The following is a 72,089-nucleotide window of genomic DNA, read 5'->3' as shown; positions in this document are numbered from 1 at the left end:
CTCAGTGCGTCGGCATTTGCTATCTGCGTACCTGGTTTGTGCTCCAGAGAATACTCGTATGCAGCACGCAACAAAGCCCAGCGCTGGATCCGTGCGGAAGCAATGGGCGGTATTGGCTTATCCTCTCTGAAAAGTCCCAGCAGAGGCTTATGATCAGTCACGATAGTGAAATGGCGGCCATACACGTACTGGTGGAAGCGTTTCACCGCAAAAACCACTGCCAGGCCCTCCTTCTCGATCTGCGCATACTTTTTCTCCGCTGCAGTCAATGTGCGGGAGGCGAAGGCTATCGGTCGCTCGGCCCCGTTCTCCATCTTGTGGGACAGGACGGCCCCAATACCATACGGGGATGCATCACATGTGACGAGCAAAGGCTTTCCAGGATCATAGTGGGTTAGTAACCCAGACGACGACAATTGTTGCTTTACCCGCCGGAAAGCGGTTTCTTGCGGCTGACCCCAAACCCAGGTGTGATTTTTCTTTAGCAGAAGTGGCAAAGAGGTCAGCATAGTTGCCAGATTGGGGAGGAACTTCCCGTAATAGTTTACGAGCCCGAGAAAAGAACGAAGATGCGAAGTGTCAGTCGGGGCGGGGGCCTGTTGAATTGCATGCACCTTCTCTGCGACGGGGTGCAAACCTTCGCGGTCCACCCGATAACCTAGGTAGACTACTTCCTTTGCCTGAAATACGCACTTTGTGCGACGTAAACGGACTCCAGCCTCCGAAAGGCGTCTAAGGACAGCCTCCAGATTTTCCAAATGTTCCTGCTCCGAAGTCCCTGTAATCAAAACGTCATCTAAGTAGACAGCAACACGTGGTAAACCTCTCAAAATGCCCTCCATAGCACGTTGAAAAATTGCGCAGGCATAGGTTACTCCAAAGGGCAACCGTGTATATTCATACAGGCCCCGGTGTGTATCAATCGTTACATATGGTCGGGAGGCAGGGTCCAGCTCCAACTGCAGGTAGGCGTGACTCATATCTAATTTTGTGAACGCGAGTCCACCTGCAAGCTTCACGTAGAGATCCTCTATGCGAGGCATTGGATATCGGTCGAGTCGGGAAGCCGTATTCACTGTTTATCGTCGCCACACAAGCGAAATGTGGCATCTGGCTTAATTACAGGTACAATTGGTGCTGCCCAGTCAGCAAAACGGACGGGCCTGATAATACCCAAACTCTCCAAACGAGTGAGCTCCCCTTCTACCTTCTCGACCAAGGTGTAAGGCGCCCGGAAATAGCGCGGCGTGGCTCCTGGTTCGACTTGGATACGGGCTACGGCCCCTTTTTTTTTCCCCAAACCAGGCTAGAATACATCTGGGTATCGTCCTAGCACCTCAGTCAACCCTTCAGAAACTGTTTGGAGGATGTGCTGCCATTGCAACCGCAAATGGCGCAGCCAGTCCCGACCCAACAGGCTGGGCCCATGGCCGTGCATCACGATAAGTGGGAAACGCCCCTCCTGGCGTCCATAAACAACAGGGGTCATTGTAGTTCCTGCAATGTCCAGTGGTTCCCCCATGTAGGTGGCCTGTGAATCGGTTAATGTAAGGGTCTGTATACCCTGCTTGATGCGGTCGAATGTCCTCTGGGCGATCACAGAGACCCCTGCGCCAGTGTCCCAACTCCATCTCAAGCGGGTGGCCATTGACCCGTACTGTCACCTTAATGGGGGCCACACGGGGAGCTGCCACACAATGCAACTGCAGGCAGTCGTCCTCCGTCTCCAAGTCCTCAGGAGTAGTCGCCGCAGGTTCATCCACATGGAAGTTACGGCCCCTGGGCTGGTCCCAGTTACGGCCCCTGGGCTGGTCCGAGTTTCGGTTGGAACGACGGTGCCTCTGGCGCCCCCAGGACCGCCGTCCACAACGGGGTCGGCGCCTACAAGTCTGACACGGACATGGCTCATCATCCATTGGTTCTGGAGAAGGCTCCCTTCGGGGAGGAATGTCCGACGGCCACTGGCGTCGGTCCGGATGTTGCCTCGCCCAAGGAGTGCGGGGGGATGTTTTCGGACGGAAGGGGTTGCACCCCAAGGCATGCACTTCCATTCCCTGTAGCTCCTGCACTCCTCGTTCTGCGCTCTCTCGGGACAATACTATTTGAATGGCCTGTTGAAAAGTCAATGTTGGCTCAGCTAACAACTTTCTCTGGGTGGCTGCATTGTTAATACCGCAAACCAAACGGTCGCGTGACATTTCTGACAAGGTCTCACCATAGTCACAGTACTCCGCAATCCTGCGTAGCCTGGATGGAAAATCGGCAAGGGATTCTCCAGGGGTCCTCTCAGTGGTATTAAACCGGTAACGCTGGACTATCGTGGACGGGATTGGGTTAAAATGTTGCCCCACTATATTCACAACTTCATCAAATGTTTTGGTGTCCGGCGCAGCTGGGTACATAAGGCTCCTAATCACCCCAAACGTATGCGGGCCGCAGGCAGTGAGCAATATGACCACCTGGCGCTCATTTTCGGTGATATTGTTTGCCCGGAAATAGTAACGCATCCGTTGTGTGTACTGGTTCCAGCTTTCCAGCGCAGCATCAAAAACATCCAAACGTCCGTACAGAGGCATGGTATAATAGAAAACAACTTCCAACCTGTATCCAACAAAAATCCAGGGAGGTGGATTCAGCAGTGTAGACAGCTATTCACTTTAACCTTCGTCGCCAGTTTTGTGAGGGCCACGAAGAATCCAGCACGGGTTTTAAGGATACAAAGTAATAACATTTATTTACAATAACATATATATATAACAGCAGCAGCAACTTCCCTTGCTGCACACTCCTTCCTGCTGGTTCCTAAACTGGCCAGCTTTATTTATATCTCCGCCCCACCCCACCCCCCCCCCCCCCCCCCTCATTGGGGAAGCCCATACTCCCACAGGATTGTGGGATTGTCATTAGTCCCCAGCCAATGGTAAGTAGGCAGGTTATAACAAAGCTAGAGTCACAGACTAATGTCAGTTGTGGCAAGTCTTAAACAACATAAAGTGCTACAAAGCAAAGCCTAATAGAATCTCTAGCAGCAGCGAAACCTCCCCGATGAACTCAATGCATTTTATGCTCGGTTCGAGCAGAAAACCATCAAACCGCTGTCAGCTGCCCCAGTAGCCTCGGACACACCCATACCGATCAAAGTCAGATCAGTCTTCTTGAAAGTGAACCCTCAGAAAGTGATGGTTATTGATGGGGTCCCGGATTGTGCACTCAGATCCTGCGCGGGCAAGCTGGGAGATGTGTTCGTGGACATCTTCAAACTCTCCTTACTCGGTTCCGAGGTCCCCATCTGCTTCAAGAATACCATCATCATACCGGTGCCAAAGAAGAACCAGGCAACATCGTCCAGTGATATTGAAATCAATCATTTGAAGTGCTTCGAGAGGTTGGTCATGAGGCACATCAACTCCATACTCCCAGAATGCCTTGATCCACTGCAATTTGCATACCACCACAACCAGTCCACAGCAGATGCTATCTCCCTGGCCCTACGCTGATCCCTGGAGCATATTAACAACAAGGACTCTTACGTTGGTAAGGAATGAAGTTAAATCGATAGCAAGGAACGATATAGGATCAGAAGGCATAGAATCTCTGTGGGTAGAGTTGAGAAATTGCAAAGATAAAATGACCCTGATGGGAGTTATGTATAGAGGCCCTAGCAGTAGTCAGGATGTGGGCAGAAAATAAATCAGGAGATAGAAAAGGCATGTAAAAAAGGCAATATTACAATAATCATGGGGGACTTCAATTTGCAGGTGGACTGGGAAATCCTATTCATTGACTCTCTCTACACCTCTGCTGCCTTGGGAAAGCGGACAGCATAATCAAAGACCCCTCCCACCCAGCTTATTCACTCTTCCAACTTCTTCCATCGGGCAGGAGATACAAAAGTTTGAGAACACACATTAACAGATTCAAAAACAGCTTCTTCCCGTTGTTACCAGACACCTGAATGACCCTCTTATGGACTGAACTGACCTTTTCACACATCTTCTCTACTGAGTAGTACTTCACTCCTGTATGCTTTTAATAATAATAATCTTTTATTGTCACAAGTAGGCTCACAGTAACACTGCAATGAAGTTACTGTGAAAAGCCCCTAGTCGTCACACTCTGGCGCCTACTCGGGTACACAGAGAGAGAATTCAGAATGTCCAATTCACCTAACAGCTCGTTTTTTGGGACTTGTGGGATGAAACCGGAGCACCCGGAGGAAACCTACGCAGACACGGGGAGAATGTGCAGACTCCGCACAGACAGTGACTCAAGCTGGGATTCAAAACTGGGACCCTGGCTCTGTGAAGCATCAGTGCTAACCACTGTGCTACCATTCACTGATGCCTGTGCCCATGTATTTACATTGTGTATTTATGTTTCCCCTATGTATTTTCTTCATGTATGGAATGATCTGTCTGAACTGTACGCAGAACAATACTTTTCACTGTGTCTCGCTACACATGACAATAAACAAATCCAAATCCAAATCCAAAGATGTCAGTCTTCAGCCAATACAATTCACTCCACGTGATATCAAGAAACAGCTGAAGGCACTGGGTATTGCGATGGCTATGGGCCCTGACATATCAGATGGTGAGCTCCAGGCTCAGTTCAAAACCATTTGCTGGAGCTGCAGCAACAGTGAAAGGAATACCATGAAGGTCTGTCAGCTACACTCCTCAGATCGCAGAAGACGATGGAGGAGTCCGTCCATGTTCAGTCTGAGGTGATAGTGCTGATATGCCGATGCACCAAGGTCACCGCTGGCAGGTTGGCGACCGCCGTCGAGATCTTGGTCCAGGACATCCGTCCTGCACTGCTGCAGGAGCAGCACCTCCTCACTGTAACCCTTGGTAGCATTATTCCTAACATTATGGATGCATTATCTTTAATGTAAGATTTCCTCATGGGACAACCTGGTTCACATATTTTGCAGGATCGTGCATTGCTAATTCTTATCTGTTTAAGATTAGGCTAGTGTGTACTCCCAGCTCAACTGCTTTCAATGAAGGTCAAGATCTAGAGCAGAAGGAGAGATGTTGAGAGAGATTGAGAACGGTCGTGTATACTGGAACTCTCTGTAATGTGGCAGGAGTTTCAAGCTCTGCGTCTTTCTCAGAGCTCATGTGTGCTCCTGTGTGCCAATCACGTTTCCAAGTTTCTGAATGCACATGTGGCAGGCTGCTCAATAATTGTGAGAAACTTGCCACCTCAGTATGCCGAGGTTATGCTCCTCTCAGCCACCTTATGGTCATGGCGCTCTTGCCTACATCCTTGACAGTGTATTAATTTCTGTTGTTCATTTTCTGGCTGCAAGGCTGGAGTAGTAATGCAGGGATGCATCGCTGTGTTCAGACTGACCTCAACATTGCCAAGGTCAATGATGGGGAGTACAAATGGTGTGATATTGCACTCAGTGGAGCCGCGAAAGCGCATATGGTGGACTGAACCTATTCTGAGGGAAACCATCGGACAGGCGCAAAGGTGTAGTGAGTCTGACATGTGCTCTTTATTATTTAAGTGAAGGGAACATTGAGGGATGCATGGTCTCTGAGCTTTCTGCAGATACCCAGGGACATCCATGATGGCAGACTGTCTTTGCTCAAGCGGAGGTATTGTAATGCATCGAGGCAACTGTTAGAATTTTGTCATCCTTAAGAGATTTGCATCCATAGAAAGGTGAGGGAGAATGCAGCCCAGCATCCCTAACTGTGATCAGATGTCAATGTCATCGAGAACAAGGAGACATGGAGGATACAAACATGTCTGAATGATTCTCTGGAAACCTGCATTTGCCCTTGGCAGTCTTGGCCCAAGTGGTTCCTTTCAGTAGGATCCTCAATGGGAGAGAGAGTGATGACAGTTGCTGCTGTTGGATCTCATGGAGGAGTTTGGTGACACTGGAGGCATGAAGTGACAATTCCAGCGAGGGTGGTTGATAGAAATTGACTTTTCTAATCAGCTACAGCTATGGGAGTAAGGGGAGATGATAGAGGTTTAATTGAGAACTCATTAAGTATAAATTAACTGTAATCATATTCGGCATTACTTCAGTGCAACAAATAGCTGGGAACCCACTAAGGGTTAATCCAGATAACACTCTTTAATTTCTGTAATTTCTTTCTCGGGTTTTACATTTTGAAAGTCACTTGAAACTACGAGGTCATTGACATCAACCAGCGAAAAGACCCCATTATATGTTAAAAACTGGTCGGCGGTCCAGTTCGAGTAGTTCCGTTTCTATGGAAACAGCCAGTCTAGAGATATGATTTCCCAGCAAAACCTGTGTTTTTCTAATTAATGATAGACGTAGGTGTATGGGAAAGTCGCACCAAGATATTTAAATACATATATCTCTTGAAATTAATGGACAGACAGTTTGGCCGAATTGAATGAATTATAAATTAGTTAAAGCCAATCAAAGGTGAAAAGAAGGCAATACCTTAAGATAATAATCTCTTTAATAATAACGTACCGGGATGGAAAAACGTATTCCGGAATCATTCTCTCTATCTTTTTCTGAAACCTATGTCTTTGCTGCTTGCTTCTGCTATCACCATCTTTCTTTTGTTTAAATCACTTAGTTACATTTCTGTGGGGCAGCACGATGGTGCAGTGAATAGCACTGCTGCCTCATGGCGTCAAGGTCCCAGGTTCAATCCTAGCTCTGGGTCACTGTCAGTGAGGAGTTTGCGCATAATCCCCGTGTTTGCGTGGGTTTCGCCCCCACAACTAAAACATGTACAGGCTCGGAGGAGTGGGCACGCTAAATTGCCCCTTAATTGGAATAAATGAATTGGATACCCTAAATTTATTTTAAAAAAGAAGTTGCACTTCTGTGTATTATGATTTGAAGAATTAACACAATCTGTATTTTAAAACTTAACCACTGTATTCGCTAAAGACAATCACACCCACGGGCGAACAGAAAATGCAAGTCCTGCACTCGAGGGTGAGCCCGGAAATTTACACACTCATCGAGGAAGTGAAAGACTTTGATGCAGCAATAGAGCTGCTAAAAGGACATTATATTCGCCCGGTAAACCAAGTCTATGCCCGACATCTGCTAGCAACGAGGCGACAAATCCCTGGGCAATCGCTGGAAGAATTCTACCGTGCGCTCCTGGTGTTGGGGAGAAACTGCAGCTGCCCGCAAGTTTCGGCGAGCGACCACACAGAACTCTTGATCCGGGAAGCTTTTGTGGCAGGTATGCTGTCCTCCCAAATCCGCCAGCGATTGCTGCAAAAGACACACTAGGCCTCAAGGAGGCACAGGCCCTTGCAGGCTCCCTGGATGTGGCCTCCAGAAACACCCGCGCTTATGTTCCCAACCGTGCGGCAGCCCCCTGGGCAGCGTGGAACCCCTCCGCAGCCGACCCCGAGACATCCCCCACCTTCCCACAAGCTTGTGCTGCAAGGTGGCCTGGCAAACCCGGGGGGCCCCGCTGCTACTTTTGCAGGCAGGCCAAGCACCCCCGGCAGCGCTGCCCGGCCCGCGTATCCACCTGCAAGGCTTGCGGTAAAAAGGGCCACTTCGTGGTGGTATGCCAGGCCCGTGCGGTCGCCGCGGTCTCCGGCGGCGATTGCGGACCGCCACCACAAACCTCTCCACGGTCCCTGTGCGGCCAGCGGGCGCCGCCATTTTCCTACTCCAGGGCCACATGCAGCTCCTGGGCGCTGCCATCTTGTCCCGCGGACGCCACGTTCGATGGATGGGCGCCGCCATTTTGTGCACCCCCAGCCATGTGCGACCAATGGGAGCCGCCATCTTGGATGGACTCCCAGGACCCCAGCTCGCCTGACCACACACAGCCCGAAGAGAACACTCAACTGCTGAGATTAGCCTCGGTGACCTTGGATCAGTCCCGGTCTCGAACACTCTCAACTGCTACAACGACTGTACTAATCAACGGGCACGAGACGTCCTGCTTAATCGACTCTGGGAGCACGGAGAGCTTCATACACCCCGACACGGTAAGGCGCTGTTCTCTCCTCATCCACCCCGTTAATCAAAAAATCTCTCTGGCCTCCGCTTCCCACTCAGGAGAGATAAAGGGGTTTTGTGTAGCAAACCTCACAGTCCAGGGAAGGAAGTTTAAAAATTACCGGCTCTACGTCCTTCCCCACCTCTGTGCGGCCACACTCCTAGGTTTAGACTTCCAGTGTAATCTCCAAAGTCTAACTTTCAAATTCGGCGTCCCTATACCCCCTTCACTGTCTGCGGCCTCGTGACCCTCAAGGTCGATCCACCTTCCCTGTTTGCGAACCTCACCCCGGATTGCAAACCCGTCGCCACCAGGAGCAGACGGTACAGTGCCCAGGATCGGATCTTTCTTAGGTCAGAGGTCCAAAGGCTACTGTGGGAAGGAGTCATTGAAGCTAGCAACAGTCCCTGTAGTGTTGGTAAAGACCGTGGAGAAGCATAGGATGGTCATCGACTACAGTCAGACCATCAGCTGGATGCGTACCATCTCCCCCGCATATCCGACCTGGTAAACAGGATCGCGCATTACAAGGTCTTCTCCACGGTGGATCTTAAGTCCGCCTATCACCAGCTCCCCATCCGCACTAGTGACCGCAAATACACTGCCTTCGAGGCAGATGGGTGGCTCTATCACTTCTTAAGGGTTCCCTTCGGTATCACCAACAGGGTCTCGGTCTTCCAGCACGAGATGGACTGAATGGTTGACCGGTACGGTTTACGGGCAGCATTCTCGTATCTCGAAAATGTCACCATCTGCGGCCACGACCAGCAGGACCACGACACCAACCTCCGAAAATTCCTCCAGACCGCAAAGATCCTTAACCTTACATACAACAAGGATAAATGCGTGTTCAGCACCGACCGCCTCGCCATCCTCGGCTACGTAGTGCGAAATGGAGTTATAGGCCCCGACCCTGAACGCATGGTTGCGTATCATGGAGTCGGAGGTGGGCCCGTAGCTGCAAGATTGCGCAAGGATGCGGAGGTGCGTAAGAAAGGATTGGAAAGGTTCATCCTTACCCTGCAAACGCTGCTGGAACACGTAGCGTTCAAAACTTTCATTCACCTCTACGCTGCAGTGAGTGTCAAACTTGAGGAGGACCATCTTGAACTTCGTCTTGTCTTCATCATTTGCAAAGGTGAGAGAGTTGAAAATATGGATGGCATGGTCCCCGGCCATGGAGAGGAGAAGAGCAATCTTTCTGGTGTCCGAGGCGCCCTTCCTGTCTGTGGCTTCGAGGAAGAGCTGGAAGCGCTGCTTGAAAATCTTCCAGTTGGCCCCGAGGTTGCCGGCTATGCGGAGCGGCGGCGGCGGGCTGATGTTGTCCATGTCGCAGGATGATGGAATGCTAGCGGAAGACAGATCACTTGCAGGTCGGTCTAAGAAGTGCTAGTATCCCACCATGCCTGGTATCATGATGTGTTGGGTGTTCTGGATCACATTCAGGTCACCAACACTTGAAATAGTGCAACACTATTTTATTGACTCATTAACTGTTTAAACTTACTTAGACTGTGGGTTAATACGATACTAGCTTTAACTAAAGACCTTTGCCTTGTCCTAACCAGTAGATGCACTCAGCACATGGTGAATGTCTGTGTTGCAGGCTGTGAGCTCTGTGCTCCTAGCTAGCTGCAACTCGAATGAGTGGAACTCTGATGCCCCCTGTCTTTATAGTGCGTGTGCTCTCACTGGTGATTGGCTGCGGTGTTGTGTATGCTGATTGGTCCCACTGTGTGTCCATCAGTGTGTGTCTGCACCATGTTATACTGGTGTATATTATGACAAGAACAACCCCACATGCCACAATGGGAATAGCACCGACAGAGCTACTCATGGGCAGACGACTCCGAACCCGGCTGAGTCTACTATTCCCAAATTTAGGTGGTAGAATAGAGCGACACCAAGAGGCCCAATGCAGGGGCCATGACAACACTCGCTGAGAAAGACATTGGGTCAGAAATTATGTGAAAGGCCCCACATGGGTAGCAGGAACAGTCAAGGCCAGGACAGGACCTGTGTCATATGAGATACGTGTGGGAAAACATGTAATAAAGAAACACCTGGACAAGGAGCGGGCTTCAGATTTGTTTCCTTCTCCAGAGCTGACTCAAACCAGCATACCAAGGACCGTGGAGAGTCCTCCCCAACAAACTATTCACGCCCCTCCAACACCACGGTGAGGACATCGGACTCTGATATGGACACCGTGGATGATGCTGCTGCTGTACCCCCTGCCGCTGGAGGAAAGGGGCGAACCGCCCTTCAGGCGCCCACATCGGAAAAGACGGGCACCTAGCCATTATACACCCCCTACTTCGGAGGCCGAAGTGGAGGAGCCAGACCCGGCGCAAAAACGAAGCAGGAGACCCGTGAGTCACGAGGACCATGGGGGCTCCTCGGACTTTGGGGGGCAGGGGTGTAATGACTTAGGCCAGGCCTTTGAGATTGGCCAATTAGAATACGAGTTCCCTGATTAGTGGCCCAATCAGGGAACCCCTTCCTTTGCAGGCTCCAACTCCACCTACAGGTTTGCTGATGACACGACTGTAGTGGGTTGGATCTTGAACAACGATGAGTCAGAGTACAGGAGGGAGATAGAGAATCTAGTGGCATGGTGTAAAGATAACAATCTCTGCCTCAACATCAGCAAAACTAAGGAGCTGGTCATTGACTTCAGGAAGCAAAGTATCGTACACACCCATGTCTGCATCAATGGTGCCGAGGTGGAGATGGTTGACAGCTTCAAATTCCTAGGTGTGTACATCACCAACAATCTGTCCTGGTCCACACAAGTCGACGCCATGACCAAGAAAGCACAACTGTGCCTATACTTCCTCAGGAAACTTAAGGAAATTCCACACTGACTCACAGCCTGGTATGGCAACTGCTCGGCCCAAGACCGTAAGAAACTACAGAGAGACATGAACACAGCCCATCCATCATGCAAAACCGCCTCCCATCCATTGACTCTGTCTACACCTCCTGCTGCCTTGGGAAAGCGGGCAGCATAATCAAAGACCCCTCCCATCCAGGTTATTTTCTTGTCCAACCTCTTCCATCTGACAAGAGATACAAAAGTCTGAGAACACACACTGACAGGTTCAATAACGCTTCTCCCCCACTGTTACCAGACTCCTGAATAACCCTCTTATGAACTGAACTGATCTCTTCACACATCTTCTCTACTGAGTAGTACTACATTCCGTATGCTTCACTCAGTGTCTGTGCCTATGTATTTACATTGTGTACATATGTATGTTCTATGTTTTTACATGTATGGAAATGGGTGGCATGGTAGCACAGTGGTTAGCACTGTTGCTTCACAGCACCAGGATCCCAGGTTCGATCCCGGCTTGGGTCACTGTCTGTGCGGAGTCTGCACGTTCTCCCTGTGTCTGCGTGGGTTTCCTCGGGGTGCTCCGATTTCCTCCCACAGTCCAACGATGTGCAGGTTAGGCGGATTGGCCATGGTAAATTGTCCTTAGTGTCCAAAAACGTTAGGTGGGTCACAGGAATAGGATGGATGCGTGGGTTTATGTCGGGTGCTCCTTCCAAGGGCCGATGCAGACTCAATGGGCCAAATGGCCTCCTGCTGCACTGTAAATTCTAGGATTCCATGATTCCATGATTCTATGATCACGATCATGGCTGATCATCCAACTCAATAGCCTAATCCTGCTTTCTCCCTATAGCTTTTGATCCCATTCGCCCCAAGTGCTACATTTAGCCGCCTCTTGAATATATTCAATGTTTTTGTATCAACTACTTCCTATGGTAATGAATTCCACAGACTCACTACTCTTTGGGTGAAGAAATGTCGTCTCATCTCTGTCCGAAATGGTTTACCCTGAATCCTCAGACTGTAACCCCTGGTTCTGGACACACCCATCATTGGAAGATGCACATCTTCCCTGCATCTACCCTATCTAGTCCTGTTAGAATTTTATAAGTCTTTATGAGATCTCCCATCATTCTTCTGAACTCCACGAGAACAATCCCAACCTAGCCAATCTCTCCTCATATGACAATCCCGCTATCCCTGGAATCAGTCTGGTAAACCTTCGCTGCACTCACTCGAGAGCAAGAACTGCCTCAGAAAAGGAGGCCAAAACTGCGCACAGTATTCTCGGTGTGGCCTCACCAAGGCCCTGTATAATTGCAGCAACACATCTCTGTTTCTGTATTCGAAACCCTGCTTCTGTACTCGAATTTGGACATTCTGAATTCTGCCTCTGTGTACCTAAACAGGTGCCGGAATGTGGTGACTGCTTTTCACAGTAACTTCATTGCCGTGTTAATGTAAACCTACTTGTGACAGTAAAGATTATTAAAAATTAAATAAAATCTGTCTGAACTGTACACAGAACATTACTTTTCACTGTACCTCGGTACACGTGACAATAAATCAAATCATACCTATCCCAAAAAAAGCAGGTGGGTACCCATGCCAATACCTTTTATTTGGAAGAATGAGTAGAATTAATAAGTTGTTGGGTTATTGTTCAAGGAAAAAGCAGAGAGCCCTGAGACAGTCCTAATAGGGGATGGAACGAGTGGACATTCATGATGAAGCGGACATAGTTAAGTCCAGGATATTGGAAGTGACTACAGAACTGGCCCAGGAGATCTATTTTCCGCCTGTCCCCACTGAACTGATTTATTCCTATCTCAACTCTATTTTTGCCCCCCTTTCCAGTCTCAGTCCACCTACTTCTGTGACTTTTCTAATACCCTTTAATACTATATTCAAGTTATTTTTCCTACCTTCCCCCTTCCATTTGCACCTTATCTTGCTACTTTTCATCCTTTTTCCCGTCGCATTGTCAAATTAGTTTAATGGAAAGCAGCATATAGGAGTCTCATAGCAACAGAATTATTTTGCCTTGAACAAAGTCCTGTGATCTTAAATGTAAAAAGTTGGTTTTCAATCTGGTGGAGTCTTCACTAATTCCACTAATAACCTTGTTCCGCCCATCAATATTTCCTGTTGGCTTTAATGATTTAGCTGCTGGCATGTCGCCCTCGCCAAAGCTCTCAAAACGTTCCTCACTCTCACTCAAACAACTTGAAAGGTGACATGAGAGATCCATCAATCCAGACGTGGAACCACCCACCTCCAACATGATTGGATGAGAGCGAGAGTAGCGCATGTTACCATTGGCTAGGCCGGGCGTCGATCAGAAAGGAGAGGCGGGGCGATTACGTCATCGGAATGCCTCCGTTTTATCCCCTTCCCTCCTCCCCCCCCGGCACGGAGCGGCCTGTCAATCAGGATATCGAACCCGCCTCTCCACCGCCACGATTGGTGGGCGGGCGAAGGGCGCCTTGGGGTCTGATTGGGCAAGAGTCCTGTGAGGCGGGGCGGCCTGGCGGAACCCGGCAGCACCGCGCCTTCCGATTGGTGAGCCGAACCGCCAGTCCAGGGAAATGGGGCGGGGCGTGGCGGGAGTGACGGTTTGGGCCTAGGTGATATTTTGTTGTGAGGGGAAACAGTAGCTTGGAGAGAGAGAAAAACGCCAGAGGAGAGAGAGAGAGAAAAAAAAAGGTCAAACGAAAGACGGAGGCGAATCGGAGACAGACGGCCGGGATCGGACAACCGGGAACGTAGACCAAAAGCGATCATAATGTTTTATTAATTTCGTTTTAATTTTCAAAATAAAATCGACGGCGTTTGCTGTGGGAGCCGGTGTAGGAGGGGAGGGAGCGAGCGGTTTGGTTTACACCGGGCTGGGCGGCAGTTGTAGGGAACAGGCCGTTCCTCCTGCAGGGCCCTTCGGTGAGTGACCCAGAGTGTTTTGATGAGAGCTGGGGATTGCGTTAACTTGGGGGGGGGGGGGGGGAGAATAAATCTGCGAATTTTACATCTGAAAATCATCCTGCCTCTCCGGATGTCTCAATCCTTTTATAGGTTTAATACCGACTACATTTTAAATTATCCGCGCTAAAATAAACAGATATCGTTTTGTAAATACTTTGCAGCAAGAGGTTTGATTTTTCTTTTTTAAATTGCACATTTTCCAGACTGCTGGAGTTGATGTCCAGGTTTGTAAATGTGTATGATTTTGCTTTAGGTGTGCTCCCAGCATTTCTCTTCCCCCCCCCCCCCCCCCCCTGAAGTGATCATTTTAAATTTGATTGGTCTAGTGCATTGTTTTTGCCACTAATTTATGACCCGATTTGCCCGAGAAGTGGCGACCGCTCGGTTTTCTTTTTGCAGGAATGTCACATGAAGTGTGCCCCCCCCCCCTCCTCGTCCACATTTTAAATATATATTCTCCTCTTATCTCACTTGCTCTTCCCGCCGCCCCCGCATTGAGACAGGGGCCAGCCAGATTGCAGTTTGGGCGTCTGATCGTTCATCATGTCTGTAAATGTTCAAAATGGCTTGAGTAACAAATATTGGCTTTGTTGTGTCTTGCATGGGATGATTTTTTTTAAACCAAACTTGAGTTCCCATGGCATTGCTCTTGGGTGGTCTTGGCACTGGAATGTGATTTGATTAGGTGCTGGCCCTTTAAGACTGCTAACCAGCTGCTGGGTGTGGGAAAGTGGTCCAAATCGATACAGCCTGAGGTCTATTGGAGTTTTAAGATTGTTAGATTGCTGGTGAAAGATTTAATCCATTGTAAAAGACATGAGAAGGATGTCCTATCCGTGGCGAACTATGGAAGTTAAAGGTGGCATCATATTGGAAAAAAGGCATGTAATATTGTGAAGATTAGTGTGCGGCCTGTAGATTGGGGAAAATGTTAGAAATCAGCAAAGGATGACATTTTTTAAAAAAGAGGAAGAAATTATAGTCTGAGAGTAAAGTAGCAAGAAATCTTTTTTTTAAATTGCATCTTATGCATGTCGGTAAAAAGGAAGAGAGTAGCTAAATTGGGTGTTCATCTCTTAAAGGATGAAACTGGGGGACTAATAATGGGAAACTAGGAATTAACAGAGTTTGAACATGTATTTTGTAAATGTCTTCATGGTATAAGATGCATAAAGCATTCCAATAATAATGAGAAAATCAAGGGCAAAAAGGAGTGGGGAATTTAGGAAAACCATTCAAGAAAGATTACCAGGAAAAATAAAATAAGTAAAGTTGGCTTTACTGAGCAGAGGCTGCTTTCCCCTTTGGACGAGCTGACTGGTGATTTAACATGAGCTTCATCCCACTTCAGCTGAGGAGAAAGTTTGAGAAGGTGGGGTCTTAATGAATAACCTCAGCCAGTATGGGAATTAATCAGCGCTGTTGGTCTCACTGCATCACCAACCAGCCATCCAGCCAACTGAAAATAATGGGACTAAAGGCTGACTATTACTTTTGAGCTAATGGTCTCCATCCGAGAGTCTTAAAAATAAAAGTGGCATCACAGATAGCGGTTGTAATCGTGCAAAATTCCTTAGATTCTGGAAAGGCCCGAGTCAATTGTAGTACTGCAAATCCATTCAAGCAAAGTAGACAGAAAGCAGGAAATTATAGACCAGTTAGCCTAACATATGTCATTGGGGAAAATGCTGGAATCCATTATTAAGGAACCAGTAGCAGGACATCTAGAAAATCATAATATAAAATCAGGCAAAGGTCAGCATGATTTTGAGGAAATAGTGTTTGACAAATTTATAGTTCTTTGAGGATTTAACAAGCAAGATGGATAAAAGGGAACCAATATGTAGTATATTTGGATTTCCAAAAGGCATTCAGTTAGGTTCCACATAAAAGGTTACTATGCAAGGTAAGAGCTCATGATGTTGGGATTTTATCTACAATGGCATCGATAGATGATTGGTTAATGAACAGGAAGCAATTGGATAAGTGGGTCATTTTCAAGATGGCAAACTGTAACTAGTAGGGTGCCGCAGGGATCAGTGCTGGGACTTCCAACTATTTACAATCTATGTTACTGACTTTGAGGGGACCAAGTTCAACGTCGCCAAATTTGCTGTCAAGGTGGCTCGGAAAAAAGTTGTGATGAGGACACAGTCTGCAAAGGGATATAAAGAAGTTGTCAGTGGACAGAAAATTAGCAGATGGAGTATAATGTGGGAAAGTGTGAGGCTGTTCACTTTGGCAAGAAGAATAGAAAAGCAACATATTAATTAAATGGAGTGAGGCTGCAGAATGCTGCAGTACAGCGGGAGCTGAGTGTCCTTGTACATGAATTCCAAAACATTGACATGCAGGTACACTGAGTATTTAAGAAGGAAAATGGAATGTTAGCATTTATTACAAGGAGGTACGAGTATAAAAGTCTTGCTGCAACTATACAAGGCAGACCTAGAGGACTCTGCATGATTTTAGTCTCATTTAAAGAGGGATAGACTTGCTTTGGAAGCAAGGCTTTGGAGAGGCTGTTTAGCACAGGGCTAAATTGCTGGCTTTGAAAGCAGACCAAGGCAGGCCAGCAGGACGGTTCAATTCCCGTAACAGCCTCTCCGAACAGGTGCCGGAATGTGGCGACTAGGGGCTTTTCACAGTAACTTCATTTGAAGCCTACTTGTGACAATAAGCGATTTTCATTTTCATTTCACTCAGAAAAGGTTAGCTAGGCTGATTCCTGAGATGGAGTTGTCTTATGAGGAAAAATTGAGTAGGTGGGCCTGAATCTATTAGAGTTTAGAATAATGATCAGTGGGTGATTTTATTGAAAATATACTCTGATGGGGTGGGTGCATGATGTATTGATGCTGAAAGAATATTTACTCTCTTGGGGGAATCTGGAAGTAGTGGATGCAGTTTAAAAACAAGAGGCCTCCCATAAAGATGCTGATGAATTGCTTCTTTCTAGTGGTCATTTGTCTTTGAAATTCTGTTCCACAGAGAACAATGGAGGCTGGGTCATTGACTATATTCAAGGTGAGTTTGACAGATCTTTGATTGACAAGGGAGTCAAGACTGGTAGGAAAGTAAAAGTAAGGCCACAATTTGATCAGCCATGGTCTTGTTGAATGGCAGAGCAGGCCTGTTGGGCCAAATGGTCTATTTCTCCAATTTCTTCTGTTTGGTAGGCCAGGTCACCTGTGTACCAGAAACAACAGGAAATAAATGGCATTCCCCTTTTAAACTTTAGGTAAGATTTGTTTATAATTTACATGTTTTAGGAGTATTAGATGCAAGAAATACATATGTTTTGTAGTATTACTTGTGGTAATTTGACTGTTTAGGAGACAAGAGTGTTTTGCTGCTAAACTGGGAGCTGTGCCTCTGAGGCCTCAAAGTCCAATTGTTAAGTCAACAAGCTCCGGTCAATCAGTTAATTGTCATGTCTGAGAACTTTGGAGACTGGGAAGTGATTATAATATTTAGGCTTCAAGCCATTGGCTGTTACAAATTTGGAAGAGAGCATCAGAGCGCTAGAAATCTGATCTGTTTTTGTGCCTGCTTAAGACAATGATGCTCCCCTGCCGCTGATGAGGTGGAAAAAGAATGTATGTTATATATTGTAATTGAAAATCATAATTCAAGCACCTGTTCAAATTAAATTGTAAGCTAATACATGTTACTATATTTAGAATCTTTGGAAATGATTGTGATTAATCCCAACTAAAGCAATAGCTGTAGAACTCTCAGTCGAAAAGATTAAGTTTTTGTATATTGGATTCTATACACATCAGAAAAAGAGTTTGTTTTGCCTTCATAAGGCATTAATCCCAGGCATTTTAGGTGCCAACCTTGGCTTCAGATTCACCTCAGTTAGACGATCGTGTTCAATCCCCAGTCCAGTGATTTGCACGGTCTGGGCCAACACCAGTGTAGTAGTGAGAGTGCAAACCTCTCGGCAAACGATGCCACTTCTCGGAGACATTAAAATGAGGTTCATTTTCCATTTTTATGTGGCCATAAGCGATCCCACAACACCATTTAAAGAAGACCAGAGGTGTTCTAGTATCTTGGCCAATGTCACTAAAAATAATTGAATTGGCATATATCCTGTTGCGCTTGTGAGACTTTGTGACAAAATTGGCTGCTGTGTTTGCTTGTATGACACCATTGACTAAATTTCAAAGGATTGGATTTGTTTATTGTTACATGTACCGAGGTACAGTGAAAAGTATTTTTCTGTGCAGATCATTTAGTGCATGAAAAGAAAAGAAAATACATAATAGGGAAACAAAAGGTACACAATGTAAATACATTGACACCGGCATTGGGTGAAGCATACAGGAGTGTAGTATTAATCAGGTCAGTCCATAAGAGGGTCATTTAGGAGTCTGATAACAGCGGGGAAGAAGCTGTTTTTTAATCTGTTTGTGCATGTGCTTGTTCTCAGACTTTTGTATCTCCTGCCCGTTGGAAGAAGTTGGAAAAGTGAGTAAGCTGGGTGGAAGGGGTCTTTGATTATGTTGCCTGCTTTCCCCAGGCAGCGGGAGGTGTAGATAGTCGATGGATGGGAGGCAGGTTTGTGTGATGGACTGGGCTGTGTTCACGACTCTGAAGTTTCTTGCGATCTTGGGGCGAGCAGTTGCCATACCAGGCTGTGATGGAGCCAGATAGGATGCTTTCTATGGTACATCTGTGAAAGTTGGTAAGAGTCAGTGTGGACATGCCAAAGTTCCTTAGTTTCCTGAGGAAGTATAGGCGCTGTTGTGCTTTCTTGGTGGTAGGATCGACGTGGGTGGACCAGGACATATTTTTGGTGATGTACACCCCTAGGAATTTGAAGCTGTTAACAATCTCCATCTCAGGCCCCATTGATGCAGACTGGGGTGTGTACAGTTCTTTGCTTCCTGAAGTCAGCTCTTTAGTTTTTCTGGCATTGAGGGATAGATTGTTGTCGCTGCACCACTCCACTAGGTTCTCCATCTCCCTCCTGTATTCTGACTCGTCATTGTTCGAGATCCGACCCACTGTGATCATGTTGTCAGTAAACATGTAGATGGAGTTGGAATCAAATTTTGCCACACAGTCGTGCGAATGAATTGACTGAAATGTTTTGAGATAGCCTAAGATTCTGAAGGCTTTAGGCACATGTCCTTCCTTCCATGAACACTCCATTTGAAAAATGTCTGTTTTTAATTTTGTCAGTTGGTGGCTGAACCTTCAAGAGGACCTTGGAAAAAATATTGTTGACACTAAACCATCTTTGTTAATGATGATGGTTAACCTTGATGCCTAACAAATCTGCCACTTTTTTTTTAAAGAGGGGAATTTATGTTTAGCCTTTGCTTTTCAATGTCTGCTGGCCCGATTTTCCTGTGGGTGGTACCTTGATTCATTTATTTCCTCCACTGTATTATTTTTTTCCATTTATTGCATTAACCTGTATTTTTCCAGATAGATGTTTTTCACTTAACAATGGCCAATTAGGTAAAGAACTGTGCTAAGTTTATGCGAGGAAGTATTTCTTTATGCAGAGAGACTGGGAATTGTTTCCTTTTGTTTGTAGCCAGCAAATTTCTTTGTTCCCAAGAGGAGCAAATGCAGATACATATGCCCCATGAGGTTTGTTCCACAGAGCAGTGCAGACCTCCTGCTCCACAGCAAATACCAAAAGTAAGACAAGTTCGGTGTAAGGCCCTCTACCCAGCTCAAACCCAGTGGATGATTGTGGTACTACCAAACAGAAACAGAATTTTATCCGTCATGAGTCTAGCTTTCTGGAAAACTTGACAAAGTTCTACATAAATGGCTGTTATCTGAATTCAAAGCAGTAGAAATGCCTGCTAAAACTTGCAGATGTAGAGGAGTTGACTAAAAATAAGGAAGCACAGGATGCAAGTTTTGCCCATCGATGTGAAAGCAAATTATTGACTTGGTTACCTGGTAGCTGACACAGAATATGGATAATGGGTATATACTTAAATAGAGGGAAGTGACTAGCGATAAGCCATAAGGATTTGCTTTGGTGTCTCAATTATTCATTTGATTTAGTCGAGAGCCATACATTCACTCGATCAATTCCTCGGAAGATGTGGTCATCTTAGAGGAAAGATTGGACAGGTTAGGCCTATATCCATTTGAATTTATAAGTGTGAGAGATGATCTTACTGAAACACGCAAGTTCTGAGGGGAGTTGATAAATCAATGTTGAGAGGATGTTATCCTTTGGGAGAGGGGACATAGTTTTAAAATTAAAGGGTGTCCCATTTAAGACTGGGTTGAGAAGAAATATTTTTCTAAGGGTTGTGAACCTGTGGAATTTTCTTCCCCAGAGAGCAGTGGATGCAAGGTCATTGAATATTTTTAAGGCTGAGTTACAACAATTCTTGATTGACAAGGAAGTCAAAGGTTAGAGAGAGTAGACCGGAAAGTAGAGTTGAGGCCACAATCAGATCAGCCATGATCTTATGAAATGGCAGAGCAGGCTTGAGGGTTCGATGGCCTACTGCTGCTCCTAATTTATTTGTTCAATAAAGCTTGGTGGGATAATAAGTAGTTTAGATGCGATGATAAAATTACGAAAAGCAATTTGATAGATTGAGCAAGTATACAAAACTGTCAGATATGCAGAGCATATGACTTCAATACAGTGAGTGTGAAGTCATACATTTTGTACTAAAAAGGGATAGATCCTAGTATTTTTTGTAAATGTTAAATAAGGAGCTGTGGAAGTCTAAAGTAATTTAGATATTCATATGCACATCTCAATAAAATATTGTGATACGGTATGGAAATTAATCATAAAGAGCAATATTCCATTCGTCATTTTGTTTAGAGGACTAGAATATAAGGGGGAGGAGTTTTCCAACAGTCCTACAAAGCCTTGCTTTCACCACTTCTAATACATGGTGCCCTTTTCTGGACACTGCAGCATTGAAAGGATATTCTGGCTGTGGAAGGAGCGTGGGGCTCCAAAGTTAAATTATGAAGAGAGATGACATAATCAAGGGTAGTAATTAATAATCGCTTATTGTCACAAGTAGGCTTCAATGAAGTTACTGTGAAAAGCTCCTAGTCGCCACATTCCGGCGCCTGTTCGGGGAGGCCGGTACGGGAATTGAACCCGCGCTGCCAGCCTTGTTCTGCATTACAAGCTAGCTGTTTAGCCCACTGTGCTAATCCAGCCCTAATTCTTGGGATATAGATGGTTAAGCACAGAAGCAGGCCGTTTAACCTGTCACATCTGCACTGGCTCTCTGAAGGCACAATTTACATTACATTGTGCTCTCGTAGCCCTGTACATTCTTCCTTTTCAGTTAAGAATCCAATTTCCTTTTAAATGCTTCAATTCAACCTGCCTCCACCACATTCTCACAAAATACATTCCAGATCCTAGCCACTCGCTGTGTGGAAAAGATTTTCCTCATGCCTCCATTGCTCCTTTTGACGATTACTTTAAATTCTTGCTTTCTTGTTCTTGATTCTTCCACCAATGGGAACTGTTTCTCCCCATCTACCTTGTCCAAACCCCTCATGATTTTGAGTGCGCCTCTATCAAATCTCCTCCCAACCGTCGCTAAGGAAAACAGTCCCAACCTCTTCAATCTGCTGATAGCTGAAGTTCCTCATCTCTGGAACCATTTTTGTGCATTCACACTAATTTTGATTGGAAGATTTTAGGATTTTGAAAGGGGAATTGATAGGGTAGTTTGAGGAAAATGTTTTCCACTCATGGGGAAAATTCTGGGTTATTTGGGCAAGAAGTTAGGAAACACTACTTCACACTGAGATGGAATAATCTCAAAAAAGAGTGATGCTAGTTAAATTAATTTTAATTTGGAGATCAATAGCTTTTGCTGAATTTAAGGAAATGGTGCCAAAGCAAGTGGATGGATTTGGGGTACAGATCAGCCATGATCTCATTGAATGGTGGAACAGGCTCATGAGCTGAATATGGTATGTTCCTACTGGAGTGATATCCAGCCAGTGAGTGCAATGCCATAGAGACTGATTTTGGGACTTCTACTCTTCCTAATCTATATATAGATCCAGAAACAAATTCGGACAGATTTGCAGATGCTCTGCTTCGTGGGCGAAAGCAGTTGACACTTTGAAGGCAGTAACTAAAGAGAGTACCTTACTTCCTGACTCTCAAAGGTCTGTCCAACACCTACAAGGCACAAGCCAGGAGCGTGATGGAATACTCTCCACTTGCCTGAATAAGTGCAGCTCCAATAACACTCTAGAATCTCAACATTATTGAGGCCAAAATGGTTGGCTTGATTAGCACTCTCTCCAAAACCGATGCACAGTGGCAGCAATGTGTACCATCTCACTGCAGCAACTTACCCAGGGTTCCTTGGACAGCTCCATCCAAACCCGCAACTTCTACCACCTAGAAGGACAAGGGCAGCAGTGCCACCTGCAAGTTCCCTTCCAAGCTACGTACTATCCTGACTTGGAACTGTATCATAATATCATTATGTAATATCCTTCACTATCGCTGTCAAAATGCTGGAGCTCCCTACATCACTGAAGTGTACCTACACCACATGATGACAACCCACCATCACCTTCGCAAGGGCAATTAAGAGATGGGCAATACATTCTGGCCTAGCCAGCAATGCTGATAACCTGTCAAAGAATTTTTAAAAATAAACTACAGAAGAACTCAACAATATTTACAAGTAAACAGATCTATATTAGATGACCTTGGGAACCATATGCATGTTGTATTAAAACTAAGGTAATGCACAGTAGAAGATTGAATTACTCAACAGATGGGATTAAACTAACTGGAGAAGAGATTATTCAGGGTCTGGGAATAACAGACCCAGGACACAGTAAGTCAATAAAGGTAATAGAATTCTGAACTGTACAGCTTTTGCCAATTATGTAGTGTACACATTTGAAGCCAAAGTGCTGTATCTATGGTTACCTTGAGCTTCTGACCTCCAATCTCTAGACCTGTACAAAGTATAACTTTGAACTTTAGTGTCAGATAATTGAGTTATCAGGCAAAGCAGGAAAATTCAATCTTAAGCTTTAAAAACAGTAAACTAGTAGGAAGTTTTACTTGGGAATAGAAATTTGTTTTCTTTTTAAAAAGAAAAATTAAACTAACTGGGAAGAAGTTGACAGTAGATCGAGAAATGGCTCTCATTGGCAAAAGGACGAGGTTAAAGTTGATTTAATAACCAATGACGGCAAAAGAGGAATCAAACTTTTTAAAGCTAGTAGAGTCAGATACAATCGGAGCTTTCCAAAGGAAATTGAATCATTTTCTAAAGAGAAAAATAGTACGGGGCCACGTGGAATGGGACTGGATGAGTTTCTCTTGTAGAGAGTTATGATGATTCGAATGACCACCTCCTGTGCTATATTCTATGATGATAGGAAGTGATTATTTTCCAGTGACTGTAGTGGAGGTATAAACTTTATTTTGTTGTGCTGTGAAACTGATGAAAGAATGGCTTACATTTCTGGCATAGTCTCATCTGCACTGTTATCTTTTTATGTGCTGAAAGAGCTCCTTCATAAATTTGAGGTTTGTCCACACTGCTTGTGAAGTTCCAGATTGGAGTGTTCTAACCCAACAATAGAGAATATGGCCTAGGTTTTCAATTGGAACACTGACAGGAATGTGTTTAAAATGAATAGGTTACAATGAAATTTGGAGGAACTACAGAAAGGAACAATGTGCAGGGTTATGAAGAGCAGGCAGGAGCATAGGTAAATTGCTCATTCGGAGAGCCAGTGTAGCAAACAAAATGGGCCAAATGGCAGCCTCCTGTGCTGGAACAATTCTGTGATTATGTGAACTTAATTTTGTATCAATGTTGGGGGCTATCTTGAAGCAAGATGACAATTTTTTTTAAAAAAAGATAATCATTGATTGAACTGTGAAATTCCCTGCATCCTTCAGGCTTTTCTTCTTACTACAGTCTACTGACTTTTAAAACCCCAAATAAAGGTAATTTTATCAAATGATATATATTTTTCCATCATGGCCTTTCAGTTATAACTTTTACATTGTTTTTTAATTGCAGATGAGGGGCCATTTCTGCTCACTAAAACTATTGAAACTCCAGCAAATATTGCCCTCAGTTTGTGTGAATTATTCATACATTACTGCTTGAAACAGTTTATGGGGTTATGTTTCTAGCTTCTATCATTTTTTGTTTGTGGTGAACATGTTTTGAGTCGTGAGCCGCAGGGCGGCACGGTAGCACAGTGGTTAGCACTGTTGCTTCACAGCTCCAGGGCTCCAGGTTTGATTCCTGGCTTGGGTCACTGTCTGCGGAGTCTGCACGTTCTCCCCGTGTATGCGTGTGTTTCTTCCAGGTGCACCGATTTTCTCCCACAGCCCAAAGATGTGCAGGTTAGGTGGATTGGCCATGCTAAATTGCCCTTTGTGTCCAAAAGGTTAGGTGGGGTTACTGGGTTGTTGGTATACGGTGGAGGTGTGGGTTTAGGTAGGGTGCTCTTTCCAGGGGCCGGTGCAGACCCGATGGGCCAAATGGCCTCATTCTGCACTGTGTAAATTCTATGAAGCCCAAGTACCAGTGGAGTGTTGATGGTGCAATTCGAGGTGATGAATTAAGAATGCTGTATGACAACCAATTTGTACTGGTACAGCACTATGTATTGGCTAAAATTCTTTTCTTTTTTGCCCCTAGTGTGTTGGTATCAAGACCGTCTAGTGACAATAGTAAAGTCTCCATAGTCCCGGGTTACCATCGGCTTCTTTTTCCTTTGAGAGGCAGAGCTGTCTGGTGGTGGTTTAACCTGAGGATCACCACACCTCAGGCGAGGAACAAGGTTGAGAAAGTGGGCCTTCATGAATAACCTCAGTTGGTATGGAAATTGAACCTGCGCTGTTGACCTCACTCTGCATCACCAACCAGCTGTCTAGCCACCAAAACTGGATTAGCTAAACCCATAATTTCCTTAACCTCTCATTTCTGCCCTAACCCAAGGCATTCGGGTTTACATTCAGCACAGTGAGTTTCTAAAATTTGTCTCTTCACAATATTCATATTGATTTCAAAGCTGGAAACAAAAAATAAATTTAATAATTTTGCATAATTTTAAAAACATTTTTAACAAATGATTCAGTTTTCTAACCGTTTGACTGTTTACCTTTGGAATATCAGAAGTAAAATTGGATCTTGTATATGCAATATAGCAGTTTTTAAATTGATTTATTTATTGTGAGGCTATGTCATGCCTGGCATAATTTGATAAATAACTCTGTAAAGCAAGCCATAAGTCACTCTCAATTTTGTCATTTTTGTTATCTTCTGAACCTCGTGTAATTTTATCATTCGTTAGTCCTGACAAGGGCAAGTTCTATTTATGTTGCATGAGTTTTTAAAATTGCTTCAACGGCATTTTCACCTTGCCCCTAATTCCACCCCATAACCTTTAGTGCCATTCACAATCTACAAGTGCTGGATGCACTCAGTGGCCACACATTCAACTCTTTGATTTAGTTATGGGTTAAACACCGACATCAGGACTTGAGTTTGTAATCTAGATTGGTGTTCCCATGCATTATTGAGAGAATGCTACATAGTCGAGGTGCCAATTTTTGGATAAGGTGCCAGTCCAAGGCCCATCTGCCTGTTCGGGTGGATGCAAATGTTCTTGTGCTATTTTCAAAGATCAGGAAATGATAGCAGTACCCTTTGTTTAGCCATGTGTATGTCTGCATAGCTCCAGATCATGAATGTTTAAAGCAGTGGCATAATTGCTAATGTACTCTTAAGTTATGATTGTTAACATTGATGTACCTAGGGTTTATCTTTTACTCCGTAAAATGTCCTTTCAGTGCACTTGGATTTGCTCACGGTGCAAATTTTCTTTCAAAAGCACTGAATTTATTGCCTGGCCTGGTTGTAGTGCACTTCTGGGAGAAGACTAGATCTAAAATTTAAAGACTACTCCGTCTAACACATAACCACAAGTCCAAATGCCAGCAGCAGGTTTCTAATGGGAAATGAGAGCCATCAAAGAAAATATATCAATGGAACCAAAATTAAATGACTATTAAAGGTAATTAGTTGGGATTATCAAAAAGTGAAGTTGGGCCATGTTACAGAGGCAGTATGGTAGAGTCCAGTCAATTTAAACCGCAAGATTGCTAACAGATAGGTGAAGTCTCCAGTGTGTCAAAAACACCCACCTCTCTCTCACCATCACCCTCTGTTGACTCTTTAATTATTGGATGCTAAATTATCAGATTGCATATCTGCCATCCAAAACTTGAAGCACAGAAATGTCCTCCAGTTAGATACTGAGATGGCTAAAGCCTTTATTTTTGGCCTGAGCTCCAAACTCCATTCCCTACCAACTCCATCCTGGCAACAGCCACAGACTACACCAATCTATTGGCAATCGTTCTGTTGTATTTGACTGGTCTCTACCACTCTGGCACAGTGGTTAGCACTGCTGCATCACAGCGCCAGGGACCCAAGTTCAATTCCGTCATGGGTCACTGCCTTTGTGGAGTTTGTACATTCTTCCCGTGTTTGCGTGGGTTTCCTCCAGGAGCTCCGGTTTCCTCCCACAGTCCAAAGATATGCAGGTTAGGTGGATTGGCCATTCTAAATTGCCCCTTAAGCGTTCAGGGATGTGCAGGTTAGGTTAAGGGGTTGTGGAGATAGGGTGTGAAGGACATGGATAGAGTACTTATTCGAAGGGTTGGTGCAGGCTCAATGGGCTGAATGGCCTCCTGCACTGTAGGGATTCTATATATTTGCACCATCTGTCAGACTGCCTCTGTAACATGGCGCAACTTCACTCGAGTGTCTGCTGATTTACTGAAATCATCATTCATGCTTTTTAACTTCTAGACTTAACTATTCCAACACACTCCTGGCTGGTTTTCCACATCATACAGTCAGTAAACATAATCTAAAACTCTCATTCCTGTGTCTTAATTCTGTACCTTAATCTGCCACATCCAGTCGTGAATGATAATGGACAATTAAACAAATATACCCATCCTATATGATCAAGGAGTCTAGCACATCAGTGCAAACGATAATGCTAAATCGTTTGCAACAATCTTCAGTCAGAAGTGCAAGTAAGTTTTTCATTTTTCATTTCAAGTGAATGATCAATCTCTGCCTACTCTGGAGGTCCCCAGTATTACAGATGCCTGTCTTCAACCGATTCGAATCACTCCCATGTGATATCAAGAAATGGCTAAAGGCACTTGACATTGCAAAAGTTATGGGCCTTGACAATATTCTGGCAACAGCCATGAACCCTTGTGTTCCAGAGCTTGCTGCGCCCCTAGCCAAGCTGTTCCAGCAACAATGCTGGCATCTACCTGGCAATGTCGGAATCTGCCCAGGTATATCCGGTGCACAAAGCAGGACAAATCCCACCTGGCCATATACAGCCCCATCAGTCTACTCTGAATCATCAGTAAAGTGATGGAAGGGGCCGTCAACAGTGCAAACAAGCGACACTTCGCTTAGCAATAGCGCTGATGCTCAGTTTGGGTTCCGCCAGGATCACTGCACTCCTGACCTCATTACAGCCTTAGTTCAAACATTGACAAAAGAGCTGAATTGATTGACTGTCCTTGACATCAAACCAGCATTTGACAGAGTATGATCTCAGGAGCCCTATCAAAACTGAGTCAATGGGAATCAGATGGGGGGAGGATTCACTGGTTGGAGTCATAACTGGCACAAAAAGATGGTTGTGGTGGTTGGAGGACAATTATCACAGTTCCAGAACACTACTGCAGCAGTTCTTCAGGATAGTGTGTGAGGCTCAACCATCTTCAGCTGTTTCATCAATGACCTTCCTTTCATTATTAGATCAGAAGTGGGGATGTTCACTGATGATTGTTCAGCACCATTCGTGGCTCCTCAGAAACTGAAGCAGTCCATATCCAAATGCAGCATGACCCGGTCAACGTGAAGACTTGGCTGACAAGTGGCATGTAACATTCATGTCGGGGAATTACAATGCCCAAAAAGACAGAATCTAACAATTTCCCCATGACATTCAGTACCATTGCTATCGCTGAACCCACACTATCATTATTCTGAGGATTGCCATTGACCAGAAACTGAACTGGACCAGCCATATAAATACTGTGGCTATGCGAGCAGGTCAAAGGCCAGAGATCCTGCGCTGAGCAACTTCCCTCCTGACACTCAAGCCTGTCCGCCATTTGCAAGGCACAATTCAGTGCGATGGAATACTTTCCACTTACCTGGATTAGTGCAACTCCCAACAAAACTCGAAGAACTTGACACCATCGAGGACAAAGCAGCCTGACAATCCTTCCACAAACATTCATTCCTTCCACCACCAATGCAGTTGCTGCAGTGTACCATCTACAAGATGCACTGCAGGAACTCACCAAGGCTGCTTAGGCAGCACCTTCCAAACCCACGACTTTACCATCTAGAAGGGCAATGGTAGTAGACCCATGGGGACACTACAACCTGGACCCTCCCTTCCAAGCCACTCACGTTCCTGATTTGGAAATATATTGTCATTCCTTTTCTGTTGCTGGGTCAAAATCCTGGAACTCCCTCCACCATAGGGACGTAGTGGTGCAAGAAGCGAGCTCACCACCATCTTATGGGCACTAAATGCTGAGCTAGCCAGCAACGCCCACATACCGTAAATTAATGGAACATAAAATGACCAGGTGTACCACAAGGATCTGTTTTGGGGCCACTGCTGTTTGTCATTTTTATAAATGACCTGGAAGAGTGCATAGAACGACGGGTGAGTAAATTTGCAGATGACACTAAAGTCGGTGGAGTTGTGGACAGTGCGGAAGGATGTTACAAGTTACAGAGGGACATCGATAAGCTGCAGCGCTGGGCTGAGAGGTGGCAAATGGAGTTTAATGCAGAAAAGTGTGAGGTGATTCATTTTGGAAGGAATAGCATGAAAACAGAGTACTGGGCTAATGGTAAGATTCTTGGCAGTGTGGATGAGCAGCGAGATCTCGGTGTCCATGTACATAGATCCCTGAAAGTTGCCACCCAGGTTGAGAGGGTTGTTAAGAAGGTGTACGGTGTGTTAGCTTTTATTGGTAGAGGGATTGAGTATCGGGGCCATGAGGTCATGTTGCAGCTGTACAAAACTCTGGTGCGGCTGCATTTGGAGTATTGCGTGCAATTCTGGTCGCCGCATTATCGGAAGGATGTGGAAGCATTGGAAAGGGTGCAGAGGAGATTTACCAGAATGTTGCCTGGTATGGAGGGAAGATCTTATGAGGAAAGGCTGAGGGACTTGAGGCTGTTTTCGTTAGAGAGAAGAAGGTTAAGAGGTGACTTAATTGAGGTATACAAGATGATCAGAGGATTGGATAGGGTGGACAGTGAGAGCCTTTTTCCTCAGATGGTGATGGCTAGCACGAGGGGACATATCTTTGAAATTGAGGGGAGATAGATATAGGACAGATGTCAGAGGTAGGTTCCTTACTCAGAGAGTAGTAAGGGCGTGGAATGCCCTGCCTGCAACAGTAGTGGACTCGCCAACACTAAGGGCATTCAAATGGTCATTAGATAGACATATGGACGATAAGAGAATAGTGTAGATGGGCTTTAGAGTGGTTTCACAGGTCGGCGCAACATTGAGGACTGAAGGGCCTGTACTGTGCTGTAATGTTCTATGTTCTAATTGTCCCATTCACCTTTCCACCACATGCTTGCTGTGTTACATTAGCTCCATCAAGCCCAATCTTGATTTTAAAATTCTAGTCCTTGTTTTCAAATTGCTCTATGGCCTCACCCCTTCATATGTCTGGGATCTCCTCCAGCTGCACAATCCTCAAAGATATCCATGCTAATCTAATTCAGGATTCTTGAGAATCCTTGATTTTAATCGCTCCAATATTGATGGCTGTACTTTCATTTGCTTTAGTCTTGGAATACCTGCCCTACATCTCTGCTCTTCTACCTTGCTCTCCTCCTTTAAAACACTGCTCAGAACCTAACTCTTAGTTCAAGGTTTTGGCCATCTGACCTAAATCATAAAATACCTACAGTGCAGAAGTAGGCCATTCAGCCCATCGAGTTTGCACTAGCCCTTTGAAACACCACCTTACCCCCAATCCCCCGTTCTAGTCCTGCAACCCCACCCTAAAGGCCAATTTAGCATGACTAAACCACCTAACCTGCACACCTTTGGACTGTGGGAGGAAACCGGAGGAAACCCACGCAGACACCCAAAGTCGGAATCAAACCTGGGTCACTGGTGCTGTGAGGCAGCAGTGCTAACCACTGTACCACCGTGCCACCTTATTGGTTTTATTTTATTTTATAATGCGTCTGTGAAGCGTCTTGCGATGTTTTATTGCATGAAGTGAGTAAAATCAATACAAGATGTTGTTGGTACATGCTGTGTAGTGTGGCATCTAGCCAGGACAGTCCTATGTTTTGATGTGGTGCTTTAGCTGCATGTTTATTTCCAATGGCTGGAATCATGCTTGACACATAGATTTCTAAGATTTTTGACCCATGCGAAGTTCCCTCTACCTAACCATCATCAACTTAATCAGTTACCTTCTCTTAAGATCAGAAATGTAGCCGTCATTGCATTGTTTCTAGCTCCATATGCTGCACTATAACTTGGATCAAGGAACAAGCTAAGGATTATGTTTTCTGCAGGAAGTGGCTCACCACCTGATTTCTCCAGTATCGTCAAGGCACATCTGAATTGTAATTTATGTCCATTTGCTGAGTTAGCAACTGCAGTAACAGTCAAAAAGCTCTACACTATGATCAAGCAATCATTTGGATTGGTGCTCCCTGCCCTCTGTGTCCATCCTTCAATGATCAGGTGCGTTGTAATTGGATTACATACTATTTGCAAGATGCACTGCAACATTTCACCAAACTTATTTTGTACCTCCCAGCCCTGTGGCCTCCATCACTGGGAGAGACCAGAGTACATTGGAAACATCTTGTCCATGTCAACAAATGTAATGTATTTCTTTGGTTGCTGGGTCAAAATCTTAACTAAAGCCATTATTGGAGTACCCTTGGCACAAGGACTGCAACAGTTCAAGAAGGAGATTGGCTGTAAATATGGCCATGTCAGTGTTGGCCACATCCTGAGAACATTTTGCCTTATTCGACGATCACTTACCAACGAGCATTTTTGTCCACCTGAGAAACTCCATGTCACTGGTCAGGTCCTTGGGTTGCTGATGAGCCCGAAGCTGGAGCCACACACTTGGTAGGTGTTTCCAGGAGGTGGAATTGGTCCTTAAGTATTAGATCGCTGGTACTCTTTTCCCGGGCACTTGCTGGCAGGTATTCTCAAAGAATTGTGTTCCTTCAATTGGGGGTTCCTCTAAGTAAGTTCTTCTGAGCAAGGGTCTCCCAGGTGTTGATGTCCATGTTCCATTTCTCAAGGTAACCCTCCAGGGTGTCTTTGAAGCGCTTTCTTTGTCCTATTTTTATGTTTTGGAACCTTCCTTGAGCTGGAGGAAGAAGGTTTGCTTTGGCAGTTGGGACTCTTACATCCTAAGCACTGGCCAACCCAGCAGAGTCTGTTTTGGATGATCATGGCCTCAATGCTGGTGCTCTTGGCTCCTTTTAAGGATGCTGATGTTAGTACACCTGTCCTGCCAGCTGATGCAGAGAATCCATCACGGAGAGCGTTGATGCTACCTCTTCAGGGCCTTGAGATAATCTCTGTATTTAATCCCACGTTTCTGAGACAAATGGAAGAGTTGTGAGGATGACTGCCTAGTGCACTAGCATCTTGGCATCAGCATGGATGTCACAGTCGGCGAAGACTTTCATCCTGAGGAGTCTAAAGGCAGCGCTCACGGATTGTTGGATCTCCGCATCGATGTCAGCTTTAGTTGAGAAGTGGCTTCCCAGGTGAGGCAAATGTTCCACGTTTGGGAGGATTTCTCTGTTGATCTTGATGGAGGGAGAGACTGGATCCTACCCTGTGGAGGGTTGGTAAAGGACTTGAGTCTTCTCGAGGTTGAGGCTGAGACCGATTCTTCGGTATGCTTCCATGAAGGCGTAAAGCATAACTTGAAAGTTTTTTCCGAGAGAGCAGAGATGGTGTTTCCATCTATATACTGAAGTTCCACGAGCGATATCCATGTTTTCTTCTTAGTTTTCAACCGGTTGAAGTTGAAAGATTTTCCGTCCATCTTGGAGACGATGCCCACTCCACTGGGAAACTTGTTCTTGTCAGGGTGAAGGATTGCGGCGATGAAGATGGGGAAAAGGGTGGGGGCGATGACGCATCTAGTCTTTACTTCAAAGGTTTCTGTCTTATTTCTGTCAGTGAGGACTCTTACATCTTGTGGAGGAATCGGAGGATGTTGATGAACTTCTCTCGACTGCTGGACTTTGACAGGGTATTCCACAGCTGACTAAGTGAAAAGCATTGGTCAGATCGATGAAGGCCATGTTAAGTGGTTGGTGTTGCTCCTGTTGTCGAGCAGAGACAATGGTGTCAATTGTTTCACGGTTTGGCTTTCCAGACGGAAAGAGAATCATATAGGTTGCACAGATGGCCTTGGCGTTCCTGGGAAGCGATTGTTGAGGAAATAATTAGTACTTCTTAATCCTAACTACTATCCAGTAACAATTCCTGGAAATTTGCTGTATGTTTTGATACCTGGTGAGGACTGAATTGAGCTTATTTGCTGTGTGTGATTGTGGAACAATTCCACACTCAACCACCCTTTTAACCAATGGCAGCCAATTCTCGAGCTTCCCGTGTACAATGATTTTACCACCTTCGAGTGGAAAGATTGAATTTTTAAACATCTCAACGACAGGGTCAAGGACTTTTCTGCTGGCGTAACTTGTAGCAAAGAGCTTTATTTCACAATCTCCACACTTTTTGGATTGAAATGTAGTTTAGGTACAGGAAGACTTGCATTCACACTCTCTCTAAAATATCATGAGTGTGACTTGCAATAATTTTTCTTGAGGTTGAAAATTGAACACCTGCTAGTGGTTAGGGGAAAGTGCTGTTATTTCTTTTTCTTTCCCTGTGGGTTAAAGTTTATCTCTTTTTTTTTTTTTTTTTTTTTTTTTTCTTTCATAAAGGTCAGACTTCTTGAGTTTAATTGTGAAATTAGACTCCTCATACCAGTCTGCTAAAACTTGAGAAAAACTCCATCTATTTGACTTCTCTCCCAATACCAGCTCCTGGAGTTCGCTCACTGTGCTCTTCTGACATTAAACATTTAATCGCTGAACTTTTTTTTAAAAAACAATATTAGTGCATTTTCCTACAGGTCCTGGTAGGTAATGCCCTAACAATCTCCTTTGACATCTCCATTTGCTCACAAAGCAATGTTACCAACCCATTGACCAGTAATATTGGTTTATCCTGTTTTATCACAACCTTTGAAAATTACCTCCATATGAGATCTTAAGTTTTTTAAAGTTGTGACATATGCCAGTGTTCCTGAGATCCACCAACTGAAGCCAACTATGTTTCAGTCTGCAATGTAAGGGACTTGGCTTTACAATAATCGCAACTATTTGCATTTATATAGCACCTTTTTAATTTTTAAATTCATTCATGAAATGTGGGCATTGCTGTCTAGGCCAGCATTTATATTGAGAAGATGGTATTGACCTGCCTTCTTGAACTGCTGCAGTCTGTGTGGTATAGGTACATCAATTTACTGTTGGGAGGGATTTGCAGGTGTTTGCTGCCCTTGTCATTCTAGATGGTAGCAGTCGTCTGGTTGGAAGGTGCTTTCTAAGGATGCTTATGTTTCTTTTCAAGAACAAAGCACTTAACAAACAAAAAAAATTCCTATTCAGAACAGGAACTAGCTTTTAATGGTATTGGGTAGTGGGTGGGTGCGGGGGTGGTAAGACTTGGTAAGTGCAGAGGAGTTGGCCGATGAGAGTAAGTAGCCAGTGGAGGCTCTGGCTGATGTCACCATATAATCTTGAGGTAGGAAGCATCAGTAATGCAGGCAACTGTTTAGTGCTGGTGGCTGCTCTGATCTGGCTGCCCATCGCCCAACCACAATTTCCTCCTCTACTGCTCCATACTCTACCTAAAAGGCCTGAAGCTCAGAAAGAACTTACCTGTAGCCCTAGCCTGAATCTTCCTAGCCAGTACTCGCTCACACCTTCCAACAACAAAATAAAGGAGAAAGCAGTGGTCACTCAAATAGGTAATATTAATGAAGCACCTCAAATGTTCAGGATGTTTCAAAGCACTTCAGAGTCAATTAATAAGTACTTTTGAACCATAGTGATTGTTCTAATGGCCACTGCAGCAACCAATTTGCACACACTGCGATCCTATCAGCATCAATAAGATTAAGATGACATTATTTTGGTGTTGTTGGTTGAGAGATACATGTTGATAAAGAGTGGGGAACTCCTGCATTTTGGAATAGAGTCCACATGATGTATTATGTATTTTCTTTTATTTCCTTTTTTCATGTAATGGGGCAAGACGGTGGTGCAGTGGTTAGCGCTGCTGCCTCACGGCGCAGGGGTTCCAGGTTCAATCCTGGCTCTGGGTCACTGTCAGTGTGGAGTTTGCACATTCTGCTCGTGTTTGCGTGGGTTTCGCCCCTACAACCCAAATGATGTGCAGGGTAGGTGAATTGGCCACACAAAATTGCCCCTTAATTGGAAAAAATGAATTGGATACTTCTTTTCATGTAATAATGATCTGTTGAGCTGCTCGCAGAAAAATACTTTTCACTGTACCTTGGTACACGTGACAATAAGCAAATCCAATCCAATGAGAGGCCAGGTGGAGCCTCTTGTTTTGTGTCTCATCCAAAAGGCAGCATTTCCCACAGTGCAGCTTTGTGTGCTTGATTCTCTGGGGTAAAGATTGAAGTCACAACCTTCTGACTTGGAGGGAAGAAAGATATTACTGAGCCAAAGACAATCTTGGCAGTCCAATGCATATAGAATAATTTTTGTGAATGGAAACGTTTAGACAAGGAAGGCAATAAAACCTTGAGCCACTTTAAGTTATCAGATGTCAGTTTAAAATGTGCTGTTATCCACAGTAAATTCGACCTCTAACAATAGAACTGGTTACAATTGGCTTGTATCATGTGACCTAATATGGACTTCCCTCTGCTCACTAAGCTTGGAAAAGTAACTTGGGTTAGTGTGGTTGCACTTTCTCATCCCAGTCCTTTGTTACATGTGTCTGCCTCAAAATTCACACAATTCCTGTGGTTGAAGTCTTTCCGGAAACACAGACTAATGGAGTTGATCGACAAGTGTTGCAATCCATCATATCGTTAGTGATTTTTTTTTTTAATTGAAGCTGTTGTATGGTTTAAGAGGTGACCTTGGCTTAAGGAATGACTCTTGTTACTGCAATATTGGCTGTTTCCTTTTATGTTTTAACAAATGAAGTTCATTCTTAATGAGTTATTTATTAAAGCTTGAGTGGTGAGATGCTAAAGTTGATTTGATGAGTGTGACCAGCTGCAGCTTGCATGCTGGAAGAATGGGAAAGACTAACTAAATAAATAAGAGAATTGGTAGCATTTGTTTTATACAATAGTGTCATATAATGCGTTAATTGTGTTGATGTTATCAAGACTTGCGTGACATCCGAATTGTAGGGAGAAAATATTTTATGCTTTCCCTATAATGGTTTCAAGACAGGCCCTTAAATTATTTTAAAGGGGTATTGGACCTTCATTTGAAAAGAGGAGTAGGGAGAACAGATGGGAGAGTGGAATTAAGATATATAACTCGTGGGGGAAACAAACCAGCAGAGACCTGATATGCTGATTGTCCTCTGTGCGCTGTAGCATTCTGTTATTCTTTATGCAAACATTATTCAAAGCATGTTCACTATTTTGTTGGATCAGTCATGCTGTGGTCTGTTGTGACATATGCTAATCATTATTCAATTTGTGCTGTTATTGATGCATTAATGAGGGGTCCAAGAAGCCCCCTCATGGGATCCCTACTATTCGTGGATCCTTGGATTAATTTCAGTAAAATTTGACCGAATGTACATGTCTGTTTAGTAGATGAACTAACTGCAGTAAACACTATCTGGCTAGACCAAACAGCTAAAAATATAGTTTATTCCCAGTTGTGATTGTTTTTAATGGGATGTGTGTGAAACAGGTCAGCATCAGTGTGAAGACAACGGGAGGAGTGTGACGCAGGTCAGCAGCACAGAAGTGAGGAGGGAAAAAAAATCAAAGTTGACTGGCTGGTGAGTATTGCTACTGCTTTGCCTTTCAGTAAGACTTGATGAAGAACGAGAAACCGAGAAGGGCTATCCATTGTAATCACGAGCGAGTCAGTAGCTGGTGGTGTCCCTCAGGGATCAGTGTTGAGCCCACAGCTGTTCACAATTTACATAGATGATTTGGAGTTGGGGACCAAGGGCAATGTGTCCAAGTTTGCAGACGACACTAAGATAAGCGGTAAAGCAAAAAGTGCAGAGGATACTGGAAGTCTGCAGAGGGATTTGGATAGGCTAAGTGAATGGGCTAGGGTCTGGCAGATTGAATACAATGTTGACAATTGTGAGGTTATCCATTTTGGTAGGAATAACAGCAAAAGGGATTATTATTTAAATGATAAAATATTAAAACATGCTGCTGTGCAGAGAGACCTGGGTATGCTAGTGCATGAGTCGCAAAAAGTTGGTTTACAGGTGCAACAGTTGATTAAGAAGGCAATTGGAATTTTGTCCTTCATTGCTAGAGGGATGGAGTTTAAGACTAGGGAGGTTCTGCTGCAATTGTATAAGGTGTTAGTGAGGCCACACCTGGAGTATTGTGTTCAGTTTTGGTCTCCTTACTTGAGAAAGGACGTACTGGCACTGGAGGGTGTGCAGAGGAGATTCACTAGGTTAATCCCAGATCTGAAGGGATTGGATTACGAGGAGAGGTTGAGTAGACTGGGACTATACTCGTTGGAATTTAGAAGGATGAGGGGGGGATCTTATAGAAACATATAAGATTATGAAGGGAATAGACAAGATAGATGCGGGCAGGTTGTTTCCACTGGCGGGTGAAAGCAGAACTAGGGGGCATAGCCTCAAAATAAGGGGAAGTAGATTTAGGACTGAGTTTAGGAGGAACGTCTTTACCCAAAGGGTTGTGAATCTATGGAATTCCTTGCCCAGTGAAGCAGTAGAGGCTCCTTCATTAAAAGTTTTTAAGATAAATATATAGTTTTTTGAAGAATAAAGGGATTAAGGGTTATGGTGTTCGGGCCGGACAGTGAAGCTGAGTCCACAAAAGATCAGCCATGATCTCATTGAATGGTGGAGCAGGCCCGAGGGGCCAGATGGCCTACTCCTGCTCCTAGTTCTTATGTTCTTGTGCTACACAGGCGTCAGCACTTAATCTCCCAAACGGAGAGATTGTCTTTGAATTCCCCACAGAGTAAACACTAAAAGTTGCCAAGTACATGGATCACCTTGCCAAAATATGGTAGCATCTGGGCTTTTCCACATATAATTGAATTAAGGTCTTTCTTTCCTAGGTTTTCACTTGGAACTTAAGTGTATTTTATATATACAGTAATAACTCTTGGGAGAAAGAAAGTTCTAAATATTGTCTGCTCTGAGATAGGCCTCCTGTGTCATAATGTGTCTATGATTAAACTGTGTCAGCGAGGGTTTGCTTTTGATGTCAGCAAGAGTTTGCTTTTGATGGTCTGTACATAATTAATAGGAAAAGCCTCTGTGATGACCAAAATACTGATACGGAAGGAAAAATTAGAGTACAAGAGAAAAGTAGCTAGAAATATGAAGATAGTGAGTATCTGTAGTTATTTAAAAAGCAGAGTTAACAAGTGAGCACCATCTATGGAAAGTTAGCGTGGGAAATTAATAATGGGAATTAATTAACTCCTTAATTCATAAGGAGTGGCAGATAAATTGAACAGGTATTTTACATTGGTCTTCACAATAGAGGATACAAGACAAAGAGCTGTAAATCAGGAAATTGGAGGAAGGAACTTGGAAGAATTACATCACCAGGCAAGGGAAATGGTACTGAGCAAATTTCTGGAACTGCGGCTGATGAGCTCGGGTTCTGATGGACTTCATCCTCTGGTCTTAAAAGAATTGGCTAATGAGATGGTTGATGCAATGGTTTTAATTTTCCAAAATTTCCTAGATTTAGGAATGGTTCCATTGTATTAGAAAATAGCAATTCAAAAGGGGAAGAAGGAGGCAGAAAGCCAAAAAAACGACAGACCAGTTAGATTAACATCTGTCATATGAAAAATGTTAGAAACTATCATTAACAGGGCGCTTGGAAAATGTCAGGGTAATCAGGCAGAGGGTAAGTGGTTTTGTGAAAGAGAAATCCTGTTCAACCAATTTATTGGAGTTCTTTGAAGAAGTAACATATGCTGTGGATTAAAGCAAACCGGTGGATGTACTATATTTAAATTTTGAGAAGGCATTTGATAAAGAACGACATCAAAGTTTTTTCTTGCATAGGGGATAAGATATTGATATGTGCGGAAGATTGGCTGGATAACAGGAAACAGAGGGTAGGCACAAATGGGTAATTTTCTGGTTGGGCAAGATGTAATGAGTGGTGTATCACAGGGATTCGTGCTGGTGCCCCAACCTTTTACAATTCAAGTACATGACTTGATGAAGGGACCAAAGGTATAGTTGCTAAATTTGCTGATGACAAAAAGATAGGTAGGATAGTAAGATGGAAAGAGGATACAAGGAGACTATAAAGGGATATCGGTAGGTTAAATGAGTGGGCAAAGACCTGGCAAATGGAGTAAAATGTGGGAAATTGTCCATTTTGGCAAGAAAAATAAAACTAAAGCATATTATCTACATGATGGAGATTGCAGAGCTCTGAGGCACACCGGAATCTAGGTGTTCCTGTGCATGAATCACAAAAGGCAGGGACAGCAAATAATTAGGAAAGCTAATAGAACGTTCTAATTTATTGTGAGGGGAATTAAATATAAAAGCAGAGAGATTATGCTTCAATTATACAGGATATTGGTGACACCCCATCTGGAGTACTGTGTACAATACTGGTCACATTACTTCAGGAAGGATGTAAATACATTGGAAGCAATTCAGAAAGTTTACTAAATTAATAACTGGAATGTGTCGGGGTTGTCTTGTTTTGAATAGGCTCTGCTTGTTCGCCCTGGAGTTTAGAAGAGTAAGAGGCCACTTATTGAAAATGAGATCATGAAGGGTCTTGACATGGTCGATGTGGGGAGGATGTTTCCTCTTGTGAAATAATCTCATACTAAAAGCCACTATTTAACAATAAGGGATTGGCATTTAGGACACAGATGAGAAGTTTTTTTCTGAGGGTTGAGTCTTTGGGATTCCCTTCTCCAAAAGATGTTGGAAGGAGTGAACGGTTATCTGAGGTAGGTGGGAATGTGGATTTGAGGTTGAAATGAGATCAGCCATGATCTATTGGCTAGCGGAACAGACTTGAAGGACCGAATGGCCTGCTCCTAATTCGTATGTTCATAAGCCTCCTCAATACTCTTTCCATGCTTCTAACATCTGGGCCTATCCATAGTCCAATTGCATTAAAAGAGGACCCTTGTCTATTGGGAATCCTGTTGCCCAGAAATTTATGCGCAGAATTCCAGAGCACAGGACCGAGTTTCCAAGTCAGTTCTCACAGTAGTAAATGCCTCCTGCTGCTTTTTTATTAAACATAAGGTTACATAAAGTAACTTTTCTTGATCTTAAGTTCTCTATTTTGAATAAATTTCTGAACTAAATAATACAATGAGACCTGGTGTAAGAGAAGAAAGAGCAAGCCGGCTAATGGAAACCTTAATTGTTAATGTTCTGGTGACCTCCTGTTATTGTTTTGAAATGAATAGTATTAATAAGCCTGACTAGTCCTAATATGTATGCTAATACATACTGCTTAAAATAGCTATTTTTATGTAGTTTCAATTATGGATTTTGTCATTATAATGTAGTCCTAAAATGCCTTGTTAAAATGGCCTGTGGCGTTTGAAATGCAGCATGCCCCTCAGTAAAAAAGGAAGGTCAGCATTGTTTCCTAATACCTCAATCAAAACCTATATCTTGCCCCAGCATGATACATTTATATGAGCTCTGTGTGTCTCTCTCCCTCTTCCCCCTTCCTTCCTATCCAGCCCCTGCCAAACTATGGAAATAGTTCACTTTTTTGTTTTGATGAATCCAGATCAAGATTATGTCAGGCTGGTTCATGTATTGGCAAATTTTGCTTCCTGTAGTCATTCACCTCACTTGTTTACATAATGCTTATTTAGGAATTATTTTTTCAGTATATCTGCGCATCCTGTTGATGCACTTAACATTTTTCTCATATAAATCATCTTTTACTTACAAGTCTCTTAAGTTACTGTGTGCCAGTGTATATAGTGTGCTTATTTGAACCAAAGTGCTTTCATAATTCCAAATTGAGTTTTCTAGCTGACCAATGTTGGGATGTGATTCAATAAACTAGTAGTATTGTTCAATGCCTTGTCTAATAGACATTCTTTGTGTTGGCGTAATGGAGCTTAGTTGTAGGGTATAATTCCTGAGTTGGTTCCTGTCCTTGCCTGATGTTTCCTCATGCACACTTCATGGTGGTTGTTGGGTTGTAAGTGAGACTCTAGCAAATATTTTGGCCACCACTTTCCTATAAATTTCCCTTTCCTGGCAATAATAAGCCACCACTTACCTATAAATTTCCCTCTCCTGGCAATGATAATGCAGTATTCTACCTTGTATGCTGACCAGCTGTCGTGTTGCATAAACCTGAGGTTCTTTTTGTATACATGCCTGCTGTTGGTGTTTATTTTAGTGCACTATGCTTGAATTTTAAAGTGTTTCAACAAAGCAAGTAATTAAGACAATCTAAGGAGTTGGGTGACCTTCAACTGTCCTAGATTTATGGTATCATCTGATTTGTCTTGATGGAGTTGCACCTTTTGTGGCTATTCTGTATGTAATGAACAGCAGTAAAACCGGGTGGCATGTGGCACCGTGGATAGCACTGGGACTGTGGCGCTGAGGACCTGGGTTTGAATCCCGGCCCTGGGTCACTTTCCGTGTGGAGTTTGCACATTCTCCCCATGTCTGCGTGGGTTTCACCCCCACAACCCAAAGATGTGCAGGTTAGGTGGATTGGCCGTGTTAAATTACCCCTTAATTGGAAAAATATATATAATTGGGTACTCTTTTTATTTTAAAAAAAATTAGCTTCACAGCTCCAGGGTCCCAGGTTCGATTCCGGCTTGGGTCACTGTCTGTGCGGAGTCTGCACGTCCTCCCCGTGTGTGCGTGGGTTTCCTCCCACAGTCCAAAGATGTGCATGTCAGGTGGATTGGCCATGATAAATTGCCCTTAGTGTTCAATATTGCCCTTCGTGTTCAAAATTGCCCTTCGTGTTCAAAATTGCCCTTCGTGTTCAAAATTGCCCTTCGTGTTCAAAATTGCCCTTCGTGTTGGGTGGGGTTACTGGGTTATGGGGATAGGGTGGAGGTGTTGACCTTGGGTAGGGTGCTCTTTCCAAGAGCCGGTGCAGACTCAATGGGCCGAATGGCCTCCTTCTGCACTGTTAATTCTATGATCTATGATTTGTGTCAGTCCAGCAAGTTAACTGATTTATGTTCAATTGGGCATATTTGTCTTGGAATTTGCGAAATTCAGCTGTTGAGCTTTTACATTTGTTTTTATATTTTAGAAGAATTAGGGGAGAATAACTAGCATTTCACATTCTACAATCCTACATCCCATGTTTCCACCTTTTTTTCTTTTTTTAGAGTTAGGAGAAACACCTAAAACATGTCAAATTTTCAGCTGATTAAGTGCCTACCCTCCTCCATTTCTGCTCTCCTTCCCTCCAGAACTGCTGTGATGTCATTAAAAGCTTGTCGATCTGAAACATTAACTCTATTCCTCTCTCCACAGATACTGCCTGACCTGCTGAGTGTTTCCATCATTTTCAGTTTCATTTCTGATTTCTAGCATACTTTGCTTTTGGATTCTAGTGGCGTTCCTGATTTTAATCTGGATCCCAACATGGACTAAGCTGGGAGTCAGCATCAAGCCACCTGACCCAAGGAAAGTATTCTGAGTGTCCTATAAACTTTGAACTTTTTGCATATAGCATATGTAGTGTTATTTACTACTTGAGAGAAGATTTGCCATTAAGCTATGCAATAGGTTACTTTGTAAGAGAGTTATATAGGGTAGCAGGTAAGTTAAGCAAGTGACTGCATTCTTACAAACAGAAGACTCAAGATTATTTTTGCACATTATTGGGGTCTTGTGTTAAGCATCGCTCGAGTCCCATTCTGGCATTTGCTGCAGAGGAAGACAATGGGCTGAGAAGATGCACAATTCTCTGTCTCTGTTTTCTCTGGACCCTCTTCTCGGCCAGCAGAGATTTTCAGTTCTGCTTGCCTCTTCCAACGTCCTTCCAAGCAGTCGGCCTCTGGAGGTCATAGCTGTCAACAATTGCCTCCTAGTTGTCGGTTTCAATATCAACCATCTTCATATCGAGCTTGCAAGTGTCCTCCTTGTGGAGGCATGAATGCCCAAGAAGTCATGGCCTCGTGGCAAGTTCACCATACAGAGGATCTTTACGTATAAGGCTGTCATCCACCAATGAAGGTGCCAAGCTACTACAGACATCAACGGATGAATGCTGATCGAATTAGCATATTCCAGGACCCCTCAATTGGTATACTGTCCTGCCAAGAGATGTTGAAGATACATCTGAGGCAGCAAAGATGGATACTGTTCAGCTTTTTCCTCTCCAGTGGTGATAAAATGCTGAACACCACCTTTAAACATTTCTTATCACGACCAAGTCTTGCATAATTGACCAATCGCTTGTTTCTCTGAACTAAGCCAGCTTTTTGCTTAATCGAACAAAGCTTAATTAATCAATTATACTTTGCAATGAAGTCCTAAATTTAGACTGGCCTAGAGGACGTCTGTCTCAGAATCCCTACCATGAAGAATGAGGCCATTCAGCCCATCAGGTCTGCACTGACCCTCTGAAAGACCACCCTACTTAGACCCAATCCCCCACCATATCCCCATTGTTGCTAACTTTTGGTTGGTTCAATTTGCTGTTTTATAACCTTTGCTCTCGAGTCGCCAGGTATCTTTATGATACTGCCACGAGGTTCAAGTTCAAGGAATGATCAATAACTCAATACACCGATTAGTAAGATTCAAATCAAAGCACATTTATTATACACCGTAATCGCTACTCATGCACAAATTCTACTTCTAAGCTACTTCGACAACTAACAGGCCTATACTTAGCTTCGGACTGGCCCACCAGGTATGGGGAACAAAGAGCCTTTCGTTCGGGTTCTGAGTCTGCGGGATTCGAAGTTGGTACGGATTGGTAGCTAGGAGCGCCTATCTCGTAGAGCACATTGACTTAAGACTTACTGGATATCGGCGGCAGCTGCACCGGTCACTGTCAAGGTTGGTTCGCGTTGCTGAGTGACCCGGTCAAGAAGAACGATTTGAACTTGGGGGCTTAACTTTATAGTCCCCAGGGGCTTCCCGCCTTTTGGGGTGGACCCTGTACCTGGTTCCAAGTGATTGGACTTCGTTCCAATCGCTTGGTTCGATTTCTCCAATACTGGACCGGTTCCCTGATCAATGGGCGGTCTTGAGGTGTCCGTTAACCTCTCTTGTGTTGGCTCCTGCTGGCGCCGGGGAGTCTGACTTGGCTTTGTTTATCCCAAATGTTTCAATTGTTCCCGGGGATCGCTTATTAGTATGTAGATGGCTGTTACATTATTATGCAGATGGCTGCTTGTATCGATGCTGTCTGGTCTTTTGCAGAGTTTAATACACAGTAACTTGCACCTGCTAGTTTCTGTCTGTGTTGGCTGAATTTCCCTTCAGCCTTTGCTGTTCTCCATTTTAAATTGGGACTTGGCCAACCCAGGTGGCTACACCATAAACCCACTTAGGGGAAAGTTAGCATGCCCAATCCACCTATGCTGCACATCTTTGGACTGTGGGAGGAAATCGGAGCACCCATAGAATCATAGAATTTACAGTGCAGAACAAGGCCATTTGGCCCATCGAGTCTGCACCGGCTCTTGGAAAGAGCACCCTACTTAAGCCCATACCTCCACCCTATCCCCGTAACCCCAGCTAACCTAAGGGCAATTTATCATGGCCAATCCACCGTTGCACATCTTTGGACTGTGGGAGGAAACCAGAGCACTTGGAGGAAACCCACTCAGACACTGGGAGACCGTGCAGACTCCGCACAGACAGTGCCCCAAACCGGGAATCGAACCAGGGACCCTGGAGCTATGAAGCAACTGTACTAACCACTGTGCTACCATGCACCCTTTGAGTTACCGTGCCGCCCAGAGGAAACCCACGCAGGGACCGGAAGATTGTGCAATCTCCACATTCACCTGAGTTTGGAATCTAACTTGGATCTCTGGCACTATGAGGCAACAGTGCTAACCACAGTCTCCACCTCATATTACAGACACCTGATCAGATAGGACCAGAGCCGCAACTAGGGTGGTGCAGAAAGATCGATTGGTTCTAGGAATGATAATATAAGAAATAGCGCTTAGTTATTTGATAAACAAACTTAAGAGAAAATAATATTTAAAGTTTTAAACTTCAACCCTAACAAATAAGAGATTACACATAGTTTCGTAACCTTGACACATTAGTTCCCATTAAACAGCACTTTAAATGAACATGCAGCTCTTACTCCACTTACGCAGGCAGGCAAAGGCAATACTTGGATTTACAAAGTAATTTTTTGTCTATTAGGGAAATTCTTTCAGAATCCTTTTCCTCAAAGCCTGCGTCGGTGGCAACTTTCATTACCTCCTCTCAATCGCTTTCCAAAGCCTTCTCCCTGTACCTGTTCAAAACAGCATTTGCTCTGCCTCCCTCAGCTCTGCCCAGTCCCTCAAACAACAATGCTGTCCTGGGGTTTCCAGACATGAACCCATCATCATTCTCTTGACTGCTTGATTGCTCATGCCTGTTAAAACAAAAGAACGGAGCCATGCTATTGATGTGCAAATAACCTCCCATTGACGGACAAAGAGGCCAACAGACTCTGCAATGGGCTAATAGCTGGTCGGACAGAAGTGTCCCGAAGGACAATGAGTCTCGAGCGACTTACCCTTGCTGAACTGGGCCTTCCTGTGTATTCCCACTAACGTGTTTAAGTCTGAATGTAACTCATGCCAGGTGTGGGAGAATTCCTCTGACTCGGTGCTAGCAGTTCTCCCCCCCCCCCGAAGTCTGTTTGACTCCTAAATTGCCTGTTTCACCTTCAATCTCATTTTTTGACCCAAGGTCCTAATATCTTCTTCTCGTAATACTAGACCCTTGCGTAACACTAGACATAATACTAGAACAGCCTAGAGGTAAGGAAACATCAAAAATAGTTTACATCGCTGTAAGATAGTTTTCTAAACAGTGTTGCTGAGAGCAACCCCATCTCATCTAATTCTTTAGAGCTTCAATACCGTTGCGCATCCAACTATTTTCAAAGAAACTAATTTTGCAGAGCAAGAATTTTATTTTCTCAACCATAAGAATGTATTTCTTAAAACAGGAGGCAACATTAATACCAGTACGAAGGCATTAAGAAAACTCACATCTGTTCAAAGTAATTTCTTTGATTAGAAGGAAATAGTTTGCTAGCACACAAATTGTGGAATCTGGGCAATTAGGGAAATTCTTTCAGAACCTTTTCCTCAAAGCCTGCCTCGATGTCAACTTTCGTGACCTCCTCTCAGTCGCTTTCCAAAGCCTTCTCTCTGTACCTGTTCAAAACAGCAATTTCTCTGTCTCTCTCAGTTTTGCCCAGCCACTCACAGCACAGTAGCACAGTGGTTAGCACTGTTGCTTCACAGCGCCAGGGTCCCAGGTTCGATTTCTGGCTTGGGTCACTGTCTGTGCGGAATCTGTCCATTCTCCCCGTGTCTGCGTGGGTTTCCTCCCACAAGTCCCGAAAGACGTGCTTGTTAGGTGAATTAGGCATTCTGAATTCGCTCTCGGTGTACCCGAACAGGCACCGTAGTGTGGCGACTAGGGGATTTTCACAGTAACTTCATTAGTGTTAATGTAAGCCTACTTGTAACACTAATAAAGATTATTATTATTTTGGAGAGTTTCAACAGCAAATCAATCTCTACATTCAGGCATTCTTTAATCAAGCGCAAATAAGCAATTCCGAATTCACTTCACAAAAATCTATTGCGATAGAGTGGAAATGTATTTTCCTGGCTCTTTGGGCCAACCAAGGACTCGCGGTTTGTACTCGTTTGAGTTTAGAAGGATGAGAGGATTTTATTGAAACCTGCAGGATACTGAGAGGCCTAGATAGATTTGATATGAAGAGAATGTTTCCACGAGTAGGAAAAACTAGAACCCGAGGCCACCGCTTCAGACTGAAGGAACAATCCTTTAAAACAGAAATGAAGGAATTTCGTCAGCCATAAGGAAATGAATCTGTGGAACTCTACCACAAGGCTGTGGAGGCCAAATCACGGAGTGTCTTTAAGACAGAGATAAATAAGTTCTTGATTAATAATGGGATTATGGGGAGTAGGTAGGAGAATGGAATGAAATATATATCAGTCACGATTGAATGGTGGAGCAGACACGATGGGCCAAATGGCCTAATTCTGCTCCTATGTCTTATGGTCTAACCTCAAGAACTCTACTCAAATTAAGCACCAAAACTATTCAAGTGACATTAAAATGATCTCCGACAGTGTGGTTCAATTGCCCATTTAGATTCAAGCAATTTTAGCCATTACTACTAAGTCTGTTTTTGATTTAGGACTTAAACTAAGATTTAAATGGCACTTTTCACAGCTACCAGGTGTCCCAAGTACTTTTTTAAAAAAATGTTTTTAAATTGTGGTCACTGTTGTAATGTAAGAGTCATGGCAGCAGATTTGTGCTGAGCAAGCTCTGACAACCAGCAAGGTGATAACTACCAAATAATCTGTTTTTATGCTGTTGATTGAGTGATAAATATTGGTCAGGACACTGGGGATAACCTTCCCTTCTCTTTGAAATAGTGCCACGCATTTTTATGTTCACCTGAGAGGGCAGGCAGGGCCTCTGTTTTGACGTTCCATTCACCTCCGAAAGTGCAGCAGTACTGGAGTGTCCGCCTATATTTTGTGCTAAGTCCTCGAGTGTGTTCTCAGATGTGCATCCCTAACTTCCAGCACTATAGAAATATAGAAAATAGGAGAAGCAGAAGGCCACTCAGCCCTTCGAGCCTGCCACTCAGCCATTCGTTATGATTGTGGCTGTATTTCCAGTCTGTCCATGCCTTCTCCCCATATCCTTTGATTCCTTTCCGCCTAAGAGGTATATCGAACTGCTTCTTGAAAACATGTCATGCTCTAGCATCAACCACTTTCTGTGGTAGCAGATTCCGCAGGTTCATCATTCTCCGACTGTAACTCTTGGTTCTGGACTTTCCCACCACCGAGAACATCTTTCTTGCATCTACCCTGTGTATCCCTGTTAGACTTTTGTCGGTTTCTGAGATTTCCCCTCCCCACCCTCCATTCTTCTCCCATTCTTCTGAACTCCAGCAAATATAATCCAAACCGACTAAATCTCTCGTATGTCAGTCCTGCCAAGAATCAGTCTGGTAAACCTTCGCTGCACTCTCTCTATAGCAAGAACATATTTCCTCAGTTAAGGAGGCCAAAACTGCACACAGTTTTCCAGGTGTAGTGTCATCAAGGCTCTATATAAATGTAGTAAGATGTCTTACAACACAAGATTAAAATCCAACAGGTTTGTTTCGAATCACTAGCTTTCGGAGCGCAGCTCCTTCCTCAGGACCAGAGGAAGAAGCTGTGATCCGTAAGCTAGTGATTCAAAACAAACCCATTGGACTTTAACCTGGTGTTGTAAGACTTCTTACTGTGCCCAACCCAGTCCAACGCCGGCATCTCCACGTCATGCCTATATAATTGCAGCAAGACATCCCTGCTCTAATCCTCTCGCTATGAAGGCCAACATTCCACTTGCCTTCTTTACTGCCTGCTGCCAGCTTACCCTCCCACTTTGCTTTGGGTCATATAAAATTTGGAGATTTTACATTTAGTTCCTTCATCTAAATAATAATATATTGTGAATAGCTGGGGTCCCAGCATCGATCCCTGCGGTACCCACTCAACACTACTTGTCATTTTGAAAACTACCCGTTTTCCCCTACTCTTTGTTTCCTTTTTTCTATGCTTCTCAATACACTACCCCCAATCCCATGCTCTTTCATTTTGCACGCTAATCTCTTAGATGGGACTTTGTTGAAAGCCTTCTGAAATAAGCCACATCCAACATTTCATCAGCCCATTAAATCAGAAAACAATGTTAGCAAAGTGTTATTTTGTCTTGCAGTACATATATTAAAAAAAAGGCAAAGGTTTGTATTTTCTTCTGTATAATAAAAATGTTAAAGTTTGTAATTGCAACGAAAAGTTGTATTTTTTGTGCTTGTCAAATTTGTCAGCCAAAAAGTGTAGCAATATCTTGGCAGCTAAGCTTTATTCATTTATCATCTTTTTTTACTCCAGTAAGCACACTGTTTTAATGACCATCCATCCAGAAACCTGTCCTCCTATTTAGTTGCATTTTTTAAAATCCAAGTTTCAGCCCAGCATATCTTGGTAGTATTGTCTTCAGCAGATGGTAGCTGGAGCTCTGACCTGAGTTTTTACCCCAGTTCTCTAGTAGTGCACTGCAGCAACTTGCCACGGCTTCTTTGATCACACCTTCCAAATCTGCAACCTCCACCATCTAGAAGAGTAAGGGCAGTAGGTGCATGGGAGCACCATCCCTGCAAAGTCGCACATTGAAATATATTGCCATTCCTTCATAGTTGGGTTAAAATTCTGGAACCCACTACCTAACAGCACTGAGGGCAGCACCTTCACCACCTGGACTGCAATAAAGATAGGAACAGGAATAAGCTATGTAGCCCCTTGAGTGTTCAGTATTAAGATTTATTTGTGACCCAACTCCATACCCATTTTTTCCCCATATCTCTTGGTGCTTTTGGTTAACAAAAATCTGTCCATCTCTGATTTAAAATTCACTATTTACTATCAATTGCTCCTTGGGAAGAGTTTTTCAAACTTCCACCATTATGCTTTTCTTAATTTCACTTCTGAAAAATATGGCTTGAATTTTTTGACTCTACTTCCTAGTCCTAGCTTCCCAATCTGTAGAAGTAATTTTCTCTATCTCCTCTATCTATTTCCCTTAATATCTTGAAAACTTTATTCAAATCACCTCTTAACCTTCTAAATTCCAGGAATACAATTCTGGCTTGTGTAATCTCCCCACGTAATTGAACACTTGAAGTTCAGGTTACATTCTTGTAAATCTATGCTGCATTCTTCTCTAGGTGTGGTGCATATAACTGCTCACAGTACCCTGGGTGTGGTCTAATGAGGACTTTATAACTGTAGCGTGACTTCTCCCCTTTGTATTCAACATCTCAAATGAATAAATAAAAAACAGTTCCATGTAAAGCTTGCTGGAAGTTAATATTATAAACTAACTTTGTTTTGTGTGGACTATTTGGTACAGCAGACTAAATTTTATTTGAACAGCAACTGGACAGTGTAATGCAAACTACAGACTAGATTAAAATAATCAATCCGCATTGGAAGCAATGGTCTGTTCAGTGTTATGAAGGGAAAATATTTAATTAATACATAGGAGGAGCACTAAGAAACCTAAGAAAATAATCAACTAAATAAAAGCAAGCATGGGGAAAAATCAGCCCCATAAGAGTGGTGTAAAGAGTTTCAACAGAAACATTCAAAGGGGAAATACTTGAAAAGGAAAATAATTCCAGTTTTAAGGGAAGGTTCAGTGGAATGGGGCAATTTGGATAGCTTTTTCACAGAACAAACGACATAACTTAGGACTGGAAGTAGACCATTTGGCCCTTCGAGCTGCTCTGCCACTCAAAAAAGATCATGGCAGATCTGATTGTAGTCTCAACTCCATTTTGCTGTCTAACTCGACCTTGAATAAATTCATTAACCCAGCCTTCACTGTTATTTGGGGAAGAGGATTCCACAGACTAATGATCCGTCTTGAGTGGGAGACCTCCTATTCTTAATATGGCACAGGCATGATGGACAAGGTTTGAGAAAAAAGCAGAGACTTTGGAGTTTTAGACATTTATTAGTTTTAAAAAGTATTATATGCAGGACAAATTAAATACTTTAAAACACAATTTTTTTAAAATCCTGAGTTGCATTTGATTCTTGGAGATTTTGCAATTCTGAATGTTTTCCTTTTCTCCCTCATATCCTTAATACTCTGACTCCAGCTAAGGTGTAATTCTACAGATGAATTCTATAGAATGAACAGAAACACTCTGGTTCTTCCCTCACCCAAGTAATTAGTCCTTATGCCTGGGCTTTCCTCGGGTGGAAGGCATCATAGCCAGGCCCAATCCTGGAATCATCTACTATTCCTTTCTCATACACACTGACTCATACACTGATACAGCACAAGAGGCCATTCAGACTATCGTGCCGGTTCTGGCTCTTTGGAAAGCTAATCAATTAATCCCACAGCCCTTGATGTTTCCCAGAACCCTGTATTCTCTTCCTCTTCCAAGTGTTTATCCAACTTTCAGTGTATTCTGAATCCTAATTACTTGTTGCATTTTTTTTAAATTTAAATTCTCATGCCATTTGTTTTGTGTTGCCAGTAGCTTAAATCTGTCCTCTGATCATTGATCCTTCAGCCATTGGAACCAGTTTCTTTTTATCTATATTCCAAACTCTTCATAATTTTAAATACCTATCAAATCTCCCCTAGGTCTTCTCTGCCTGAAGGAGAGGAACTCCAGCCTCTCTAGTCTATCCACATAACTGTGATTCTTCGTCCCTGGAAACATTTGGCTAAATTCCTTCTGCACCTTCAGAACTTTCTGGTCTGGTGCCCAAAATTGGGCGTGTCTTTTTTTTTTTTTTTGGAGGCATAATTTTGAGCTATATAGTACTGATGCCTCCAAATCTTGTGGTATACTGACATGAGCAATTTGTGGTGATGAAGTGAAGGCCAGAGAACGAGATAATCACAAATAACTGCAGGAAAATGTTTCACTTCCTGATTCATTTAATTGCAGTTATGAACTGGATTATTTCCCCTCCCAAACTTCTGTCTCTTTTGGCTGGTGTTATTTTCTCTGCTATTTTTATTGCATAGTTTCAAAAATGTCTTAATTGCTCAAAACGATCTGGGAGAAAAAATGATTTTCAGTGTCTTATAATTTCTAGGAGCTCTGAGTCGAAGGGGGAAAAGTCAAAAATATTTGAATTATCTTCAAATTTTCAATTTGTGGCTTGTGAAGAATCCTTCTAAATGTTCCAACTGGAAATCCTGGGGTCTTGTGCCTGCAATATCATTTGGGCGGCACCGTGGTTAGCATTGCTACCTCACGGCACTAGGGACCCGGGTTCGATTCCATACTTGGGTGATTGTCTGTGTAGAGTTTGTACGTTCTCCCCGTATCTGCGTGGGTTTCCTCTGGACTGTGGGAGGAAACTGGAGCACCCAAAGATGTGCAGGTTAGGTGGATTGGCCATGCTACATTGCCCCTTAAGTGTTTGGATGGTAATCTAATGGCCACGACAAGGATGTGTAGGTTAGCTTACGGGGTGGATGGGGGAGTGGACATTGGTGAGTGCTCTTTCAAAGAGTTGGTGCAGATCCCATGGGTAGAATGGCCTCCTGCACTGTAGCTATGATTCTATTGTATTTTTTTCTCCAAATATAAAAAACTAATCATGCTTCGGTTGTCTGCAAAGAAAGAAGGTGACTTCATTTTTGATAGTTCAGTGATATATCTGTATTTGCAAGTCTGAAACATGGTTGCAGAGCACAAATATATTTATTTTTCCTCCGTATGTGGGAAAAATTGATCAAAATAATTTCATTCTGTTTTAATGGGCAACTTTTTTTTTTAAAAATGCTACGTAAAGATGAAAAACGGAGGAGGGAAACTTTAAATAGTGGTATTTAGTGATGCCAAGCTGTTTTTTTAAAACTGGAAAGTAATTTGATGCAAGGAGCTGCACAATTAAGTTTCTCCTGTAAATTATCTCTGGTTTCTTACACTGTCTCTGATTTAATTTAATTTCATCAGAAAGTCAAGTTGTAAGTAGCCTTTTGGAACTGTGGACATGAATCCCCTTTTCTCATTTTGGAACTGGCGTTTGGATGGTAGTCTAATGGCTACGGCCACGACAGTATAGGATTGATTAACCTATAATTGATGATAATTAAAAGCTTTCTTCGATTTTAGTGTGACTGCATTTCAAATGGCAATGCTTATAATAAAAACAGAAAATGCTGGAAATACTCAAGGCCTGGCAGCATCTGTGGCCAGTAAAGTTAAAGTTATTTCCACATTCAGCAAGATTGTAACTGTTGAAAATTCATGATTGAAGAGTGATTTTGCTGTTGCTAAAGGACATGGATAAATTGCATCTTCATTAGCATGAAACATTTCAACCACCAGAAGGGAGAAAGAAGAAAAACATGCCAATAATGAAGGTTGTGGGAGTGATTTGAGGCAGAAATTCGTTTTGCAGATTGTCGGAGAAAATTTAAACCTGGAGAAGGATAAAGAACGAATGACACTTTTGAGTGGGAAGATTGGGGGTAGAAAAATAAAACAAAGTTATTTTTAAATTGGGGTCGGCACACTGGATTAGTATATTTTACTGAAACCCAAGAAAAACCTTGGTTATTATTTAAAGTTTTAGTTTTGTTCTTCAGTTGACCTTGATTCAGTTTTTGTCTCTTCCAATAGTCGCAGCACAATATACAGTCATTTGTTGCTGTACTGTGTATAGCCAAATTGCTTCATCACAACCATCCTCTTGAAAATGTTGACCTTTCCAGAGAACTTTGAATTAATGCTATGTAATGAGCATTGCATTCTGCCGTGGTTAAAAATGTGATTGGTAGTTAACTCAAAGTTTTAACTCCTTGCGTAGCCAGGTAAAGTTATATCTGGCTCACTGGTTTTATTTTTGAATCTGACTGGTGATGCTGAACTAAGAATAAGATTGGGCCAGTAGATTGACATAAAGGTCCTTTGTTACCATGATGGACTTGGACACCTGGGCCTTTGCCTCAAGAAGAATGTAGAATTGATTTAATTAAGGGCGTTAAAATAATGAAAGGATTGTTTGCTCCATGTAGACATGTTGAGGACACGGAAACATGATGAAGATTTTAAGTTAGTAAGCATTTATCTTAGTTTCGAGATGCTTTTTTTCACAAGAGTTGGCCAGTGAAACAAGTCAGTTGCCACAATCAATATGTTGTCCCTGCAGGCATTCAAGAGGGAGGTGGATGAGTTCCTGGTTGTCGTTGCCATCACCAAGTATTGAAAGGAGGTGAGATACTGGAGGATGTGTGTTCCCAGTTACTGATATCCTTGTTTAATTGCCTTGGAAGTTCAGAGAGGAATTTGCCTTGGGCTTTCCCTGTCCCCATAATTTTCCCAATCCCAGGCATTTGTATGGTTATGGAGTGGGAATGGATACAGATGGGAACCATGGTATGTGAGAGAGAATATTTCTATCAATTGCTTTATTTCTCATTGTATGTAAGGGCACTACTTTTCTTTGGCAATCAGAAAACTAGACTTGAACATTGCTATGATCTCTAAAATCAAGTTGTAGCACTCCCGAGGGCAATACTCAGCTGTTGTCCTAGAAATGTTAATTGGTTCTCTCCCAAGTCAATATACGAGTGAAGATAAACCAGTGAGAAAAGAGAAATCTGTATTTAAGACGGTGAGTTTTAATACAAGCCAGATAATTTTAAAATATTTCAGACTGCAGGACTACCCATGAGTAGTAATCTAAGAATGTAATTGGGATTTTCTGTCCTGACCTGTTGAGACCTGAAAAATATTTTGTACAGGAGTGACGAGAATGCTTTGTCATTTGCATGGAAATCATCCCCAAGTTGTTTCCTTGCTAATTATGACTTTCTGTACAAGAAAAGAACGATTCATTTAAATTCATAATTTTACTTGTTTCCTTTTCTCCTCCTAGTTAGATATTTGAATTTGTAGTTAGAATTGTAGTCTTGTACTTTACAAAATAAAGGCCAAACGATTTTGCACTGAATTCAGTTCCTATCCAGAATACAGAAGGAGAGATTTAGACTGAATTATTGGCATTGTCAGGGCCATTGTGCGGTCTCTTATTCATATGCTACATCATTTTGAAGTGTTGCTCTGTGTCCACAAACTAGGGGTTAGTGGCCATTGTTAATTTTTAAAATAAATATATGCGTTGGAAGTGAAACTATTAAGATTTTTTTAAAGAAATGTTCACTTAAGATTTGGTTGCAGATACATTTTTACTGATTCTGACCATCTTTCTTGCTCCTTTTTTTTCTGAAATGGCAAGAATACTGCCTGCTGCTGGCATCTATTCAACAATATGAAAAGATTTTATTAAAAAAAAACACAAATGCTGAAAATACTCATCTGGTCAGTCCGTATCATTAACTATGTGGAAAGGAACATAGTTAATGTTTTGGGTCGATGATTACCCTTTATCAGAACTGAGGTAAGATTGACAACAGGACAAATCTAACTTAGCCAATTACTACTCAATAAGATTTGGGCAGCACGGTAGCCCTGTGGATAGCACAATTGCTTCACAGCTCCAGGGTCCCAGGTTCGATTCTGGCTTGGGTCACTGTCTGTGCGGAGTCTGCACATCCTCCCCGTGTGTGCGTGTGTTTCCTCCGGGTGCTCCGGTTTCCTCCCACAGTCCAAAGATGTGCGGGTTAGGTGGATTGGCCATGATAAATTGCCCTTAGTGTCCAAAATTGCCCGTGGGGTTACTGGGTTATGGGGATAGGGTGGCGTTGTTGACCTTGGGTAGGGTGCTCTTTCCAAGAACCGGTGCAGACTCGATGGGCTGAATGGCCTCCTTCTGCTCTGTAAATTCTATGATAATTTCATCAATAGTGTTATTAAGTTGCATCTACTCACCAATGTACACTTTGCATTTCACCAGATCTACTTGCATCTAGTCCCAGTCACCGCCTTCCGAGACAGAAATTAGCACGAGTTGAATGCCAAAGGAGAGTGTTGCCGCTCGCAACATCAAGGCAGCATTTGACCAAATGGGGCACCGAGGAAGCAAAAATGATAATTGTACAGCGGGATATTTTCCACAATTCAAACCGAAATGGCATGAAGGTTGCATAAATGGTTGTTCAGCTTTACTGAAATACTTGTGATATTTTGATGTTGGATCACCTGTGAAAATACAGTTGTGGTCTGTTGCTGTAAACATCCCCGACTGGAAGCTGTAAAATAGTTCTCCAGCTTTCAGTCAGATGTTTGCGACCACCGGCTGCATCCAGATTCTTCAAAATGGTGAAAGATGTTCAATATCTCCTTTAACTTGCAACTCAGTTTGACTTAATTGACCTGTCCAGGATAACTGCCTTAAAAGTATTTCCAAGTATGCCTACGATTCTCTGCCTACAATTTTTTTTTGAAGTTTTAAATTTTTGATTGATTAAGAAGTTTTGTGGCCCAATAGGTGAGAAAGAAACTCTTTGGGATGTTGGAATTTGTCCCCCTAAACTGGGGAAGGGCAAAATGAGAGTTTCTGGTCCTGATGACCATCTGCTGCAAAATGCAGATCACCCATTTGGTCAAGTAACTTGCTAATAAGATCTGAACAGCATTGAGAATCCCAGGATCCAAAATATTGTCTAGCTCTTAATGCTGTTTTCTTCTAGTTCAGTCAGATGATTTCACAGATGCGGTTTTCAACAGTGGCTCATTTGATGTGAGTTTGCGATGGAGATTGGTTACAAACCTTCACTGTTGAATAAAATAGCACAGCGTCTCTCTGGATTTTGGATCCAGTTGATAATTTTTCCATTGCATCATGTCAGACGGGAATGTTTTTGGTCCTGGGCCAAGTTTCAACAGTTTTAAATTTAAACACAACTCTCAACTCAATGGTGTATCATTTCAGTCCCAATCTGGTAACTTCAGTAGTGAGTGCCCTTTAAATTTGGCCTTTCCCTGTGTTGAATATTATTTGTTTCCTGTGTTGAATATGATTCATTTAACATGAGTACTTTTTAAAGTTTGTTTTACTAGAGGAGTGCCTGTGGAACAGAACTACATTTTACAGTTTCTGAAACAATTCTTCTGGCTTCAATAAGTAGCTGCAACTTGTTACAATGTCTCTGATTTGCTCATAGTTTTTGGCTAATAATGCTGGGAGTGATGCAAGACTTTGAGGATAGATAGGTAGTTGACTACGGGTAGCATTTATTATAAAAATCGGATGGGTAATTGGTCGTTGATTTGGTTAGAATTGAGGAACATGTTGGCAACCAAATAGTGTGAAGACCAAATTACAGATTGTTGTAAGAAGTAAAGTGCAGTAGCGATAATGGAAGCTCTTAATTATCTTAATGTGGACTTGGTAGTAACAATTCATAGAATCCCTACAGTGCAGAAGGGGGCCATTCGGCCCATCAAATCTACACCAACTTTCCGAAAGTGCACTCTACCAATGCCCACTCCCCCGCCCTATCCCTGTAATCCTGCGCATTGATCATGGCCAATCCACCTGACCTGCATATTCTTTGGGAGGCAACCGGAGCACCCGAAGGAAGCTACGCAGATACGGGAAGAACATGCAAACTCTGCACAGTCACCCAAGGCTGGAATCGAACCCCGTTCCCTGGCGCTGAGACAGCAGTAACCACTGTGCCAGTGTGCCACTCAATGTAACAATGTAAAGGACAAAGTGAGGGAGGAATTCCTGAGATAGTTACAAGAGAGCTTCCTTGATCATTGTGGTTCAAACTCATTTGAGGGTGGAAGTAGTGCTGGAATTAATTCAAAATGAAATGGAGTAGATGGAACATGTTTCCGTGGAAGAGATTTTGAAGAACGGTGATCATATTGGGTTTAGAATAGTTACTGAAAAGGACAAAGTGCAACCAAGCTTAAAAGTAGTTAACTTGAGGAGGGTTAACTTCAGTGAGTTGTCCCAAATGTAAGGACTCAAATTGGCTGACAAAATAGTAATTGAACAATAGGAGGACCTTTAAAGTGGCACAACACCCATTCAACTTTATACAATTTTCATAATAAACAAACAACCACCATCACACCCTGTGCGCCCCATTTTATTCTTTTGCAACTGATATCGAAAAATGACCCCCAGAACTTTCTCAATGTTGGAAAGGAGCAGAACGTGTGTGTGTGTGGTTCACTGGCCCCCTTGAACACCGCTCACATCTGTCCTCCACCTCCAGAGAAAAAATACTCTTGCCTGTTTTAGTCATGTGTGTTCTGCACCACTTTAAACTGGATTAGGTTTACCCTCGCACACAAGGAGGTAGAGTTTATCCAAATAATGCCCCTTAAAATGCACTGCTCAACTCTTCCTCCCACTTCCTCTTTATGAAAAAGAAACTTCTGATAGTTGTAAAGTTCATAGTACAGTAGAGAACCAGCTAAATATAGAAAGTACAGAGGAGATTAAAAAAGGAAATGAAATTGTGTGAATAGATAAATGGCTAACATCAATCTTTTTAAAAATAAGAGTAGTGTGCTGATTAGGGAACAAAAAATACATGTTCTTGAAGAGGCAGAAGGCATCTTTGAGATGAGTAGTTAGCACATGTCTTCAATTGAGAAGCGGATGCAGCAAATTCAGCATTAAAGAAGAGGTGAAACTGGATCTGATAAGAATAAAGAGGAGGTTACTTAAAAGATTGAAATTCTTCAAAATAGAAAAGCCATCTTGCCCTTGGTTATTGAGGGAAGTAAAGGAAGAAATTGTGGAGGTTCTGGCTACAATCTTACAATCCTCCTTGGATGGAATGATTCCAGAGGACTGGAGGATTGCAAATGTTTCACATCTGTTTAAAAGGGGGGAGGGGGTTAAACCTAGAAGGTATTCTCCTAACCCCCTGATGGCATGTTTTTTTTTTTTTGGGGGGGGGGGGGGTTTAGGTGTTCAGCATGAGATCCAAAACCAGTTTTACATCATTGTGAATTTACAGCGAGATCTTCTGCTGGTGCCCACCATGGCAGATTAGGAAACTCGCAGGAGACCAGCGTGAAACTCATACGCATCCCTCTAATGGATGCAGATGATGGTCTGACCACCCATCCACGATTCTCTGTGGCGCCAGCGGAAAAACACACTGGTGTGAAGCACTTTTGGAACCACATGGCATGCAGATGTCTGGATTCACCTGAACAATGCCTGGGGTTGCCTTGAGTTCAGAATGGAGGCCTGCCCGCAACCCTGGAACACACAGCAATAAGTCGGGAGCATCTGTAGGTGGGTCATCCATATTTGGTGTCCAGTGGGGGGGTCCATCTTACAGCCTCATGGAGATCTATCTTCATTTTCAGGAGGTCCACTTTTTTTTAGTAGGGGGTCAGTAATGTTGGGTGCTTTTTCAGTACGGCGCCCTGATAGGGCAGCGGGCTATGCGCCGTCAGGCCTGCCCCGCCATGGAATATGGCACAAAATTTGTTGTTTAATTAATGACGCCAGGACCAGAAGATTAGCCGTGTTTTCCCGCCGGTCTCTGCAGCCAGAAACATTCTTTGTCAGACACGCTGCCAAACAGAAACACCCAATGGTAGGAACAGAAGGTGCCAAAGTAAGACTCCCTCTGTAAATTACTTTCTTCCCCAGAAACCTGCCCCACTTGCCTGTTTCCTGGGGCTCCCAATGATGATCCCAGGTGTAGGCAACACTGGAGTACCAGCAGTGATTAGAGCTCCCTCTTGCACTGCTGGTACTGGAGGGCTGCTGGGCTCTGATTGGCCAGCAACTCTTGAGGTGGGACATCCCATGGTTTCCAGCCAGAAAGCCTGACAGCAGTCAGGTAGTTCCTGATTGTCTCCCCAGCCCACCATGATTATTAAATTCTACCCAGCGTTCTCGAGCTTCTGGCCACCTTGTCAATATTTCTGGGTTCTGATGAAAGGTCATCAACTTAAGCCATTAAGTATTTCTCTCCACAAATGCTGCCAGATCTACTAAGTGTTTCCAGCATTTTCTGTTTTTTTTTCATTTCCGATTCCCAACATATGTGGAACTTTGCTTTTGCTTTACACTATACCATCAGCATATGTAGATTAGTTTAGCTTTAAAATTCTGTCGGTTCATGTAATTTATTAAGGAAACTAACCATTTTTAGTCACAGAGGGCATTTGAATGATAATGTTCTGGTTTCTGCACATTTTAGTGCCAACAAGGGCTTGACCGTGTGCAACTGAGCTCCAGGCACTGTAAACATCCTACACTCAGCTGTAACATAAAAGAGGCTGAGAGAAGGTTGTTTACTTTAACTGGCTTGGAACAGCAACTTTTTAAAATGAATAATGCTTTTGGAGAAGATATCTGGAGGAGGTTTGTAACTGTTGGCATGCTTTCCAATTTATACAGATGCGGAGCGATTAAGGGAAGAGTTTGTAAAGCAATGAATTCTGAAAGAAAACTCTGTAATTCTATTATCTAAGTAGAGTTGATGGCAATAATTTCAGAAAATTAGATCAGAAAAATACGTTACCATTGAGATGGCGTTGGACTGGGAAGATAGGGGGCACGATTCTCCACTCCCACGCCGGTTGGGAGAATCGCCTGGGCCGCCAAAATTTCCAGGGCCGCCGGTCCGACGCCCTCCCGCGATTCTCCCAAGCGGCGGGAACAGCCCGGTTGAGTTTTGCGGGCCGGAGACACCCAAAATGGCGATTCTCCGGCACCCCCGCTATTCTCAGGCCCGGATGGGCCGAGCGGCCAGGCCAAAACGGCGGGTTCCCCCCGGCGCCGTCCACACCTGGTCACTGCAGTCGTGGGCGGTGCGTGAACGCTGGGGGGGTGGTGGGGGGGGGGAGGGGGGATCCTGCACCGGGCTTCACCTGGAATGTGGGGTGGCCCGCGATCGGTACCCGTCGGGCCGTCCTCTCTGAAGGAGGACCGCCTTCCTTCCGCGGCCCCGCAAGATCCGTCCCCCATCTTCCTGCGGGGTGGACTTGGCGAGGACGGCAACCACGCATGCGCGGATGACGTCCGTTTTGCGGCGCCGGCCGCGTCATCTATGCGGTGCCGCTTTTATGCGGGCGACAAGGCCTGGCGCGTGTAGATGACGCGGCCCCGATACTGGCCCATTGTCGGCCTGAATCGGTCGGGACCGGGGCCGTTCCGCGCCGTCGTGAACCTCAATGCCGTTCACGACCGTGCGGCCACTTCGGCGTGGGAGTGGAGAATCCCGCCCAGGATTTCTTCAAGTAAACTTTCTTTCTCTCACATTTCCTTCCCATCATCTAAAATGTAATTCATTTCAACCGAGGAGCAAAGTCAATATAGTTATTGGATCCAGAATATTACAATCGTCATCCTGTGATTGTGGGATGCCAAGTCAAATCTAATAGATTTTGTCATAAAATTCTATCTTTAAACCAGCTCAATTGCAATGAATTAACAAGAAACTAAAGGTGCTAGGTTTTCCCAGCATTTTCTGTTTTTACTAAGGTGCTTTGTTTTCTGGACAGGAAGTTCCTGGAAAATAGGATTCAATGTGTTACAACATGGCCCAAAAAATGATTTGCTTGCCATTATGCCAACCCTGTGTGAGGTAAATAATCTATTTGGATTTTTTTTAAACTGAGCAGCAGTGCTCATAACCTCTTGTGCGGCAAAACGTAACAGTTGAATTTTACAGTGAGAAAGAGTAACTGCATTACTGTTTTGAGGTAGCCAGTGTGTTCTGAGTAAGCCTTCTATTGTGCTGAAGTGACATGAACTTGGAATCTATATAGGATCTGGAAGTCAAAACAATCTGAATAAATTTGCATATCAGAGTGAATAGCATATGCTTTGTTGACTTCAAAAAAATTGCATTTCCTGAAAGTTGAGGTTAATCTTAAATGTATCAGTAATCTAATTTCTAAGAAAATTGATCTTTTTTATGTTCCTGTTAAAATACTATTGTGATGACTTTGTGGAATCTAATTTGTTATTGAACTAGAGAGACTAGAATGGTCCCCAGGTTTAACAGTTTTGCTGGTTGAGCTGATCTTTCAGAAGTAAGGGTGATAGAATTGGCCTTTGAGCCATGGGGTTGGGGAGAGGGGAGGAGAAATTGGCAAGATTTTAAATCCTGATTATCTAGTGATTGAGGGAAATAAATTCTCCGTCTATGGGAATAAAATGGTTGAATGGGACTGACTGGATTACTCTGCAGAGAAAAAACATGGACGTGACCTAAGTGGTTTTCTGTGTCGTAATGACTCCTGCTTGGCGGTGAGAATTTCAAACTAGAATCCCTTCCACTCTATCGCCATTTTTGGGAGAGCAGAGAAAGTGGAAACGAGGAGAAGGAAAAGCAAAAGACCAACTTTTAACAACCAGAGTTCAGCTTGCAATACTTGATGTGGTATATATTTCCAGTAGTTATTTCCACTATATGTTTTGTATTTTTGTAATGTTTGTATTGATCTATGCTTTTCTGACCACAAGAACGTTTGGCTCAAGTTCCAGTTCTCCAAAACAAGAAACTGGGGCGAGATTCTCTGACCCCCCCCCCCCCCCCCCCCCCCCCGCCGGGTCGGAGAATCGCCGGGGGCTGGCATGAATCCCGCCCCCGCCGGTTGCCGAATTGTCCGGCCCGGATGGGCCAAAGTCCCGCCGCTAAATTACCTGTCCCGCCGGCGTAGATTAAACCACCTACCTTACCGGCGGGACAAAGCGGCGCGGGCCGGCTCCGGGGTCCTGGGGGGGCGCGGGGCGATCTGGCCCCAGGGGGTGCCCCCACGGTGGCCTGCCCGCGATCGGGGCCCACCGATCCGCGGGCGGGCCTGTGCCGTGGGGGCACTCTTTCCCTTCCGCCTTCGCCACGGTCTCCACCATGGCGGAGGCGGAAGAGAGTCCCTCCACTGCGCATGCGCGGGGATGCCGTCAGCGGCCACTAAAGCTCCTGCGCATGTGCCACCCGGAGATGTCATTTCCGCGCCAGCTGGCGGGGCACCAAAGGCCTTTTCCGCCAGCTGGCGGGGCGGAAATTTGTCCGGCGTGGGCCTAGCCCCTTCAAGTTGGGGCTCGGCCCCCCAAGATGTGGAGCATTCCGCACCTTTGGGGCGGCGCGATGCCCGACTGATTTGTGCCGTTTTGGGCGCCAGTCGGCGGACATCGCGCTGACACCGGAGAATTTCGCCCCTGGATTGACAATCTGTACTTCCAGTTATCACAAACTGTAGTGAACGGCAGTTTGTTTTTGTGCTTCAGATGTGCTGATTATAGTACTTTTTTTTTTTTAATTCATATCACATTTTTCTATAATGGGACAGATTGTTTAGTAAATGTAGCACAAGAGTCCAGAAATTGGTACATATGCCAACAGTTAAATTCCAAAAATATTTAATCTTGAATGTGTTTAAATCATAGAATCCCTATAGTGCAGAAGGAGGCCATTTGGCCCATAGAGTCTGCACAGCCCACAGAAAGAGCACCCTACCTAGGCCCACGCCCCTACCCTATTCCCGTAACCCCACCTAAACTGCACATCTTTGGACATGGGGAAATTTTAGCATGGCCAATCCATCTAACCTGAACAAGTGAACGACAAACATCAGGCAATCTTCTTGAACACCCTGTGATCAGTGATGCTTAAAAATTAGTATTTTCTCTTTGTTATACAGTGCTTCCAGTGAATAGATCTTGCCCCGGAGTAAATGGGAAGAATGCTTATTTTGACACAGAATGTCAAACAGTGTTACAACACCCTGGGCTAGTGCGCGGTCAATTCCAGCCCCACATGCCCCGGAATCAGAACACAAGTGCATTAACCAATAATTCTTACAAAAATACCTGAAGTCTTTTGCCCTTGGCTGTCCAATAATTACAGTCACCAGGTTTGTAAATGTAAACACAATTGCTGTTTATTTATAACAATAACTATAATGAAATGTGCAGCAAATACAATTGGTTATCTATAAGCTAATTCCTAAACCCCAGGTAGCTTGCTCCCACCTGCTACATACCCACAATACAAACAAAGAGTGGAAAGGGATCAAAATCATGAGGAAAAAGAATCTTTGTTTCAGATGATGGTTTTTCAGCACACCTTCCTTCACAACAAGCTTGGAGGTTAAAGTCACAGTTTGCAGTCTGTAATGGTCTACTTTGTAGATTCATTCATTCATTCATGATCTCTAGTTTAGAAATGCAGTACTCACAGGCTTTCTGGCGAGAGATAGCAGTACAACACCCATGGGCCTACTGGAGAGAGTTAGCAGTATAGCACCCACAGGCTTTCTGGAGAGGCAGCAGTACGGCATTCACAGCAGCTTTTCTGGAGAGAGGAAGAGAGAGGTAACAGAATCAAAACTGAAACCGCGGGGCTCAGAAAAACATTCCACTGGGATAGGATCAAATCACCACCTGACTAGAGCCTTTTGGCCCAATTCATTGGCACTAGCCAATCAATCAATCAAGCAGAGTCCCAAGCCCATCTCTCTGGTGCCGACAAGCCTGCAGCTCTTGTTTAAACCAGCACACACTGGCAGAATGATCTCTCTTGTAACTTCTGGATTCTATTCTTCTGCTTGAATTAAAGATACAGGCTGCTTGCCTTAAAGTCACATGTCCATTAATCATCCATGGATCAAAAATGTAAATAAAAGAAAGGGGAAATTAGGGAATACACAGAAAGGACCCTTACAACTATTGTTCACAAATAGCATAACAGTCACACCAAAGACTACTGATGGTTTACCCAGATTAAATTAACATGATGCTCTTCAGCAAATTAACACACATTATTAAAATGCACACTGTAAGCATTTAAGATGCACCCTTGACATATTTATCAACTCATAAAAGATTTCACACTGTTACAGTATTGGTTATTCTTCCCAAAAGGATTGCAGTGATAATTTGGATTTCAGTCCACAGAATATTTTTTTAATCAAGCTGACAGAACTATCCTGTTAAACTGTTGTAATGATGCCTGTATGCTTGCAGCTGTCTTACATGTTACAGAAATGATCAGGCTAAGATGAACTTTTTTCAGGTTATAGAAATATATATACAACCAGAGAACATTTCAGTTTTAGTACACCCAATTTGTTCTACTCTCTCAAGGTAAATTGCCAATCATTGTGCATTAAATGTAAGCTTAACCTGATCAACACTGAGGACAAATTCTGTACTGCAGGAAATGCTTTTTTAGCTGCTTAGGTAATTAATCTGTTCCTTTACATAAAGGGTCCATGCCTGAAATATTAACCTTTCTGTTCTGTCCACAGATGCTGACTGATCACCAGAGTACATCATTTTCAGATATTACTTTTATTATTAATTGCTGAATTCATTAAACGTTTGAATACAATTACTTGTTTGTAGGGGCTGTCAAAATGTTCTTTGGACTAATTTGTCCATTCGCAACCTGTCTGATGGCTGTGTGATTTGAGTATTTTACATTTGGCCATTAATTTGCCATAAATTTTCAAATTTTGGACTTGCAAAATGTTTTTGATTTCTGTTGTCATACACTAATAAAGATTTTCTGAAATGATTGCACTGTTTTCTTTGAGTTATTGACATTGTCTTTAGAAGTTAGGATGAGAGCTTCCTTGGAAGATGTCAGTGGATGCAGAAAGAAGGGCTCTAAAATGGTACAATTTCAATTTGATGTAAATTATACCAAGCTACAAATCTTGATCCACTGATCACTGCCCAGCTGTTGCAGTAATGGACACTCTGTATTCTCACATAAGAAAGAAAATACTTGTAAGTTAATACATATGCTGTTGAATGTGTTGGAACCATAGGGGAGCTTCCTGTTGGAAAATACAACAAATTCCTAAATTTCAGTGTGTCCGATGTGTTAAATACATGTAAATTATGACCACAGTTCCTCTGTAATGGGTCCCACATACTTGGTGCTGTGGTATACTTGAATTTGTGTGATGTCTGGGTAGGGTAGCATATCCCATAACAACAGAATCTATTGTGGTCTGAAACAAAGTATCATTCATATATACCCTCAAATATCTTTCCAATCGAGTCAAAAGTAGTATCTTTGGAAAATGCCAAATAATATGAGGCCTGGTATAAATCATTTAAATGTTACAGTTTAAAAATACATGTTGATTGAGTTCACTAATTCAATACTATGCAACCCTACCAATGAGTTTTCTCATCCGATTTTAAAAAAATAATTCCTACTAGCCCTCTGAGCCTGGTGAAACCTTGTTCTCACTACTTCCTATTCAAAGTGTAATTGATTCTACAGCTTTTCTGAACCTGACTGCCTGTATGTATTTCTGCACTATCTTTTATCTCCTTCAATAATGCACAAGTGAGGGAAAGCTTGTACAGGAAGCCAAAACCAGGATTCTAACATAATGGGGTGTGAAGTTCTTAGTAATTACTGGAGCAGATGGTTTGTTATTTATAGCATTTTAATTGCATTTTGTTCTAGTGATTTTTGAAAAAAATCTTGAATATCTATAATTTTTTCCTGTTTTGAAATATGGTCAAATATCCAAATATGTAGAACCATCATTTTAAAAATTGTCATTGTGACTCTATGTAGCACATTTCATAATCACCTCAAATCACTTTACAACTAACTAGTCTTTAGAAATGTGGCAGACAATTTGTGTATGATTTTGATTAAGGAGTAATTGCTGGCCAGGAAACCAGGGATAAATCCCATGCTGTTGGAAATAATTCCATGGGATCTTTTATGCCCACTTGAGAGGGTGGGCAGATGGGACCTCTGAAAGACAGCACCTCCAGGAGTGTAGAACTCCCTCCGTGCTGCACTGGAGTGCCGTCAATTTTTGTGCTCTGCTCTTACTCTGTATGTTTCTTTAATCTGGAACCTTCTCAGGTGAGTGTTAATGCTGATTAATCTTCCAACATCCTTCCTCTATTATCCAAATAGGTGGGATATCACTTGCCATTCTTACCTATCCAATCAAAGCCGGATGATACAGAACATTCAAGAGGATGCTGAATTAGTGCTTGAAAACATTCCATTTAATGGTCATCTTTGGCTGCTTTATCAATTACCTTTGCTCCACGATAAGGACAGAAGTGGAAATGTTCACTGATTGCAGCACAATGCATGCAACAAGGCTAGGGCAATATTAATGCCAAGGTTAATAATTAGCAAGTAACATTTGTGCCAGATATTGACCACACTTGACATTTACCCAGAGTATCAACTGGAGCAACCACATAAATATTGAGGCTTCAAGAGGCTGGGAATTCTGCAGCGAGTAACTGACCTGTTAATGGCCTAAAGCCTGTCCACCGAGGTGTATCAGGAATGTGATGAAATGTTCCTTACTTGACTTGAGTGCAGCTCTAGCAACAATCACGAAGCTCAACACCATTCACAGTGAGGAAGCTTGCTTGCTTGGCACCCCATCCTCTAAAATATTCACTACAAACACCGTAGTAGTAGTGACAAAATACACTGCAGCAAATTGCCACGATTTAATAGCACCTTCCTATCCCACAATCTCTAAACCTACGCCGCCCCGACCCCCGCACGCGATTCTCTTCTTTCCCCCCCCCGGAAACCAGCGGCGCGCGATTCCCACCGGGCCGCTCGGAGAACCGACGAGCGGCGATTCTCCGGCCCAGATGGGCCGAGTGGGCGCTACGAAACGACAGGTTCCCGACTGCGCCATCCACCCCGGTCGCTGCCGACTGGAACGCTGAGGGAGCGGCCTGTGGGGGAGACCTCCCGCGCGTGGCCCCAGAACACAGCCGCCATGTTGGTGAGGGGTCGACGTGCGTAAGACGGTCCCCGTGCATGCGCAGGATTGGTCTGCCCCGACTGCGCATGCGCGGGTTGGTGTGCCCATTTTGCCCCGCGTGAGGATGCTGGAGTGCCGTAAACCACTCCAGTGCCATGCTGGCCCCCTGTGGGGGCCAGTATAGGTCGTGCCCGGGCCCTGTTCGCGCTGTCGTGAAATGCGACGGCGCGAACACTTGGCCTCCATATCGGAGAATCGCCCCCAATGTTCCTTCACTGTTGCTGGGTCAAATTCAGAAACTCCCTCCCCAACAGCACTAGGTGTACTTGCGTTACAAGGACTTCAGTCGTTTAAGAAAGTGGGTAACTGCCACCATCTCTATAGAGTTAAAAGATGAACAATAAATGCTGACTTTGACAGTTTTTTCCACACCCCTTTGGACAAATAAAAATCTACTTCAGCATTGAAATGAGAATTGTTAACATTTTTGACAAAAGCGAAAGGTTAAATTGTAATTAAGTTGTATGATGGAATTTATAAGAATTGGTGATTCATTCATTGCCAAGTATTTTATTAAAATATGAAATTTTGAGATCTCTCTTTACAAGAATTTCTACTCAACATGCTACCCGGACTGTAGAAAAACATTTCAATTCATTTACATAACCATCTTTTTGGGGGAATAATAAACCTTTGCTTTCAAATATGGATTCTGTTTGGAAGCTTTTTGCGCTGATTAATATAATGGATTACTGCTGGTAGGAGCAACTTAATCTGATAGAATTAAATGCAAAGTAGCTTTAATTCATCAGTTATTGCATGGGTCTCATGCAGCCAAAATCTATGACGGCTGGCACCAAGGCCAACTCCATTATTAGAAAATTAGTATCCAAGCAACTGCCTGAACAAATCTGGTAAGTTATCTTTACTGTTGCCTCCAGCAGTGCAAGGCCTGGTACTAAAGCACTGTAAAAGCAGCATGAATGTCATCAGCAACAGATTAGCTTGCGTGAATCAAATTTTTGTTCCAATATGGTAAAGAAGTCAAACTTAATGTAGAAACGTTTGAAATGAATTTAAGATCTATCATCTTCCTGTACTTATTTCAACAATATGTGCACTAATCTTAAATTGCCACCACACGTATGTTAATGCCTGTTTTGGGAACGTTTAATGTTTGCATTGCGTTTTGTAGCCCAGCGCCATCCTTGAGTTAACTTTGCCTGAACCTGAAAGTTTGCACTTTCCACCGTGCAACCCCCACGAAGAATTCACTCAGAATCCCTACAGTGTAGAAGGAGGCCATACAGCCCATCGTATCTGCACCGACCTTCTGAAAGAGCACCCTACCTAGGCCCAAGCCCCCACCCTAAACTTGTAACCCCACCTAACCTTTTGGACACTAAGAGGCAATTTAGCAAGGCCAAGCCAGCTAACCTGCACATCTTTGGATTGTTTGGGGCAGACACTGGGTGAAAGTGCAAACTCCACACTGACAATCACATGAGGCTGGAATTGAACCCTGCTTCCTGGTGTTGTGACACACTACCACCATGCTGCCCTATCATGTTGTGGTCACTCTTCCCTAAATGACCCCACACAACAAGATTAATTAACCTCTTCATATTGCACAACACCAAATCTAGGTTAGCCCATTCCCTAGTTGATTCCTCAATGTAGTAGTCTTTTTTAAAAAAAAAAAATCTATATATTCCAGGAATTCATCTGCCACAACATTATTGCTAATGTGGTTTGCCCAGTCTATATATAGATTAAAGTCACCCATGATTACAGCAGCACGCTTTCTACATGCAGATCTAATTTTCTGTTTAATGTCGTCCCTCTACTTTATCACTACTGTTTGGAGGCCTACAGACAACTCCCTCTAATGTTTTTATCCCCATGTTATTTCCAAGCCTTTCAGTAACATCAATATCAGGAGCTAACTTCCTAAAGACCATGCTATCAAGATCTGTATTAAAAGAACATTTGCAGCATCTTTACAATAATGTACAAGTGTCTCCAATGCTGCAGCTAGTTTTTTTTTAAAAAAGTGGTAGCCAATGAGCAGCTAAGCCCTAGAGCCCAGGGCTTTCCTCTTTGTTGAGCTGATTTCTGCTGGAATCAGTAAGGGTTATAGTTATCGTCAGTGCCCCATGATTAGGAAAGGGAAAATTGGCCAGGGTTCCTGATCCTCTTCTACCTAGCAACCTCTTCTAAATTTTGAAGTTGGTGGGGATGGAAACAGATTAAGCTCATTTGTGATCGTGTTTACCCTTAAATAATATTTATGTAGTGACGTACCAGATGTGTTGCCGGTAAATATACTCTGACATTGAGTTCATGTCTGTCTGCCTTCTTTCCCAAACCGGTCTACGGCTCCTGTTGGATTGTCAGATTACCCATCCCCACTTTAAAAGATAATTATGTTTGGATAATTACCGTACTTGCCATAAATTTTCACAACCAAGCAGTGCCCTTTAAAAGTGTATTTCTTATGCAATCATTGATCATCTGTCCTGAGAAGATAATTTATAAACTGAACTTGGAGCAAAAATGAAGAGAGGTCTTGCTAAATTTGAGATGAACGGTAGCCTATTAGCAGTAGGTAAATAATTCCAATTGATCTTTGTTAGGTTTAAGTCATTTGAAATTAAATACTGTTTTCTCCCAATGAAAATAATCATTTTGAGAGGTTTTATGCTGTATTATTGTATATGAAAGCATGCTGTTAATCACAGATTTCAGCATGATGGAAGTACTGCCAGAGTTCTCCCATTCATTGCCATAACTTTGTTAGGAGAGCTGTGGAAACCCTGAAAAAGTTTGAGGACCAGTGTGTGAACCCCTCTTGATATTCACAGCTTCCTTCCATCGCAATCTCTTTCCCCTTCCCACCTCCAAAATTCTTTCAGTTCATCACAGGAAGACGAGTGTTGCTCATCTACTTTGAGGGAGTACAAACTTATTGATGGACACAATGACCATGTGCATTTAACAGAAATTCACAATTTGCAACTGTTATCAATTTTCCTGTTATTATAAAAAGGCTTTTGAGACCAACTCAAGACTGACCAACTCACCATGAAGCAAAAAAGTGAATGAAACTTAAAAGATGCAGAGGAAAAAATGTGTATTAATAGAACATCTTTTCCATCTTTGTAATGTCTTAAAAGTACTTAGGAGCACCGGAATAGGTAATTACGCCCCATGAGCCTCCTGCCATTCAGCTGGACATTATCCCCATATCCCTTGGTATTTTTGTATCGGTAAATCTATCGATCTATTTCTTGAATATAGTCAATGAATGTGCTTCCACAGCTATCTCGGGTAGATTTCCAAAGATTCACTACCCTACTACTGATGTCAGATTAACAGGTTTGTAGTTTCCTGTTTTCTCTCTCCCTCCTTTCTTAAAGATTGCAGTCTTCCAATCTGCAGGCACCATTCCAGAATCTGAAATTTTGAAAGGTAACCACTATCTCTAGACGTCACTTTCAAAACTGATAGACATCATTGGGTCCTGTGTATTTATCAACTTTCAGATCCATGAATTTCTAATTTTTTACTAATACTAATATCTTTTAGTTCCTCATTCCTACCAGCTCCTTGTTTCTCTATTTCAGGGAGGTTTTATTTTCCTCCTTGAAGATGGACACAAAGTAATTGTTTAGCATCTCTGCCATTTCCCTATGTCATGTTATGAATTCTCCTGTCTTTTCCTGTAATGGACCCACATTTCTCTTTGATAATCTTCCTTTTTGCAGGCCTAAAGAAGTTTTCATGTTTCTTGTAGTTTACATTCATATTCTACCCTCTGTTTATCAGTTTTTGGTGCTCCCTTGCTGAATGCTAAATTGCTCCCAATCCGCAGCCTCCCTACCGTTTTTGGCAACATTATGAACCTCTTGGTGCTTGCTGACTGGCGCAGACACGATGCTGTAAGACTCTATGACTTTGATCTAATACAACCTTTAACTTCCTTAAAGGATATTAGTGAACCAGATGGGAGTTTATGGCAATCAATGAAAGCTTATAATTCCAATTATGTTTTTTAAATTCCACTATCTGTCATGGTGGGATTTGAACCCACATTCCTAGTGCATCACCTGGGGCCCTGGTTTACCAGCCAGTGACATTACCATTACCTAACTGTGTCACCATACTTTACAGAAATTAATTTCATTTTAAATCACCTGATGGTCAATGGTGGGAGCCAAATTGTATTTGGTGAAGTACGTACAAACCGTAATCGGTTGATCTGCTTTTGCTTTCAGGATTGAGTGTTGGTCAGGGCCTTGGAAGACTGAATGTGGAGATAGTTCTGGCTGTTGGCTAATGATGCCATGGGGTCTTACATATTTCATTGTTCATCATTAATAGTAATTTATAAAAGAGTTCAAAGATTCTTATTGCTATAATTTAATTAAAAACAAAATAGCAAAATGCTGTCACTAAATTTTGCATTTCTTAGAAACTGACTGGAGTGGGATTATAAACTTCATCTTCCACAAGTAGTTATTTTTGCTGTCAATCATTAATCTCTTTAAAAAATCGTAAGATATTTACCTCCAGTGAAGAGTCATTTTTGTAATGAAAGAATGTTAAAATGGGACACAGCTTATTAACAGCACATTCTCCACCTACAGCATGGCAACAGGCAGAACGTGCAATGAAATGCCGAATAACGATGCATTTAACTTTCTATTGAGAAATTTGATCCTCATGGAATTTCAATGGGGGGTTTTCAGCAGGAGATTTAGTCGAACTCCCAGAAAAATATAAAAATGGCAGTTTGTGAGTTCTAATAATGTCACGCTGCCATTACAACAGGAAAACCTGTGCAGAAATTTTGGATCAATATTTCTCAAAAGCACAGCTTGTGCAACATGTTTATGTCTCCTTGTGATGACTGGAGGATTATAAGAACATTGGATTCTAAGTATTGGGCAATTTGAGGGATGAAAGCTTGGGGTTAGAATACAGTGGTCATGTTTTTGAAAAATAATCCTGTTTTGCAGGGCCTGGGAGCTTTTAGGAGCCAGAAGGTGAAATTGACTAAAGGAATGTGTTTTTCAGTTTGGGCTAATGCGCTGTGGCTTGACTGGGGAAGTCCCTGGAGAGTTTTTCAACTTGGGGAAATGGTGACATTGCTGCGTGGCGCTAAGAGAGAGAGAGGTTTTGAAGAGAGTTGAAGTTTGATCTGGCAAACCTTGCTTTGACCATAAGCAAAGGCAGTTTTCTCTCCCAGTAGAATAGTTATAAAAAGAGTAATAATAAAGCAGAGCAGTCTTGTATGAAGACCAGGAAGTGGCTGAAACGACCTAGTTTAAACAGCTATTTGAAGACATTCAGTCAGAGTCTGAAGGGATTCCGACAGGAGCCAAAAATCTGTATTGTAAAGCAAGTTTTACTCTGCCGTGCTGACTTTAAGATGTCATGATATGGAGATGCCGGCATTGGA

General features: G+C 43.2%; 1 long non-coding RNA gene across 20 annotated transcripts; it reads left to right on the top strand.

Moving 5' to 3' along the window:
• The first annotated feature begins 13,451 nt into the window (after positions 1-13,451).
• LOC140385764 (uncharacterized) lies at positions 13,452-64,425 on the top strand. 20 transcript variants are annotated; one of them, XR_011933449.1, is made up of 10 exons: positions 13,452-13,533; positions 24,477-24,654; positions 25,672-25,854; positions 30,453-30,624; positions 35,907-35,997; positions 53,157-53,219; positions 54,246-54,407; positions 54,864-55,048; positions 60,404-60,486; positions 64,157-64,425. It is a non-coding gene; the product is annotated as an uncharacterized lncRNA (long non-coding RNA). The 20 variants fall into 20 exon arrangements; XR_011933445.1 differs by lacking the exon at positions 13,452-13,533 and adding an exon at positions 13,540-13,764; XR_011933450.1 differs by lacking the exon at positions 13,452-13,533 and adding an exon at positions 15,838-16,160.
• The last annotated feature ends 7,664 nt before the right edge of the window (positions 64,426-72,089 follow it).

The sequence above is a fragment of the Scyliorhinus torazame genome, chromosome 11 (genome assembly GCF_047496885.1).
Source record: "Scyliorhinus torazame isolate Kashiwa2021f chromosome 11, sScyTor2.1, whole genome shotgun sequence".
Taxonomy (NCBI): Eukaryota; Metazoa; Chordata; class Chondrichthyes; order Carcharhiniformes; family Scyliorhinidae; genus Scyliorhinus; species Scyliorhinus torazame.
Note: the sequence above shows the minus strand (reverse complement) of the source record. Positions and strands in the feature narration are given on the sequence as shown.